General features: G+C 45.3%; 1 protein-coding gene across 2 annotated transcripts; it reads right to left on the bottom strand.

The window, feature by feature from the left end:
* Positions 1 to 31,064: 31,064 nt before the first annotated feature.
* On the bottom strand, positions 31,065 to 61,185 carry LBH (LBH regulator of WNT signaling pathway). Of its 2 annotated transcripts, XM_003411958.4 has the most exons (3): positions 56,827 to 57,104; positions 54,211 to 54,313; positions 31,065 to 32,894 (listed from the first exon to the last, which is right to left on the bottom strand). In XM_003411958.4, exons 1-3 carry the CDS (start codon positions 56,850 to 56,852, stop codon positions 32,706 to 32,708), a joined length of 318 nt encoding a protein of 105 aa, XP_003412006.1. In that variant the 5' UTR covers positions 56,853 to 57,104; the 3' UTR covers positions 31,065 to 32,705. The 2 variants fall into 2 exon arrangements, 1 of the variants encoding a protein (XP_003412006.1); XR_010323571.1 differs by lacking the exon at positions 31,065 to 32,894 and adding an exon at positions 32,901 to 38,194 and having other exon boundaries at positions 54,211 to 61,185.
* Positions 61,186 to 71,785: the final 10,600 nt, after the last annotated feature.

Below are 71,785 nucleotides of genomic sequence, written 5' to 3'. Positions count from 1 at the left end.
AGAAAATATTGAAACTGTCAAGGATTTCATTTTACCTGGATCCACAATCAACGCCCAAAGAAGCAGCAAACAAGAAATCAAATGACATATTGCATTGGGGAAATCTGCTACAAAAGACCTCTTTGAAGTGTTAATAAGTAAAGATGTCACTTTAAGGACTAAGGTGTGCCTGACCCAAGCCATGGTATTTTCAGTCGTCTCATATGCATGCAAAAGCTGGACAATGAATAAGGAAGACCAAAGAAGAATTGATGCCTTTGAATTATGGTGTTGGTGAAGAATATTGGCTATACCATGGTCTGCCAGAAGAATGAACAAATCTGTCTTGGAAGAAATACAGCCAGAATGCTCCTTAGAAGTGAGGATTCCAAGACTCATCTCACACACTTTGGATATGTAATTAGGAGGGACCAGTCCCTGGAGAAGTACATCTTGCTTGGTCAGTGAAAAAGAAGAAGACCTTGAAGAAGATGGATTGACACAGCGGCTGCAACAATGGACTCAAACATAGCAACAATTGTGAGGATGACACAGAACTGGGCAGTGTTTTGTTCTGTTGTACATGGGGTTGCTATGAGTCTGAATGGACTCAACAGCACCTAAAAGCAACAACCCAGTCTTCTTCCCTGAAGACTGGGCTTTGACCGAGTTTATTGCAAAAAGGCCTCCAGGGCTGTTTCTGTTGTAGGAGTGTGACAGAGTGAGAGATGAGGTGAGGATAGAAAGAGAAAGAACACAAAAAACTGAAAAATTAGACCTTATGCCTGCTCTTCACATTTTAACCTCTCAACTCTTGAGTGCTGAAGCGGTTAACTTTAGAAAGAACAGTGAAAGGATTTTAAATGCTTTCACTTGATACAGCGTAACTCATCCAGGAAAAAAAGGAATACATTGGTCAAATTTCCTTAGCTTCTTTTTCTTTCTTTTTCTTTTATTTAAGAGATGTGGGCAGTTAAAATGATTCCTCCCCCAAAACGCCTTTTAAAAATTCTGAGGTAGCCACCTTTCAGTTAATGTCGTATTACTAGATTCAGATGTGTATTTTGTGTGTTGCTGGGCACAATTCAGAGCCAGGGTCAAATATCCAATGAACATTCTAGCTCCATTCCCAGGAAAATGGACTTTGAATATGGACATAAAATTTGCCTGGGGGGCTATGTTGGATCATCTGATGACCACTAGGATCATAGACTTAGAGAAGCAATCTCACAGCCACTAAGAAGCTGAGTGACCAAGAGCAAATCCCAGCCCAGGTTCTCAGGTTTCTCATCTGTGAGATATGGCGTTTAGACTAGAAGATTCCGGACGTTTCTTCTCACTTTCATATTCCAATTTCAGAGTTGTGCTGGGGCGTGTGTGTGTGTGTGTGTGTGTGTGTGTGTGTGAAGTGACCAGATTTAATAAATATTGAGATGAGTAGGATATGTCTTGTTTTTTTACCCAAACTTTGCCTTAGAGGTCCGTACCAACATACCAACTACCCACGAACTCTTTATGGGCTTAACCTCACCGCGAGGTCATCCTCTCTGGGAAGGGGTGTTCCCTCCAAACAACCAAACTTTCCCTTAACAACCTGTTATGAACATTTAGGAAAGAAAATTGTGTTTCACTGGAAAACTATGTGTGGTACATAGCACAGACTTTGGGTTATGAAATTCTACTGTTCATTGTCTTTGAGCTGTTTTACAGCCCTTTGTAAGCTGTAAGTAATTGACAAATATGTAAGTTATGTTCTGTCTGATAATGATCTAATTGACTTCCTTCTTCCCTTGGAAGAACCAGTTTTATCTTTATTTGAAATTCCTTTCAACATTCCTTCACTCCATACAAACCTGTGCTGTTTTAATTTTCCGTTTGAGCTGATTATAACAGTTGCTTAATTCCCTCCAATCGTGAGTAAACAAACTCCTTAACATGTGCACATTTTTCTGTGTGCAAGTCATGATTTTACCTTTTTCTTTAAAATTAACTTTTAACAATATATTGTCTCTTTATAACCTTTTAGGAGGTAGTTTCTATTTGTAGCCCATCATTTGCATTTATTTTAACTTTGTCTTCTCCTTTTCTCATCAAGCACTCCTCTCCCTGCTGCCTACCCTACCCCAACCCAATTTTTGCTCCTCCTGGACTCTTCTGTTCTTCTGCCCCAGACTTGTACAAAATCAGGCTTGAACAGATCTAGGCATTGCTGGAAATCAAATGTTTTGGGGTTTATTATGTTGGGAATTTCCGTTTCGGTGCTTAGGAAATAAAACCTGGGCATGTTTTGCTATTTGAGATCATTTAAGAGCTGCCTTTTTGGTGCCAGGAGACAGCGACCATAGTTAGTATTTTCCTAGCTTTGGGAGGCACAGTTAGGGCCTGCAGCTTTTCAGGTAGTTTGCATGACATTAATTGTGCCGATTATTTTACCCCTTGCTTCAAATTTTTTTCACTTAAAAATGGAGCTTAATATTGAGGTCTTGGACCTCTGTTATCCTCAGTTAATGTTTTTGTTTTGTTTTTAATGGCTTTATCTAAGAATTACAATAAAGCCTGAGTGTGACTTTGCTAATATATTTAGGCTGTCTTATTTGGGTGTGCCCACGTGTGTGAAACACACAGAGAAGATAGAGGAAATGAGAGAGTGCCCTTAAAACGATTTGCAAAGTGTATGAACAGCGATACTCACATTCATAATTTCCTTTGCCTTCAACTGTCTGATTTGATCCCCAAACATCTCTTCTCCCCAGGAAAGCAACAGCCCCTTCAGGCAGCCCCAGCTTATGGTTTGCCTGGGCTCTTGGCGGGGTGGGAGACACTTTCTTATGTGGCCAAGTTGATTAGAGACACTTAGTTTACTCTGGCCAAATTTACAGCCAAGGGAGGTGAGAGAGAGGAAGTAAACGAGCCTCAGTTGCTGAACTTATCTTTAATTTAACTCTTTCTTTACCGTGCACAAAGTGCATTTTCCAACAGTACACTTGACAAATGTTCTCCAATCTCCTGCCAGAAAACATGTTGTTGCATCGAAGAAAGGGGTAATTATATATACCTTATGGAAGAACATTTTCTTCTCAAAATGGGGATGGAGGGTGGATCACAGATGAGACTAAACATAGACCCTGTGGGCCTTAAGAAAATCTCTCTTGAGAGCTCAATGAGAAATGGGGAGGCCATTTTAACGTTTCATGAATGAAATTCTTCATTAATTTTTCTTCATTAGAGAGAGACAGGCTTAATCCTAGACTCATAGAATTGCAGCAGCAGAGATATTAATGTAATTTTGAGTCATCATGTCATATTATAAAGGCACAGCGCTGTAAAAGACTCTAATTTGCCAAGCTCTGTCAGGCATCCAGATGGTACACTTACACAGAGAAATCTTTTCCTTGAATAGGAAAGTCTATGATGTCGATGTCATAGGCAGGAGAAATCATGGGCGTTCAGGATCTTGAACTGGAGACTGACATTCTTTTGAGCCAGCAGAAGAAAAAGCCCAGCAGATACCAAAACAGGAAGTGCTAGGTTGTATGGGTCCTGGCCCTGCCTCCTTCCTGGATCAGCCCTCTGACACTGACAAAAAAAAAGAGGGGCTCAAAAAGGGGTGATTAGAAACTCCTGGACTCTGGTGACTCTACTAATGGCTTTGTGTAAGAGCCCATTTCCTCTGAATCCATCAGAATCAGAAGTGGGAAATTCAGATTCACCCTTTTTCCCCTTACTCATCTACACCGAGCACTGCTGTTCCTAACCCTGATATATTAGACCCCTGCAGCGGCTGCTGCCAGCACTTTGTTCCCCTTGGCTAGATTTGCAGTGAGCCCTGCTTGCTTCACAATCACACATGCTACCTCACTGGCTGCCTCAGTAGTGGACAAAATTAGTCCCAGATCAAAGGCTGCTTTGGCCGCACCTAAAAAGTTTTAAAGCATGTCTCAAAAGATCTCATCATTTCCAGTAACTTAACTAACACCCACAACAAAACTCAAAAATATTTAAAGAAAAATGTTCCAACACTCAACAACATAAAATTCACTATATCTGACATCCAGTAATAAATTACCAGATATCAAAGACCGGGAGAATACTATCCAGAAGAGGAGAAAAATTAATCAACAGGAACACCCAGGAATGACACAGATGATAGAAATAATAGACAGGAACATTTTTTAAAAGCTATTATATTATAATATATTATATAATAAAGCTATTTTATTATAAATATCGTTCACCTGTTTAAAGGAAAGCAGCAGCATGTTAAGGAGAAATATGGAAGATATTTTTAAAAGGCTCAAATGAAAATTCTAGAAATGAAATACACATTGGATGGAATGAATGCTAAATTACACACTGCAGATTGAAGGCAACAAAAATGAACAGAGCATCAGTGAGCTGTGGGGCAACTTCCAGCAACCTAGAATATGAATAATTGCAGCCTCAAAAGGAGACTAGAGAGAGAGGTGGAAGAAATAATAGACAAATATTTTTCCAAATTTGATAATAGGATCCAAGAAGCTCAATGAGTCCTAAAAATAATAAACATGAAGGAAACTACATCAATGAATGTCATAATCAAATTGCTTAGACCAGTGATAAAGATAAAAAGCTTAAAAGCAGCCAGAGAAAAGAATGACGACAGGCTGTTACTGAAAACAACACAATCCAGAAGAGAGTGGAACAATTTTTTTTAAAGAACCAAAAAAAAAAAAAAAAAAACCCAAAACAATAAACCTAGAATTTTATGTTGTTGTTCTTGTTAGGTACTGTCTCATAGCAGCCCTACTTAACAACAGAACGAAACACTGCCCAGTTTTGTGCCATCACAATTGTTACTATGTTTGAGCCCATGGCTGCAGCCACTGTGTCAGTCCCTCTCCTTGAGGGTCTTTCTCTTTTTCTCTGACCCTCTACAGAGCATGATGTCCTTCTCTAGGGACTGGTCCCTTCTGATAACATGTCCAAAGTATGTCCAACAAAGTCTTGCCATCCCTGCCTCTAAGGAGCGTTCTGGCTGTACTTCTTTCAATACAGATTTATTTGTTCTTCTGGCAGTCCATGGTATATTCAATATTCCTCACCAACACCATAATTCAAAGGCATCAATTTTTCTTTGGTCTTCCTTATTCATTGTCCAGCTTTTGCATACATATGAGGCAATTGAAAGTATCATGGCACATTAATCCTCAAAGTGACGTCTTTGCTTTTGAACACTTTGGAGAAGTGTTTTGCAGTGCAATACATTGTTTGATTTCTTGCCCGCTGCTTCCATGGGCATTGATTGTGGATCCAAGTAAAATGAAATCCTTGACAACATTAATATTTTCTCCATTTATCATGATGTTGCTTATCGGTCCAATTGTGAAGATTTTTGTTCTCTTTATGTTGAGGTCTAATCCATCCTGAAGGCTATGGTCTTTGATCTTCATCAGTAAGTGCTTCAAGTCCTCTTCACTCTCCGCAAGTAAGGTTGTGTCATCTGCAAGTTGCAGGTTGTTAATGAGTCTTCCTCCAATCCTGATGCTGCATTCTTTTTCATATAGTACAGTTTCTCAGACTACTTGCTCAGCATACAAATTGAATAAGTATCGTGAAAGGATTCAACCCTGACACACAACTTTCCTGATTTTAAACCGTGCTGAATCCCCTCGTTCTGTTTGAAAGACTGCCTCTTGTTCTATGTACAGGTTCCGCATGAGCACAATTGTTTTTGGAATTCTTATTTTTTGCAAAGTTATCCATAATTTGTTGTGATCCACACAGTTGAATGCCTTTGCAAGTCAATAAAACACAGATAAATATCTTTCTGGTATTCTCTGCTTTCAGCCAAGATCCATCTGATATCAGCAGTGACATCCCTCATTCTACATCCTCTTCTGAATCTGGCCTGATTCTCTGGCAGTTCCCTACCTATGTACTGCTGCAACCAATTTTGAATTATCTTCAGCAAAATTTTACTTGCATGTGATATTAATGATATTGTTCAATAATTTCCACATTCTGTTCGATCATCTGTCTTTGGAATGTGCACAAATATGGATCTCTTCCAGTTGGTAGTCCAGGTAGCTATCTTCCAAATTTCTTGGCATAGATGAGTGAGCACTTCCAGGTTTGCATCCATTTGTTGAAACATCTCAGTTGGTATTCTGTCAATTCCTGAAGCCTCATTTTTTTCTGCCAATGCCTTTAGTGCAGCTTGGACTTCTTTCTTCAGTTGCATCAGTTCTTGACCATATGCTATCTCCTGAAATGGTTGAATGTCCACCAATTGTTTTTGGTACAGTAACTCTGCATATTTCTTTCATCTTCTTTTGTTGCTTCCTGTGTCATTCAGTATTTTCCCATAGAATCTTTCAATGTTGCAACTCAAAGTTTACATTTTTTTTCTTCAGTTCATTCAGCTTGAGAAATGCCAAACGTGTTCCTCTCTTTTGGTTTTCTTACTTCAGGTCTTTGCACAATTTGTTGTTATACTTTATCTTCTCGAGCCACCCTTTGAAATCTTCTGGTCAGCTCTTTTATGTGATCATTCCCCTGTTTGCTTTAGGTACTCTACTTTCAAGAGCAAGTTTTAGAGCCTTTTCTGACATACATTTTGGTCTTTTCTTTCTTTACTGACTTTTTAATGACCTTTTGCCTTCCTCATGCATGATGTCCTCAATGTCATCCCACAACTTGTCTGGTCTTCGGTCGTTAATGTTCAATGCGTCAAATCTATTCTTGAGATGGTCTCTAAATTCAAGTGTGTTATACTCAAGGTTGTACTTTGGCTCTCGTGGACCTGTTTTAATTTTCTTTAGCTTCAACTTGAACTTGCATATGAGCAATCGATAGTCTGTTCCTTCATTGGCCCCTAGCCTTGTTCCGGCTGATGATACTAAGCTTCTCTATCCTCCCTTTTCACAGTTTTGGCCGATTTGATTCCAGTGTATTCCACTGGATGAGGTCCAAGTATATACTTACCATTTATGTTGTTGAAAAAAGGTATTTCCAGTGAATAGGTTGTTGGTCTTGCAAAATTCTATCATGTGATCTCCAGCATCATTTCTGTTACTAAGGCCATAGTTTCCATCTACTGATCCTTCTTTTTTGTTTCCACCTTTCACATTCCAATCACCAGTAATTATCAATGCATCCTGATTGCATGTTTGATCAGTTTCAGACTGCAGAATTTGGTAAAAATCTTCAATTCCTTCATCTTTGGCATCAGCGATTGGTGTGTAAATTTGAATAATAGTTGTAATAGTTGGATATTTTCCTGTCACTGACAGTGTTGTACTTCAGGATCGGTCTTGAAATGTTCTTTTTGGCAATTAATGTGAAGCCATTCCTCTTCAATTTGTCACTCCTGGCATAGTAGACCATAGGATTATATGATTCAAAATGGCCACTAGTGTCCATCTCAGCTCCCTAATGCCTAGGACATCAATCTTCAACCATTCCATTTCATTTTTGACACCTTCCCATTGTCCTGGATTCATACTTTGTACATTTCACATCCTGACGATTAATGGATGTTTGTAGTTGTGCCACATCAGCAAATGAAAGTCCCAAAAGCTTTACTCCACATCAAGGCCCACTCTACTTTGAGGAGGCAGCTCTTTCCCAGTCGTATTTTGAATGCCTTCCAACCTAAGGGGTCATCTTCTGGCACTATATCAGACAACATTCCACTGCTATTCATAAGATTTTCTCTGGCCAGTTTTTTTTTTTTTTTTTAGAAGTAGATTTCCAGGTCCTTCTTCATAGTCTGTCTTAGTCTGGAAGCTCTGCTGAAACCTGTTCACCATGGGTCACCCTGCTGGTATTTGAAATACTGGGGGCATAGCTTCCAGTATCACAGCAGCGTGCAAGCCACCACAGTACAACAAACTGACAGATTAGTGGTGGTAGAATTTTTAAAAAATTTAAAAAAATAGAATTTTATGCATAGCAAAAATGTCTTTCAAAAATGAAGGTGAAATACAGATTTTTTGTTTCAGACACACAAAAACTGAAATAATTGGTTGCTAGTAAACCCAGTCCTACAAGAAAGTTGAGGGAAGAACTTTAGGCAGAAGGAAAATGCAAAGGAATGAAGAGATAGTAACTGGTAAATATGTGGATAATATACAATATATAAATATAAAAAAAGCTTTTAAAATTTGTTTTTAAATTTTTATTAGAAGATACTTAAATGTTTAAACCAAAAATAATAACAATGTATTATGGGGTTTATATTATATTGTATGTACAAGCAAAATGCTTGACAAGAGTAGCACAGTGAACCCAGGAGGTAGGATGAATGGAAGAATACTGTAATGTTCTTATGTTATATGTAAAGTGGTAATTTAAATATGTATACTATAATTCCTAAAGCAATGCCAAAAACAAAACAAAAAAATATGATTAATAAGCCAATATGTTGTTGTTGTTGAGTAGATTCCAACTCATAGCAACCCCATTCACAACATGGGGAAACACTGCCTGGTTCTGCACCAGCCTCACAATCATTGCTGTAATACAGCATCCTCACAATAAGCCATCCTCACAATAAGCCATCCTCACAACAAACCAATATAGGAGCTAAAATAGAATTTCAAATCGAATATAATAGAATTTCAAATTAAATCCAAAAGATGATGGAAAGAGAAAATGAGGAATGAAAACAGATGGGGCAAATGGAAAACAGCAAGGTGGTAGATCTAAAACTAAGTAAATCGATAATCACATAAAATTGCTTAAACACCCCATTTAAAAGGCAGAGACTGTCAGATGGGATTTTTAAAAAACAAGTTCTAACTATATGCTCTCTACTAGAAACCAAATTTAAGTATGAAGACACAAACAGCTTAAAGAAAAAGGTTGGAAAAAGCTATGTCATGGTCACATGATTCAGAAAATCCTCTCCTCCTACCACAGGAACAGAATAGTAAGAATACAGGTGGCTGGGAAGAGGGATGAACAGAGAGAGATCAGAAGTACTCCTCCCACACCTTTCCTTCCAGTGGAGGCTGAGTGTCCTCCTTCCATGAACTGCTAAAGGGTGGGCATGAGCTGTCCTCCCAACACTCATGCTGACCCAGGCTTGTAAGGGCAAACAATGGGGAAAGTGGAGGAGAGAAGGCATCTGGGTGAAATCCTGGTTTTGTCTTCATGTCAAGGCAGAGCATGCTTCTAGAGAAGTGCCCACAGGGTGAGCTGTGGGTGAAATGACTGCAAAAGATGCCAGGTGAGCATGGTTCCCAAGTCAGAGGGAAATGTGGGAGCTGAGTGACCCTGTGGGACCCTGAGGGCCCCTGTGAGTGACTAGTACATTGGCATTGTTTCCTATTAATCCAACCTGTTTTTATGCTGTTGGATGAAGAATGCTAGCACATTGGGAATGCTGGGCCCTCCAGAAGGTATAGATTTTCCTTAGGTTCTGGGTGTGCGCTCAGGCCTAGTGGAGTGAAATTACGCCTACTTTGTTCAAACTCAATCAGTCCTTCCCCCACCAAAGCTTAGCTGTGCATGCAAAGCCAAAATCCACTTCCTGGGGCTTCTGACATGGCTGCTGGCTCCTCTGTGTCAATAGGAGCCATCATTATTGTAGGGGGAGCCTCTATGGTGTTTGCTGGTGGACAGATGAGTGGAGTCAGACAGATGGGGAAACAGAACAGTCAAACATGTGAGGCATGAGGCCAAGGCAAATGGGGCAGGGTTGGCCCAAAGAAGCTCTACTGGGGCCAGGCTAACAGGTAGTCACAGAGTAAAATCTTTCCTTTGGGGAAGATTGAAAGAGCTAAGACTACCCTGTCCTGGGAATTAAAGAGCTCAGGACTCAGAGGAACATTTCTATAATGTTTAGTCATTCCAGGCAATGGTTCTTCAGAATAGGATTTCAGAGTCCTACGCCAGAGAACTTCCCTAAACCCCCTCCACTTAACAAAGCATGGAAATTGCCACGCAGGTGAATGATGATGGAGTCCCAGAGGACCAGGGAGATACTCTTCCAGCTGTAGCCAGATGTTCAAAATCAGCTGCCATCACGTCAATTCTGACTCATGGCAACCCCAAAATACCTGAGTAGAACTGTGCTCCACAGGGTTTTCAATGGCTGATTTTTTAGAAGTAGATTGTCAGGCCTTTCTTCCAAGGTGCCTCTGGGTGGACTCAAACCACCAACCTTTCAGTTACTATCTGAGCATATTAACCATTTACACAGGGGTAGATGTATAGAGGTCAAAGATGGGTGAGGCTACACAGCTGGATGCATGTTCCTCTCCCTCTCCCACTGTTTCTTGCAGAAAAGAGTAATTACCCCACACCCCACCAGACAAGTCCCCACAGCTCATCTGACAAGTGCTCCAAAGTTGCCTGAGTAGCCCACCTCTACATAGACAAGTGCCACAGCTGCCAGCCAGACCCTCTGTCTTGACCCTCCACTTCTCACTTCTAGTCACCACCCAATTGTTAGAGCTATCTTCTTACAAATCACAGCTCCTTCTGATTACAGAACAAAATCCATGTCCATTAGCTTGAATTCTCTATCAGTCTTTACTTTTCCACTTAGCATAAATGATGTGCATTCATATATGTTTTCCCACTAGACTGCATGCCTGGGTACCCCAGAAAGCAGAGCCCAAGGCACATGCTGATATGACTGCTGTATTAGAGTTCATAATCCATGAGAAGTAAAAATAGATGAAAAAGGGAAGGATGGCAGGACAGCCAACACTTGGGTGTGCTACTGAACTGGCCACCACTATTGATACATATTGACACTGATTGCTGGATACTGTGGTACCACCTTCCAAGTGTCTGCATGAATCTTTGAGTTTCAGGATAGCCCATCTGGGAGACAGTGAGGAGGAAGAACGTGTCCTCAGTCTTCTGCCTGCGTTGGTCAAAGGTCTGCCCCACATCACCTGCTGGGGTGCACGTGTAAGGCCTATAGTGAGTTCGGCAGCATTTCATACCTCAGAGGCAACAGGGAAGCCTCAAGGTTGAAAGAGGTGTAAGTGGGTAGAAAAAAAAAAGAGTGGGTAGAGGGGAGGGTAAAGGTGAGAGGTATAAATTGGCCAGAGCTGCTGCTGGGCTGGTCACCTCAGATACCGCTGCAGTAGAAGAAGGAGAATAAGTGGTGGAGGGCCCCAGAAATAGTGAGGCTGAGAGGGTCTCAGGTAGGTCATAGGCGGTGTCTCCCACACACTTTAGTCATATATCTACCACATGTGGAGGGTTCTCAGAAAACAGCTGTGGAGCTGTCAAAGGAATTGAAAAGAACGTAGAGCTAGTTCTCACATAGGACAATTTCTGTGAAGTGTTTGGCCTGGTACTTAGGAAATGGTAGGTTAATGTTAAAAAAAAAAAAATAGCTGCTATTTATTATTATGGAGGACATTGGTAGTTTAGTGGTGGAACTCCTGCCTTCCATGTAAGAGACCTGAGTTCGATTCCCGGCCAATGCACCTCATGCACAGCCAACACCTCTCTGTCAGTGGAGGTTTGCATGTTGCTCTGATGCTGAACAGATTTTAGCAGCTCTTCCACACTAAGATGAACTAGGAAGAAAGGCCTGATGATCTACTTCTGAAAATCAGCCAGTGAAAACCCTGTGGATCACAATAGTCTGATCCTCAGCCAATCTTGGGAATGGTGTGGGACCAAGAAAGGTTTTGTTCGGTGCACATGCAGTTGCCATGAGTTGAGGGCTGACTTGAAGACAGCTAACAACAACAACAAACTACCCTTATTATTGTCCACGATGTCAGCCTCTCTCCACCTCTCTAGCCTGGCAAAGTTGGTATCTTGCTCAACCCCTAGGCACTCTTCCTAACACGGCAGGTGGTCCTTATCCAAAACCCATTCCCCACCCCCAACCCTACATTGCCCATGTAATGAAGGCAATGAAGTTGTTCAAGGGAAGAGAAAGTGAGCCTGAGGGTTGGCAGGGTGGGGCTGTGTAGAGGGTGCCCTCAGCTGTGTTTCTCTAGATGACTTCCTCCATCCTGCCCGGCCCTTCTTCTGTTTCTCTCCACTTGGTCAGCAGACGTGAACTGCTGCAGCAGGCCTCTTGCCAAGCCGCCCAGGGCCACGATCCACTGACATACAGAGGCAGTTCTGAGCATGCAGAAGCACATTGCGAAGACTGCTGGCTAGGTTAGCGGTCAGTCTAAATCCAGTGTGGAAAATCACCAGGAACACCCATTTTAGGGCAATTGGAGCCTGGCTATGAAACATCCCTTCCTCATTTGTTCATCCTTGATGAAGACCATTCTCCTCATGCCAAGCTGGCCTTTGTCTCTACCCACTGTCCTTAGAGGGGTCTGGAACTAATGCCTGCCGGCTTTGATCAATTTAGTGGTTCCAAGTTTAGAACTAAAAGCAAGAAACGCTCCCCTAGGGGAACAGCTCACCAGTAACCACGGGAGCCGATCTGGGGACTACACCTTCCCCCAGGAGCAGAGGGTCCCATGGCCTTCTCCACTCCCCACCCAGTAGCCTGAGTCAAAGGACTGCTCCAGACCTTTCTGGAAAGGTCCAAGAGGAAAATTCCAAAAGCTCTGGTCAGACAGGGTGCAGTACCAGAACCTGACATGTGACCCAAGAGTTTAGCATGTATGTTATGGGGCAATCCATATGTATGTTTGCTTCAATAAAGTAATTCAATTCCCATTAGCACATGTATTTATTTGTTCATTCATCCAGCAACTAAGTTAACAGCACTGGAAGGAAGAGAGACATCCACGAAGTTCAGCTGCAGCTGGAAGGAGGTCCATAAGCAAGTAACTGAAGTACCACATGTGGGAAAAGGCTATAGGCTTACAGACAAAAAAATAGGCTTACAGACAAGGAGAGACTAACTCTGCCTGAGAGAACCAGGAAGGAATTGTAGGGAAAATTCTCTTTAACTAAGCTGTGAAGGATAAGTAGGATCTTGCCAGGGAGAAAAGGGAGAGGTTATGAAAGGGTTAGTACATTTCAGGCAGAAGGAAAAACGTGCCAAGATATGGGGTATGAAGGAACATGTGTATGTCTATTTACCGTCAGTAAAATTTTATTGAATGTCTACTAGGTGCCATGTATTGGATTTGGTGCCAGGAGTGCTGAAAAGAACAAAGCAGACATGATCCTTCTCTCTGTCTAGTAGAAAAGCATAAATTAACCAAACAAAAAGTACACAGAAAACTATATATTTACAATTGTGCCAAGTCTGTGAAGGGAAAGAGCACGTGTTATGGGAGCATGAATGGGGGAGGTCTGGCGAGGCCTGTCTGAGGAAGACACAGTTAAGCTGACTCCTGAATGAGTGGAATTTGTCAGACAAGTCATTCCTGGAAGAGGGAACACGTGTGACAGCCTTCAGTGGAAGGAGCTCGTTGTTGTTGTTAGTTGCTGTCAGGATCTAGGAAATCTGAGTCGTTCAGAATGAACAAAGCACCCAGGCTTGCAGGAGGCAGGCAGAGTGAGGGGATGCAGGATATGAAGGCTGTGATCTTTATCCTAAGAGCAAGGGGAGCTGCAGAATGAGATTTGCATTATGGAAAAGACCCTCCAGCTGTTGTGTGGAACATGGAGTGGAGCAATAAGGGACATGGACAGACCAGTTAGACCAGTGATTCTCAACACTAACTGCAAGTTAGAATTACCTGGGGACTTTTTAAATAAGGATGATTGGAGCCCAACCTCAGAGATTCTATTTTATTGGTCTGGGATGAGGTTTAGGAGTTTTGGTGGCACAGTGGTTAAAGCTCTTAGCTGCTAAGTAAAAGTTTGGCTGTTCGAATCCGCCAGCCGCTCCCCAGGAGAAAGATGTGGCAGTCTGCTTCCATAAAGATTTGCAGCCTTGGAAGTCCTATGGGACAGTTCCACTCCGTCCCGTAGGGTCACTATGAGGAGGAATCGACTTGAGGGCAGTGGGTTTGGCTTTTTTTTTTTTTTTTTTGGTTGGTATGAGGTTTGAGGGTTAGTAAGGTTTCCAAGTTCAGTAGGTGATTCTAATGTGAAGCCAGCATTGAGAAACCATGAGTTAGAAAGATACTGGTCTACTCCAGGTGAGAAAAGCTTGGCCGAGGGTAATGTTGGCAGAGAAGAGTACAAATGATGGGCTCCTTAAGAGGTAGAATAGGTAGTAGGAAATGAGAAGTATTGCCATATTATGGGTTTGGACAATTCACTAGAAATGTAATGTTGGAGAAAGACGAATTGTGGGCTTCATGACATGAGTCCAAATTTGGACATGTTGAGCCATCTAAGTGGATAGTGAGCCATCTAAGGGGATAGAAGGCCATTGCATATATAGATTTAGAGCCCACAGAAGCCTGGGTAGGGGTATAAATTTGAGAACCACAGATGTAGAGATAGTATTTGAGATGTGTAAGGGATTGTGTAGCAAGAGAGCAAAGTGTGGAGAATGGGAGAGAAGAGGACCTAGGACCTAGCCTGAAGTACTCCAGCATTAGAGGATGAGCACAGCAGAGGGAGTTGGCAACAGAGTCTAGAAAGGAGAAGCTAGGGAGTTTTTTTTTTTTTTTTTTTTTAAATGTGAACCAGAAACCCAGAGCAGTCAACAGTTTCAAATGTTCCTGACAGTTAAGAAAGATAGGGTCTAAAAAATGTTTGTTTGGTTTAGCAACCTTTAGATTATTGATGACTTCAGAGAGAGATGCATTGGTGGAGTGGATGGGGCAAAAGCCAGATTGGAGTGCATGGGAAGGGAGAAAGTGCAGAGGATATATTCAGAAGTTTGGTTATAGAGGAAAAAAGAGAGAGAGTGGTGGCTACCGGTGGAATTGTGGGATCAAGGAAATGTTTGTTAGGAATGGGAGAGAACTGAGTAACTAGAAAGGAGCGGGGAGGGGCTGAAGATACAGGAGGAAAATGGGATAATTGGGAATGTAGGGGGGTGGGATGGGATCCAAAGCCCTGGAAAAGGGATTGGAATCAGTCTTGAGGACTCATCATCTATGGGAACAGGAGGGAGGGATGATTGATAAGTTGCTGGAGTGGATAACTTTGTCCCTTTAGAAGTGGGAAGCTAAGGTACTTCTTATCTGGTAGCTTTCATATTCTGGGTGAGGTCATTTCCTGGGGGTTAGGGAAGTGTGTGCTGGGGGTGAGTGGTAAGAAGGTTGGAAATTTGAAGAGAGTAGGGATGATTGGCACTGTTTGTTGTGGAGAAATCAGTGAGGTAGCCAGAGAAGCACAGTAGAATGTAAGGCTGTATGACAGGCCTGTGGAAAATGCCGATTGAGAGTTTATAGTAGTGCTAAACCCTGGAGTGATTTTCTGGGACTTAGTGAGCCTGCTGCTATGCCAAAACTTGTTAAAGCAACAAACATTTTTATCTGTTTTGAGTCAGGAATTTGGGCACAGTTTAGCTGGGTGCCTCAGCATCTCTCACAAGGCTGCAATAAAGTGTTGTCTGGGGCTGGGGTCTCATCTGAAAGCTCAATTGAGGGGGGGTCCGCTTCCAAGCTCACTCATGTAGTTGTTGCCAGGATTCAGTTTCTCACAGGGTATCGGACCGAAAGCCTCCATTCCTCACTGGCTTTTGGCCTGAGACCTCCTTCAGTTCCTTGCCACATAGTTATCCCCACACAGCAGCTCAGAACATGGCAACGGGCTTCCCTCAGAGCAAGTAAGAGAGTGAGGGCGGGCACTCAAGATGGAAGCCACAGTCTCTTTGTAAACGAATCTCAGAATTGACATCCCATTGTTTTTCCTGTATCCATGTGGTAGAAGCAAATCACCAGTTGACTTCCAAGGCGGGAGGGAAGTGAACAGCAGGAGGTGGGGATCACTGGGGACCATCCTAGAGGCTGCCTACTACACTGCATGGTTAGTGAGTGCATTATAGGAGATAAGGCTGGAGAAGGGTTTTGGTTAGGTTGTGAAGGGTTCAAACCCAGACCCAGTGCCATCGAGTCAATTCCGACTCATAGTGACCCTATAGGACAGAGTAAAACTGCCCCATAGAGTTTCCAAGGAGCGTCTGGCAGATTAAAACTGCTGACCCTTTGGTTAGCAGCCGTAACACTTAACCACTACGCCACCAGGGTTTCCTGTGAAGGGTTTCGTGTGCCAAATTAAGGAATTAATGTTTTATCCCATAGATATTTGGAGTCACAGGTAATTTTTATGGCAGGAGGGTAGTAGATCAATTTTTAAAAGATCCTCCAGTTAAAGTCCATGCTGTAAGGAGGAATCAACCTACAGGGACACAGGCCAGGGACTTGGGGTGCAAAATTTAAAGAGACACTCACTCTTAGATTTGTGGCAGTGCAGGGTAAATGTTATGGATTGACTTGTGTCTCCCCAAAATGTGTTAGAATCCTAACCTCTATACCTGTGGATGTAATCCTATTGGGGAATAGGGTTTTCTTTGTTATGTTAATGGACCATATCAGTACAGGGTATGTTTTAATCACTTGAGATATAAAAAGAGCAGATTAGGCACAGAGACAAGCAGAAAGGGGGGTGAGATGTCATGTGAAGATCTCCAAGGAACCAAGGAACACCAGGGCTAGAGAAGATGAAACAAGGATTTTCCTCAGTGCCAACAGAGAGCAAGAATTCCTTTAGAGCTGGTGCTCTGAATTCAGACTTCTAGCCTCCTAAACTGCAAAACAGTAAATACCCACTGTGGTATGACTGTTACAACAGCTCTAGCAAAATAAGACAGTAAGTCGACACTTGCAGGGACCTCAAAATGAGTTCATCCTTAAATTGTGGCTACAGGCGCTTTGAAAAGGCCGCTCCCTCACAGGGCAGGGACCATTCTGACTTGGGCAGGCCATAGGCACTTTACTTTTGTGGACCTCTTTGCCCATTAAAAAAAAAAAAAAAAAAAACTATTAGGAATTATATTTTACAATTGAGTTGGTATAAAGACAGTATGGGTTATGTTCATGTCTTTTCCTTCTGATTTAAAATAAGCTAAAGCATTTTCATGGGCCCCTAAAAGCTTTGTGGGGCCTCGATACTGTGACTGCTGTACCCAACGGAGAAATCAGCCCTGGCCAGGGTCGCACAAGCCTGAGAGTGAGTCCTTCTTAAATTTTGTCCTGAGAGGCCTCACCCTAGTCCCAGCCCTGGGCACAGGAATATTTACAATCCCTAAATTAGCAACCTTCTTTTACTAAGGGGCCTTGGTGGCACAGTGGTTAAGCGTTTGGCTGCTAACGAAAGGTTTGGCAGTTCAAAGCCACCAGCCGCTCCTTGGAAGCCCTATGGGGCAATTCTACTCTGTCCTATAGTGTCGCTATAAGTTGGAATCAACTCGACCACAATGGGTTAACAGGTCTTTTACCAAATTCACTTAGTTCACTTCTCTGAGCTTCAGTGTCTTCATCTTTAAAGTGGGTATGGTAAAGTAAGAGTTTTTTCCATTGTAATAAAAATAAGAGAATTTGTGCATAAGCACTCTAAAAAAAAAAAAAAAGCACTCTACACAGGGTAAAATGTCATATGAATGTAAGACATTATCATTATCATCATAGACAATTACTGTATTACTCTGACGGATGAGTGTTCCAAAGTTCACAGACAGACAGGCAGGCATAAAAGTGCTGCATAAACACAGCCTTCTCCAGCCCAGACCTGTTGCTCATTGCCCACTACAACAGCCTGCAGATTTGATGACCAAGTCAAAGAATGAGTGGACAATAGCCAGGATTCTTGAAGTCCTGAGCGGGCATCATAGAGCATGCACTTTTCTCCTGGAAGCCTGTCATTCCTTTCTCTCTAACAGCCTTCTCTTTGGGGCACAGGGACGATAGGTTTAGCCATGAGATCTAAGGCACTGTGTGAAGGGTGACCTTCAAGATGCCAGGTTAACACTGACCCTGACAGTGAGCACTTTGTGCTGGGAATGGCTGCGTTTGACTTCCTGGCTTGGAAAGAATGTCCTGATTTCTGACAGGGCTGAAAGGAGAGCTCCTGGGGCCATTAGGTCCTGCGGCAGAGAGTCACTGGCCTCAGTGTAGGAACAGCCTGTCTTTACACAGAGTGACCCTATGTGTGAAGATGAAGTCTCATGGGACATGCAAAAGGGGGGAGGTGACAGAAGGATAGTTTACAAATGATTCCCCAGGGTTTCTACAATTTACCTCCTAGGGGAATCTGTGAATTCTCTGGAATCCATAAGTAACATGTTGGAATTTGTGGGGAGAAAGTTGATAACTTCCATTAGATTCTCGAAGAGGCGCGTGACTCAAAAACTGATTTATAACCGCAGGTCCTGGGAATTTAAAACATGACCTTGGAGATCAGCATCTAACTTACACCCAGCTTTCAGGAGTGTGCAGATTGTATTGGTGAAGTGTGCTGTGAGTTATACCTTACGCATCTGTGGCAGAAGAGGAGCAAAGCTTCAGTCGGAGGTCACTGCTAAACTGTCCCCTCCTTCTCCTAAGGGAAGCCATTCATGCTTAAATGAGCAAACTGTGACTGTGGAGCTGTTATTTCCTATCTGCCCACAAATAATGGCACTCTGTGACTGGAATGTCTCTGGGTGACAGGAACATCTCCACGTTGACTGTGATTTCTCCTCAGTCCTCATTCTGGGCTTTTGTACATGTGTGAAAGGACACGCCCAAGTCACCAGGCCAGCCCAAAGCTCTGAGCAACTGCCTGTAAAAAAAAACCTCTTTCTAAGTCTCCTGAGTCCCTTTAATTATCCCTTGGGGGTTATTTTTAGCTCCAAGCAGAGTCTTAGGCAGTCTGCAGGGTCCTTTGGGCAAGAAAATGGCAGCTTTCTTGGCCCTGCACTTTTCCTGGGCAGAGAGGAGAGGCAGAAGGAGAAGGGTCATAAGGAATGGGTAATTTAAAGGCTCTAAGAGTGACTCAGACATTCCAGTGGGGCTTTTATTGTCCTTTTTGTTGATGTGTGAATGGAATTGTAGTCATTTTTTCCAACGAGTTGATAAACGGTGATTACCCATGGCAGCTTGTGAGCTGGGGCCATCTCAAACTAGTCCACGTGCCAACTTTTTATTCCCTCACCCCCAACACCCAAGATAATGGCCCCAAGTCTGAGGTCAGAGGTTTCTTGAGCTCAGGAAATTTAGCAAATGTGTAGGCTGCAGATGGTCAGAAAAAGCTCTCTGGGAAGGATAGCAATAGTGAAGGGGTAGGAAGCTTGTGTGGTCCCTGGGTGGCACAAACGGTTAAGTGCTAGGAAGGTTGGCAGTTCAAGCCCAACAGAGGCACCTTGAAAGAAAAGCCTGGTGATCTGGTTCAGAAAGGTCACAGCCTTGAAAACCCTATAGAGCACAGTTCTACCCTGAAATAATATGGGGTTGCCATAAGTTGGAATCAACTCCATGGCAACTGGTTTGGTTTTGGCTTGGGGAAGCTAACTGAAGCCTGACCTTTCAGTTAGCAGCCGAGCACTTAACCACTGCACCACCAGGGCTCCCTGCTTATGGGAATAATTTGGCCACAAATTCCAGGCAGTTGAATTAGTCCTAGGGAAAGTGGTACTGTTTGGTTTGCAAGGAAGGGGGCCAACTGCCTGGGAATGCCCTGGTTTTAGCACTGAAATTTCCATATTGCAGGAAACCCCCCACACCAAGACAAAGGGAGACAGTTCGTTGCCCTACTCCTAGGCCCTGGGCTGGGGGTGGGCGCGTGGGCTGCTGGACAGGAAGTGGAGAGGTCCTGGTAGAAACTGCTCCCATCTGGAGCTACCATGCTGTTCCAGAGGAGCCCAAGTGGTGGGATCTCCTCTCTCACCAGAGGTGGGCCTTGCATCCAGAGAGGATGCAGTGAGGCAATTGCACCCTACCTCTCAGCCCTTGAAATCCCACTCAACCCTCTGAGGCTTTCCCCAGCTAGGTTTTCCATCCAAAGGTCCTCAAGGCAGGCATCAAGTTAATTTGCAACTGTTTATTTGCTTATGAGTATTTCTATAGGCTTTGAGCCCCCTGGGGGTATAGGTGAGGCTTCCTTTGCCTTTGTGCACCAGGACTCTAGCTCTGTTCCTCAGCAGAGAGGGGGTTAATCTTTTTGTGCCATGGGTCCCTTTGTCGGCTTGAAGTTTTAACACCCTTCTCAGAAGAAAGTTTAAATGCATAAAATAAAACACACAGGGTTGCAAAGAAAATCAATTCCCTTGAGTTACAGCTATTGAAATGTTTATGAAAACAATTTTTGATAAAGTCATCAATGGCCTTCTTTATTAATGTTACACAACAAGGTCCAGCTATAGGTGTGATTTTGAGGAGGCCGTGACTCCAGATGGTATTTCATGATACCTGGAGCCAGTGTGCTGTAAAAATGAAAACACTTGTGATTCCCATGGTGCCAAATCCCAGGTGCTGCTGATACTACTGAAGTTTGTTGCCGACATGCATAGTCGCAGGAAATGCTGATGTTCACTTTGTAGTGAATGAAAGCCAAACCAAACCCATTGCCATCTAGTCAGTTTAGACTCATAGCAGCCCCATGTGTTACCAAGTAGCACTGAACTCCACAGGATTTTCTTGGCTGTACTGTTTACAGAAGCAGATCTCCAGGGCTTTCTTCCATGGCACCAATAAGTAGGTTTGAACCATCAACCTTTAGGTTAGTAGTTGAGCACAAACTGTGCCACCCAGGGACCTTCATAGTTAAAGAAAGTAAATATGTAATTTTTGCCCCATTCAGGTTCACATGCACCCTTGAATCCTACCTGTGTTAGTGAATGAAAGGTCTCCCATGTATTTTCTATCAAGTGCAGTCTCCTTGTGAATATTTTTAGTTCTTGGCGGATGTGTGTGCTCCTGGGATAGGCAAGGGAGATTGAGAACCAGGCTAAAACTGGGTTCTTGTCCAGCAAACAGTGAGGCCAGAGCAAGGAGGGGATCCTAGTCCCTCTGTTTCAGAACGAGCTACTGATCGTCAGCAGGCTTTGTTGAGTAAAATAGCGTGTGGCGTGGCCCTTGCCTCCTCCCTGCATCCACCAGCATGGAGGAGGACAGGGCGGCTGGGGCTGGCACAGCTCTGCTCTAATAGGATCCAGGCAGGTCTCTTCAGTCTGGAGAGAAGTATTTGGGGACCAGCAGGAGGTGTGCTGGGGTCAGCACAGGGTCAGACCCAGCTATAGGCAGGGCTTTGAGGGCTGAGTACCCTGAGACATCCCTTTGGGTAAACCTCCTGGGGCCCTCTTTTAAGATGAAAGGCCTCCAGGCAGAGGTGGTATATTTGGACCCTAAGGTCTTAGCATGAGTGATTTTTTTTTTTTTATATCACCCAACCTAAGAGTGTAGGGGAGCAGAGACCCTGGAGGTAAGTGGCCCCATTCTGGCGCTGGCTCAAATGACCTGGGGCTGGAAAACTGCCCTCTAATTAAAAAAAAAAAATAGCAACCAGGAAATCAAGACACACACAGAGCCCAGCTGCATGACCCCAGCCCTAGCCTGGTGGCATTTTAGCCTTCCCGACAGCATGCCCTTGCCCCTGCATGGCAGGGCTGCAGACCCTATGGGTTATTTTTATCTGATGGCACTATTGTTGCCTGTCTGGTAGCTGCTGCGGTGGGTTCCCGCAGCTGCGAGCAAGCAGCAAGGGTTTCCTGTGCAGCTTCCTCCTTCTTCCTCAAACATGTTCCGGCCCTCCTCCAGTGCAATGTGAGGGCTACCCAGAGCCTAAGCCTGGCCTTGGAGGAGGCCAAGGGCATAGTGGCCTTCCCTAACTTGCCCCCTACACACCAGCCACCCAGACTTCATCCTTGGGGGGCCCCAGCCCCATTTCCTCTGCCGAGAGGGGTATAAAGCTACTTTCCAGCCACTCTCCCACTCTACAACTCTGTAAGATGAAAGCACTGCTTTCTAGAAAGCCAGGCTCACCAGATTATTGGCTTTCAAACCTGTCTGACTGTGCCTCCTGGCAAGAAAAATAATTTTTTCATGACCTAGTGTATGCATTCATACATGCATAGAGGCAAAACTAAAGTTTGAGGGAATAACGCTTACTCTTATCATGAACACTGCACTCTGACTTTTCCTGTTCTAGTCTTTTCTATTCCTTTTTTCCCCCTTAAGTGCTGGTTGCAACCCACAAATAAATTGATTTCACAACCCAATAATGAGTCATGATTCAGTTTGAAAAATACTGTACCAGATAATTCTTTCTGGAGCTATTTCTGTTTCCCAAATGAAGGAAGGGCACTGGGGTTTATGGAGGCCCTCTGAACAAGGCACTGCCCTGGTTTCTGGGCTGCATCTGTTTTACAGGAAAGAAAGCTGAGGCTCAGACAGACCCAGTAGCTTGCTCACCTTCTCCTAGCTTGGAAGTGGTGGAGCAGGGCCTCTAGAGGTAGGCTGGGGCAGTCTCACGCTGGCCCTGTCTTGTGTCTTGTCAAGATTCCATGAAACCAGCCACAGTGGGAACATTTATGCCAGGGCAATTGGCAGACACTACAAATAAGGATTGTTTTTTTCTCAGAGAGCTGGCAGCTCCACATTTTCCAGCACACCATCGATCCTAACTCCCTCTTTCGGGTTCCAAGTCAGCCTATTTCAGAGCCCTCTGACCTCATCTTCCTCATCTGTAAAATCACACAGAAAATGCCTACTTCATGGGAAATAATTATATTCATTGAGTACATTCTGCTAAATATGACAGACAATGACTGAAAGGAAATAAAAATGCAAACCATTGATATGCTACTGTGATGGGATTTGACAGATGGAGCCCCCAAATTCCACTGTCCTTTATAATTTCCATTATTGCCAGATGTACTTTGTGTGAAAAACAAAAATATGATTAGTTTATATATGTGTGTGTATATGTGTATGGAAGATTAGATTGTGTAAAACTGTTGGGAGAATTAGAAAAAATGAGGGTAAACCCATAGCTCTGTACAGCGAATATAAAGAAAGACTGAATTTACGTTTTTCTGACTGAAAATGTCAAAGGAAATATTGCAAATGAGCTGCATTTCTCTAGGTAAACAGAGAGAAGGGAAAATCCTAATGAGTATTCTGATTCATGGACTATACTGATTAACATAGCACTCATGAACCACACATCTTCACAATTCTGGAATAAGGGATTTACACTCTTCCCTGTGCAGTGGTGCCCCCTCCATCTGAAAAATTCCTCTACCTAGTGACACAAGAGAGGACTCTGCGCCTTAGGAAGATGTGGGCTCTTAGGAGGGAGAGTGAGCTCACCTGTCCCAAACCCCTCCCACTCATTGCCACTCTGCGGTCTGGAGCCACACAGGAAAAGTCTACCTTATCTCCATTGTTATCACCATCACCATCATCATCACAATAATAATGGATGTATTCATATTCTATTGCTCCTATAGCAGATTACTACAAATTTACTGACTCAAAACAATGGCAAAGTTATTATCTTACAGTTCTGGAGGTAATAAGTTCTAAAATGGGTCAGCAGGGCACTGTTTCTTCTGGAGACTCTAGGGAGAATCCATTTCCTTGCCTTTTCCAGCTTCTAGAGGTGCCTGCATTCCTAGGCTCGTGGCCCCTTCTTCCATTTTCAAAGTCAGGAATGTAGCATCTTCACATCTCTCTCTGACACTCACTTTCCCTTCTGCCTCTCTCCTTTACTTATAAAGACCCTTATGTTTAGATTGGGGCCACCTGAATAATCCAGGATAATCTCTCCATCTCAAGGTCAATTGATTAGCAATCTTAATTCCAACTGCATCCCTAATTTCCCCCCTGCCATATAATATAACACATTCACAGGTTCCTGGGATTAGGATGTGAACATCTTTGAAGGTAGGGGAACATTATTCTGCTTATCACACTGGCTGATATTTCCTGAGTTCTTCATATGTGCCTAGTGTAGTTCCAAGCATGTTGCTTACAATAATGCATCTAAACGTCAACACAACCCTACAAGGTAGGTATTATTTTTATACCCATTTTACAGACAAGGAAAGTGAGGCACAGAGAAGAAAATTAACTTGCTTAAGGTCACACAGCTACTAAGGGGCAGGCCTGAGCTACAGATGCAGGAGAATGACCTCAGAGCCCAACCATCCTTGAGTAATTTGAAGATAGGTGTATAAACAGAATTCTACCTAATCCTGAGTTAACCCCCCTTTGATCATCCAGAAGCCCCTTCAGGATGTGACAGTTCCTCAGGTCCATCAGCACTGATTGCCAGTTGCCACTGGCCAGACAACTTTGGATGTGCTGACTAGTAGATCTCTAGAGCCTGGGATGCCTGATAAGCTTGCTTTCTTTCCCAAGAGCTTCTCGAAAGGTCAATGTTTATTGTTAGGTGCCATCAAGTAGGCTCCAATTCATAGCAACCCTATGTACAATAGAATGAAACATTTCCTGGTCCTGTGCCATCCTCACAGTCATTACTATGTTTGAGTCCATTGTTGCAGCCACTGCGTCAACCCATCTTATGGAGGGTCTTCCTCTTTTTCACTTACCCTCTACCAAGCATGGTGTTTTTCTTTAGTGATTTGTTCCTCCTGATAACATGTCCAAAGAAAGTAAAATGAAGTGCACTGCCTCCAAGACAGATTTGGTCGTTCTTCTGGCAGTCCACGGTATACTCAATATTCTTCACCAACACCACAATTTGAATGCATCATTTCTTTTTTGGTCTTCCTTCTTCGTTGTCCAGCTTTCACATGCATTTGAGGCAATTGAAAATACCATGGCTTGGGATAGGTGCACCTTAGTCATCAAAGTGACATCTTTGTTTTTTAACATTTTAAAAAGATCTTTTGCAGATTCACCCAATGTAATACAAGCAAGGTCTTTCTCCAATCTTCATATAGCCCAGCTTCTCAAATTGTTTGTTCAGCACACAGATTGAATAAATAAGGTGAAACAATACAACTCTTGGCAAAAGTGACTCTAAAACCCATCCTTACTAGAGACCACAAGCCACCATCCCATAATATCTGGCCTCAGCTACTTCTTTGTTTTTTCTACTCCAGCCATGCTGGCTTCACAGACATTCCTTAAAAGGGCCAAGGCAATTGCTACTACAGGGCCTTTGTACTTGCTGTCTCCTCCACCTGGAACCTCTCCCCAGTATACACAAAGCTTGACCATCACAGCAAACAGGTTTCTGCCCCATCACCTCTTCAAAAATAGTGAGAGACCCAGTGTCTTTCCTCCCTCTTCAATCTCTTGGTGGGCCTGAAGGCAGTAGCATTCTCTTATTCTCTTTGATGTTGCTTTCTCAGGATGAAGAATAAGAGAAGGCAGGCTAAGGGAGTTGCATTTGGGGGTGGGCTGGTGTCTTCGGCTGGAACCTACCTTTGACTTCAGTGTGCATAAAGGACTCAGGCCAAAAAGCAGGGGAGAGAAGGCAGGGGCTAGATCCTTAGTCACCAGATCTTCAAGATGAAGATAGAAAAAAATGCTAACTTGTGGAACACCTGCTGAGTGCTCAATCCTTAGAGGCCTTTGGTGGAGTTTATAGACTTATCTCCATCTCGTAGACAAGAACACTGAAGATCCTTGAAGGAAAGGCCAAGCCAGGACATGAGTGCAAGTCTGCTTGACTAACACAGCAAAGTTCATGAGTTACCATCTGTCATGGATTGAATTATGTCGCCCCCCAAAAATGTTTATCAGTTTGGTTAGGCCAGGATCCCCGGTATTCTGTGGTTGTCCTCCATTTTGTGATTGTAACTTTATGTTTAAAAGGATTAGGGTGGGATTGTAACACCACTCTTACCCCGGTCACATCCCTGATCCAACGTAAAGGGGGTTTCCCTGGGGTATGGCCTGTACCACCTTTTATCTCTCAAGAGATAAAAAGGAAAGGGAAGCAAGCAGAGAGTTCGGGACCTCATACCACCAAGAAAGCAGTACCAGGAGCAGAATGCATCCTTTAGACCTGGGGTTCCTCAGAGAAGCTCCTAGTCCAGTGAAAGGTTGATGAGAAAGAACTTCCTTCAGAGCCGAAAGAGAAATGAAGCCTTCCCCTGGAGCTGACACCCTGAATTTGGACTTTTAGCTTATTTTATTGTGAGAAAATTAACTTCTCTTTGTTAAAGCCATCCACTTGTGGTATTTCTGTTATAGCAGCCCTAGATAACCAAGACAGAATTTGGTACTGAGAGAGTGGGGTGCTGCTCTAACAGATACCTAAAATGTGGAAGCAGCTTTGAAACTGTGAATGGATAGAGTTTCGACAGAGGCAGAGGACCAGCCCAGCAGAGAACTTGCTGCAGCAGAGAAGCAGCAACAGCAGAGAACCAGCGACAGCAGAACCGGGAAACCAGTGCGAAATGGTGCTGGAGCCGACCCACAGAGCGAGAGAGCTGAGTGCCTGTGCGCAGGAGGCTTCCCAGGGGAGTGGGGTGCCTCCTGACACTTACTTATCAGTGGAGCTAGGCTTGCTGACTCATGGAGCAAGACAGCTGAGTGCCTGTGCATAGGAGGCTTCCTGGCAGAGTGGGGTACCTCTGGGCACTTATCGGTGGAGCTACAGAGCTTTGGAACACTTGCCCCAGCAGGACAGATGTGGGTGTGAGGCCTGAGGAGCTGAGAGGCCAAGAAACCAGGGAACAGAAGCTGAAGAGACAAGGAACACAAGAAGCTGAGTTGCCTCAGTCTCAAAAGGTATGGCCATGACCTCAGGGGTTTCAAAGGGTGAAGCCATGGCCTCTGGTGTTTCTAAGAGTGGAGTTGCCACTCAGGTGGACTAGGAGAATGGTGTGCCGAAAGCTGAGGGACGAGAGTTGCTATCCCAGTGGGCCTGGAAGGCAGAGCCAAAGCCCAGGGCCCAGGGGCCTCCACTCAGAATCTGGAGAGTGTGGCCAATACCTAGAGTCTGGAGGGCAGGGTTATTGGGTAAATTGTCTCAGAGAACAGAGGATTATTTTCAAAGCTTTAATGGCTAATGTATGCTATGATGCTGACGTGCTTGGTGCCTGTTATGCTTTCTTTCCCTTCTTTTTTTTTTTTTCAGTTCCTCCCAATTGTAATTTGTAATGGAAATGTCTAGCTTATGCCTGTTCTGCTGTTGTACCTTTGGAAGCAGATAACTTGTATTCTAGATTTCACAGATTTTGGACTTGGAGTTAAGACTTTTGCAATGATATGATTGGATAAATATACTTTGGATGTTGCAAGGATGTGATTTTTGGGGGGCCCAAAGGGCGGAATGTCATAGATTGAATTCTGTTCCCCCAGAAATGTGTGTATCAATCTGGTTAGGCCAGAATTGCCAGTATTCTGTAGTTATCCTCCATTTTGTGATTGTAATTTTATGTTTAAAAGGATTAGTGTGAGGATTGTAACACCACCCTTACCCAGGTCACATCCTTGATCAGGGAGAGTGAAGGTGAACTGGGATGGGGTGGGCAGTATGGAAACTATTAGCCAATGGTGAAAAAGGATGGAGTTAACTGAAGGTCTTTAATTTTTCCGAGCAAAAAATTGTTATATTAGAAAGCCATATGGAGAAAATGGCAGGCAAAAGTGAAAACTCAGGTTTCTCTCCCCAGGGGCTGGGGCTTGAGAATATCCAATTGTTCCAACACCATTTGTTGAAAAGACTATCCTTTCTCCCCTGAATTGCTTTGGCACCTTTGTGAGAAATCAGTTGACATGTGTGGGTCTATTTCTGGACATGGTATTCTGTTCCACTGACCTATAAGGCTATCGTGATACTAATACCACTGTTTTGATTACCATAGCTGTGTAATAAGTTTTGAAATTGGGAAGTGTGAGTCCTCCAAGTTTGCTCTTTCTCAAAGTTTTTTTGGCTATTCTAAGTGGTTTACATTTGTATATGAATTTTAGAATCAGAATTGTTGATTTTTACAAAGAAAGCTTGCTGGGCTTTATACTGGAATTGTGCTAAATCTATGGATCAATTTGGAGAGTACTGACATCTTAACGACACCCAGTCTTCAGGCCTGTGAACACAGTATCTCTCTTGACTCACTTAGATCTTCTTTAATTTCTCTCAGCAGTATTTTGCAGTGTTCATTGAACATGTTTTGTGTATCTTTTGTCAGATTTATTCCTATGCAGTTTATATTTTTTTGATGCTAATATACATGGCATTTTAAATTTCAGTTTCCAATTGTTCATTGCTAGTATATAGAAATACAACTGATTTTTGCATATCGATCTTGCATCTTGCAACCTTGAAACTCACGTATTAGTTCTAGTATCTTTTCATAGATTTCATAGGCTTTTTGACATAATTGATGTCATCTCCAAATAAAGAGAGTTTTCTGAGGGGTTATTCTTAAGGAGGCTGGCTTCTAATGAAATTCCTTCTCATGCCGTTGGAGGGAAACAGAGGGATATTCCAAAATGGAGATTGCAGAGGTTTGCCAAGTTATCCTCAGAATGGATCCCAGCTGCCGTACACAGCACATTTGGTGTGTCTAATGATTTCACTCAGGCAAACCCTGGGTGGTGCAAACAGCTAACACCCTCGGCTGCTAACTGAAAGGTTGGAGGTTCGAGTCAACCCAGAGGCACCTCAGAAGAAAAGCCTGAGGATCTACTTCCAGAAAATCAGCCACTGAAAACCCTGTGGAGCACAGTTCTACTCTGACACACATGGGGTCGCCATGAGTCAGAGTCGACTCTATAGCACTGGTAGTGGTGGGGCTGTTGAAGTGAACTGATAGTCTAGTGATACTGGGTGACACCTCAGCACAGAGTCCTTGATTATCTACAGTCACCATGGCTAGGAGCCCAAATGCAGAATGGGTAAATACAAAAACATCCAGCCTTGGGTTAGAAAATTGTCCAAAAATCCCTACCAGAAACCACCACCTCCTCTTGTCACAACCACCACAAAGCCTCCTTCCTCGCCTCCTGGCCTCACACAATCCCATCTCCATACAGACCCAGACTATTTGAAAATGCGAACCATAGCCTGCTAGGCCCTGCACTCAGGACAGAACCCCACTCCCCACCCAGGCCTAAGGGCCCCCCTGGCACTACTTGCCCTCCCTCACCAGCCCAGCTCATTCCCAGCTGTTGTCTGTGCCTGGAGCACCCTTCCACGCACCACACCACTCGTTACCTGCTCAACTCCTACTTGTCACTTCTTCAAAGCCCTTCCCAACCCCCTATGATACTTGCTCTCATAGCATCCTGGTTTCTGTGTTTTGCATTGTACTCACCGTACCTGTCACTTAATTGTACACTGAGCAGGCCCATGAGGGCAGAGACCACTGCTATTTTGTTTACCCTAACCTTTTACCAAGGTCTGACAAGGAGTAGGCACTCAATACTGATTTGAATGACTGCTTAAGCTCTTTTTAGATGCACTCCCAACTCCCTACCTCCAACCTTTACACAAAAATATAGTGCCTTTGTGAACTATGTTACAATGTATCTGGGGTGTTTATCCTCCCTTAGAAAGGTGCTGGACACCTTGACTGCTTGGCTGCACATTAGAATCACCTGGAGTTTTTTTGGGGGGGGTGAAAATATGCCCAACTAAACGTACACCCATTCAACAATGTTTACATGTACAGTTCACTGACAGTGGTTACGTACTCTCACGTTGCCACCATTCTCACTGTCTCTGCCGGTTTTGTTTCACCACCATTAACTTAGACTCTCTGCCCCTTAGAATTCTCTTCGGAGCTTTAGAGTTGTTGTTGTTGCACTCTCATATGGGTAATTCTTTAAAAGGACACAAAGCTCAAGGCAGACGTTATTTAATGAGGTCAATTGGTTAGTTTAAAGGTTACTTCATGGGACAGCTTTGGTTCCAGGTTCAAAAGCTGTTTCCAGGCAGTAGCTTTGGGGGTCTCTTCAGTCTCAATGTGTCCATTAAGTCTGGCTTTCAGTAAGAATTTGAAGTTCCATTCCACAATTTTTCTCCTTTTGATCAAGATCCATCTATCGGGTCCCTGATGAAAATGTTCAGCAATGGTAGCAGGGCATCATCCATTTCTTCTGGTCTCATGGCAAGGGAGGTATTGTCTGGGGAGATTTTAAAAAGCAACAATCCCTGAACCCCAACCCAGACTTAAACCCCCATCTCTGGAGGTAGGGCCCTGGGTGGTGCAAATGGTTAATGTGCTTGGCTGCTAACTGAAAGGTTGGAGATTCAAGTCCACCCAGAGGTGCCTCAGAAGAAAGATCTGGCAATCTAATTCCGAAAAATCAGCTGTTGAAAACCCCAGGGAGCAGAGTTCTGCTCTGACACACATGGGGTCACCATGGGTTGGAACTGACTCTATGGCAACCGGTAGTGGCAGGGCTCAGGTACTTGTATTTTTTTAAAGCTTTACAGGTGATTCTGATGTGCGTTCAGGGCTAAAACCAATGAAAGGCCCCTTTTATTCAGTCAGGTGATTAAAACCATGCAGGAGCTCACCCCAAAGGGCTGGCGGGTGAGATACGTAAGGAACCTCTTTTGGGACTCACCCCGGCTCAGCCTTCTGCAAGTTAATCCTTCCTCCTGCACTCACTCAGCTCTGGTCATGAGGAAAGAAATGATGCCAGGCCAGAGTGGAAAGCATTTTCAAACTTTATTTACAACAGTCACAGTGACAAAAAGTAGTTTGGGGGGGAAAAAAAAATGCTAGTTTCTCCCTGAGCCTCAAAAAGAACAGATAGAAGTTACAAGAAGTTACAGGAGGTTCATCTTACAACAGGCATTTTTACTGAAATACTAGGCTTTTTCCAATACGAACAGGTAGAAATACACACAGATTACTTAAAAAAACAAAAATACAAGGAGGCCAGATAGGAGCTCAGCCACTTGTCCAAGAGGATCTGGGTGCCCCCCAACAGGCTAAATCGCTGAGGGGCCTGACTTCAGCTGTCAGCCCCTGGCCTGCTCAGACTCTAAATGGTTGTACAAAGTGGTCTAGTAGGGATCAGCAAAAAATCATAAACCAGTCCCCTAAACATACACATACACGAAGGTTTGTTATGCAGTTTACAAGCACATTCCCATCACACGGCAAGACTGGGACAAATGAGATGGGGCAGCAGATGAGAAGGAGACACCGAAACACAGGATTTGAGAAGGCAAGACTGCACCACAAAGGGAGGTGAGGGATGTGGAATGCTGGGGGGGAAGGAGAGTAAGGGTGAAAGGCTCTTTGCTGCCAAAAGAGAATGAGGAGAGCCAGAAAGAGGCCTGCCGTCACAGGGCAGCTGCAGGCCTCTCCCACTTCAGCAAGGAGCTGAAAGAATTTATTGCCATCAGTATTTGTAGCACAAGCAGACAACAGAGAAGGAGGAGGCAGGGAGGTAAGAGGAAGTGGGGGTCGGCTCCCAGAGCCAAATACTGTGACAGGCCAAAGCACACCCTAGTCCTCCCTGCCTCAACATTCTCCAAAGCCACACTAGCCTTGAGGTCTTAAATGCAACTATACACACAAGTTTCAACTGAGGTTCAGCCTGGCCTGACTGAAGCTTGATGGGGCATGGTGAAGGCCTTGTTTGCTTCTGCAGTCTCTCTCTTGGCTATGCAGTCCTGCTCTGAGATCAAGATGGTCTGAGGGTCTGTCCTGCAACCTGCTGCTTCTGAGACGGTGGTTCCTAACTGTGGCACCCATGTTGGGGACAGGTAGGAGGTGGGGAAGAATGAGGACCACAATTCAGTATGGGTAACCAGAGTGCCCCTCACCACGCCTCCCTCCCATCTGCATCCAGGAACTACCTGGGGGGAAGTCAAGTATCTACTGACACCTGTTCATCTCACACTTGATCCCAAGGCTCCTGTAAGATCTTGTCACACTTTCCAATACCTGCGAGGCTCTGCCAGCTCCAGCAACCAGCATTAAACCTCCCCCCTCCCCCGCCAACAAGACACCGAAAGATACTTCCCTGCCCCCCACTCCAGCTCCCACTCAGACTGGTCAGGCTAGTGGAAAGAGGAGCAGGGCTGAGGCGGCGGCCGGTAAGAAGAGGGGAGGGAAGGGCAAGCCTGGGAGAGCCTCCCTGTCCACTGGATGTCTCCAGACTCTGAAAACAACAATTTGCAGGGAGCAATCGAAGGAGAGGGCTTTGTACCCAAGTGTCCACATTGGGGCCTCCAATGAGGGCAGGATCTGCTCATGCCGTTCCCAAGAGGGCTGGGAAGCAATAAGCTACCTCAGGGCAGTGGCCTTGACCACAGTTGGGTACAGAAAAAAGGATGAAGTAGGAACAGGGTACTCCTTCCCCCTACCCCCATCACCTCTAGCTGGTCTGCAAGTAGCCAGCTACTCCTGCTCTCCTTCCCTCCTCCCGTAACAGACAGAGAGACAGACAGACAGACACATCTGAAGTCAAAGCAAAGGGTGCCGGGGGGTGAGACTGGAGAGAGATGAAGACTTCATTTTCTGGTGCCCCAGCAACCACAGTGAATGCTCCTGGAGTATTTCCTGGCTGCACATCTCTGCTCAACGTGTTCTTAAAACATGTATTTTCTCATGTTTGCTTTCTTACCGCAGTGTTCCTTGCTCACTTTGCACACACCCACCCCGTCCCAGGCCCACTGGAATCCCGCCATTGCATCTTGTCTGCTTGAGCTCAGATAGTGATCTTCAAAACAGAACCCGCTTCCCCACACCCCACCCCCCTCTCGAAGCAGCTTCCTTTCTCAGAAGGCCTTGCAAAGTGTCACAGAGGGCTCCACTGCTTGGCAAATTTCAAAAGAAGAAAAGAGAAGAAAAAAAAAAAAAAAAAACCAACTCAGTGATTTGCAGGTGCCAAACGGAAGCCATCAGTTGACATTTTCAGAACCACTGTGGCTCATGCTCTTCTTCCATCACGGTGGGAAAAAACACAGTTCAGATCCAGATGCTGTCTGGTGTCGCCCATGGGAGTCTGCAGTCTGCAGTGACTCTACTGCTCCTTGTTTTCTTTCGCTGTTTCTTCACAGTTTTCTTGCTCATCCTCCTGGACCAAAAACTCTTCAGGGGGCCACCGGAGCTCCCCACTCTCCACCTCCCCCTCTGTGGGCTCCACCACTATGGAGGGCAGGCGGTCCTTCAATTTGCAGCAGCGCTCACAGTCTGACGGGTCAGGGAAGATCTGGAATAAAAGCACAGGGAGCCCTGGTCAAGTAAACATTTAGGAAAAAAGCCAGTTGCTGTGGCGTCAACTCCTACTCATGGCGACCCCATGTGTACCAGAGTAGAACTGTGCTCCACAGGGTTTTCAATGGCTGATTTTTCAGAAGTAGATCGCCAGGCCTTTCTTCCAAGGCTTCTCTGGGTGGACTCAAACCACCAACCTTTTGGTTAGCGGTCAAGTGCATTAACTGTTTGCATCGCCCAGGGACTCACACATTTGGAAAGACAAATTCAGTTCTTTTGTTTCACATAAACGTGGAGTACTGAGCGCCTGTCATGTGTCAGGAGCTGTGCTCAGTCCTCAGGATTCTGTGGGGCATGAAGCAGTGGCCTTCTGTCTAACGCTCATGAGCAAATTCTGGGCCAGACTTTGATTCTAATCTCGAAGCTGAAAGTTCCAGGGGCAGTGCCACTGAGTCTAAAAAGTGGTATAGCTCTGTTTTTATCCTTTTTGCTTTACTTTCAGATAAAAGAATTCCAAATCATGTCCTCCACAGTTAGTCATGTCTATTTGCAGCAAGGAGGAGCCCTGGTGGCACAATGGTTAAACGACTCTGCTGCCGACTGAAAGGTCAGCAGTTTGAACTCACCAGCTGCTCTGCGGGAGAAAGGTGTGGCAGTCTGCTTCCATAAAGATTTACAGCCTTGGAAACCTGATGGGGCAGTTCTGCTCTGACTTATAAGGTTGCTATGAGTTGAAATCAACAGCATCAATAATGGCAGTGGGTTTGGTTTCTTAGTTTATTTGCAGCCAGCATTTTACTCCAATGGTCCAAAGTATACAATAGGCACCAAGGTATTAAATTCCTCCCAGAATAATCACTGGCACCTAGTGTGAGCAGGGCACCAGGTGCTCTACAAATATAATTTTGAACCAAGGCAGCCATGCTGAAAAATAGGTACTGCCAACATCATCTTAAAGAATTGCAAGGTTGGAGAATTAGGTTGTAAGACCATATCCACTGCCATCAAGTCAATTCCAACTCATAGCGACCCTGTAGGACAAAGTATAACTGCCCGATAGGGTTTCCAAGGAGCAGCTGGTGGATTCGAACTGCTGACCTTTTGGTTATGAGGTGTAGCTCTTAACCACTATGCCACCAGGGCTCTGTCCAAGATCATACAACCTATAAATGAGTGAGGGTGGAATGAGATTCAAACCCAGGTCTGTGTGATTCCTAAGCCCATGCCCCAATACCACCCTGCCCCTCAAGTAGTCCTGATCCCAAAGCAACTCTAAAAGCCAAACTGGGATTAAGGGCATGGCCCCAGTCTCTGGCAAGCTGGAAACTAAATCCAAGGCTCCTTTATTATATGTGAACAACCCCTGACTACCTTGATGAATCTGTATCCAAGTCTACTTCTCTTTCCAGAGTCCCATTAACAGGCTTCATTTTCTATGCCTACTGTATGCCTTGCCCAGAGCTGGCAGAAGCCTCGGCCAGGCCATAAAATCAAGGGTCAAGTCTGTGGATTCCCTTTGCACACACCATCCTGTGACTACAGCTGACCCAATTCTTCACTAGCTTAAGTACTTAATCCAGTGGCTGTTGGTCCCTTGCCATTCACAGCACTAGGTAACATGCTGGAGAGCTGTGAGAGGAGCTCACACAGCACCTTGGGCCATCTGCCTTCAAGGCTACCTCTTCCAACCTCTCCGCTTGATAGATGAGGAATCAAGGCCCAATGGGCCTTGCTAATAGCAAAAGAAAAAAAAAAAAGGAAAGCAAAAACTACACCGGACAGAGATTTACATTTGCAGAGATACTGGGGGCTGCCTGTTCCTGGCCTGGGTCCAGTCAGGCACATGGCGGCAGCTAGGTATCCTGTGCCCAGGAGGTAGAAGAAAGCTCTCGTATGAACTCCGGCCTTCCCAACCTCAACCAGTATTGCCCCAGCCAAGTCATGCTCTGATCACGTCACAACCATGTGGTACTTCTGCGTATCATGAACCTCAATGAAGCCTTCCCAATCCCTCCAGACAAGTGATTATTACCCACTTATCCAATAAAGATCTATTGCTGGGGATTAAGTCTTAAGCCATCTGCACAACTAGGCATAATTAAAGACTTAGTAAGTCCCATAAAAGGTATCGTAATGGCAGCCAGGAGAAAAACAAAACAGGGAGGAGCTGTACTAGAGTGAGTCAAAGGGGCTATGGGCAGCTGACCCGAACTCAAGGCACTCTTCATGACCCGCCAACCCTGAAATGTTGCCCTCTGACTCTCCTGCGCACATAGGCCTGTGTGTGCTAAGGTGGAGGGAGTCAGGTAACTCCTTTTGGCCCTTCCTCACTGTTCCTCATGTGGAGCTTGGAGCCCCTCCCTGGTGGTGAGGGCACAAATGTATGACTAGCATGAGCTTTGGGAGGGAGCCAGGGGAACCCCAAAGAATGGAGGGTATGCTACTGTGTACAAAGACCTTTCAGACACCTTGTTTAGGCTTCCAACTTCCAAGGAGCAGTAAGACACTGTGACTCCAGGATTTGAACTTGGACCTACTGTTTCCAGCACCTGTGCCTTTTGGAAAATTAACTACGGTGTCACTATGCCAACACCCCCACTTCACAGATGGAAAAACTGATCAGGGAAAGCAAGCAGGACTCGGCCTTGACTGCCCATTCAGGTGCTGGAGGCCCCAGGTCAGGCTCTGGGATGACCGTCTGGACAGCCAGGTCCATAAAATGGACTTCCCAGTCTGGACAGTTGTTCTAAACCTTTAGGACCTGAGACTGCTGTGAAATATCAAGCTCAGACCCTGAGCCCTAATCCTCTACCTCCTGACCTCATAAGTCAATCCCAGGGCTAGGCATCCCCTAAGACATGGCCATGTCTCCTCAGCTGGGAGAGGTGGCCACCGGGCTCTAATTATGATCACCCAAGCCAAGGAAGAGCAAAGGGGACAGAAGGCGGGCAAGGCCAGCAGAAGAGGGAGTGGGTAGAGAGCACCTGATTTTGCTTCAAGTTGGAAATAGTTCTACAACTAAAATTAGGGGGAAAATTAACATAATGATGATATGCCAGGCACATTTCCTGAGCAGAATCTCCATTAATCTTCCCAATAATCCTATGAAGTATCTAGCAGTATTACCCCTATTTTAAAGATGAGGAAACTGAAGCACAGAAAGGGCAAGTGACTTGCTCAAGGCCACACAGCTAGGAATTGGCTGAACTAGGATTCAAACACAGCCCTGAAGGAATTCAAATGAGGTGTTCCATTGGTAACATACTGGGCGAAGCCACAGAGCCCAGATTCTGATTATGTCCTTTATATCATTTATATATCCCCAATCAAGTCCCCTCAGCGCCCCCATGCCTTAGGTTCTCCTTTTGAGAAGTGAAGTAAAACTTTCTTGTCTCACTAGATGGGTACAACTCTTGGCAAACACAAAGATGGTAAAGTGCTTTGATGACATATGCTAAATCCAAATTGTAAAGTCTTCTTTGGAGCAATTTCAACAGGGCTACAGTAAGTATCCAATCTCCAAGGAAGAGGCAATAATACCAACACAGTAATTAAAAAAACTGCAAAAAAAAAACTGCAAACAATGCCTTTTATATCAGGAGCTGCGCAATTAAGTCTTTCAAGTCCTTGGGGAAGTCTGAGCATTGATACTGCTTAGTTGCCAGAGAACTTTGCTCCCTGAGTTGCTCAAAGCAGGTACCATTAAAAAAACGAAAACAAAAACTACAAAGCCTGTTAATTGTATTTTTAAAAATCACTATAATAATTCACCTAACCCTTCCATCAGAGATTTTATCTTATTATCAGATTATACCAATTTATGCTTCTGAAAACTGCAGCTCCCTCCAAAAAACAAAAAAGCACCCAGAACCAAACAGCGTCTCATTTCCTTACAGACAGAAAGCTTTGCTAAGTGTTGAGTATTTTGCCAACACAATCTTATCTCCAACAGCTGCTTAAGAGGCTGACCCTAGGGAGGTCAAGATTTTTCCACTAAGTCATGCTTTTTAATCATCTAACTCAGTACTCAGTGCTGTTTAATCATCTAGGCAGCAGAAAAATGAGAGGTTGCAAACTGCAATTGACAGGGTGGAGAAGGCAGTGGAAAAAAGGCCTCAGGTTGGACTCGCCAAGCACATGACAGGTAGAGCTGAAGTGGCAGGCCAGCCTGCAGTGCTGTTTGCCTGCAGGAACCGGCAGGGAATAAAGAGCTGCCCCTGTTCCAAAAAGAAACTGCTTCTGGTTAAACTTCTTACCCCAAAGTGCCCCTTCTCTCTGGACTGAGGCAAGTCAATAACCCTTTCCCTTCCCTCTGCAATAAAGGTTCCTCTCCAAGTAAGAGAGGACCGGAAAAGAAGATGGGGAAGCTCTGAGAGGCATTTCCCACCCTCAGCCCCAGGGACGGGCATATCTAGAAGCATCCTTTTCTAGCTGGGATTCTCTCAGCCCTGCACCTTCCCTCTTGCTGCCAACACTGTACTCCACAGCCAGCTCTCAGACCCAGGTGTCAGGGCTGATGGCCTGGGTGAAACTGTGGCTGCCTCTGAAAAGAACACCAAGTTCCCTCCTTCACAAACAAAATGAAGTCAGAGATCACACAATTAAGAACAGCCCAGGTCCCACTGTTTAGGGATAGTAGACATTCGAACTTGGTAACGGTGAGTTTTACAGGGGACACTTCCTCAGAGGCATCCTTTGCCAAGTAGCCTCTAATCCCAACAGGTTCCAATGTTTCAGGACCTCCAATGGATTCCCTTGAAAGGTTAAGAAAACCTTTAGGACCTTCTAGGTGACAGAAACATCTGTGAGATGTAGGTTGCTGCCGAAACCCTGAAATTATTGGCTATTTACAGATCAGCACTGTTCAATAGAACTTTCTGCAATGATGGAAATGTTCTTCATTCACGCTGTCCAATGCAGCAGCCACTAGCCACATGTAGCTATTGAGCAGTTGAAATGTGGCTAAACTTTTACATTTCATTTAATTTTTGTTAATAAAAATATAGATAATATAAATAAATACGAATTTACCATAACTTTACATAACCACGTGTGGTGTCACTGGACATCACAGGTATAGATGGTCCACATAAGGACAATGAAAGCAGGACTGTCCAGGTGAATGCAGGATGTTCGGTTGACCGTTCAACACAGGAGGCCTCAGAGCAGAGAATTCTGGGGTTGAGGTTGAGCATCCGGAGATGAGGAATCAGTCAGCAGACTTTTTGCTCTAGCGTAAAAGCTGATTGTCGGCCAGCTCTCACTTCACTCACGGAGAGGAACTGAAAGGCAATACTAGGGCCCCAAAGGCCCCAAATTTGGAGATCTAGCTATCAACTGCCTGCCTCTAAGCAAGGTGACCTAAACCTGGCTGCCCCTGGGGTGGGGAGAGGAGACAGAGTTTGGCACCTTGGATGGAAAATGTGAGTGACTCTGGCTGGAGCCGCCCAGCCCCGTGTGCGAGCATCCCTGGCCATCATCCCTGACAAACAACCCGAGCTGGCCACAGGGAGCAGAGGGCTTGGCTGAGAGCTGAGAGATGCTAATAGGGAAAGTGGACACCAGCAGGTGGAGGAGATGAAAGGTGGTTAAGTGGACACAAAGGGCTAATTACCAGTTCTGCAAGCTGAGCCTCAGGAGCTTGGACATCCTGCCCCTCTTTGCTGGGGTGGATCAGAGGAAGGGGAGGGAGAGCAAAGGGCCAGAGATAAATGCCAGACTGGCTCCCTGAGGCCCGGACTGGGATCTGCTCTCAGTGTACAAAAGCACACAGCAAGCTTCTCCCCTCTCTAGTTCCAGAGGGGTAAAAGAATCACACCCAAACCTGCTACAGGAATTGGCCCTCCCACAGGCAGACCAGGAATCTGGAAGATTAGGCTTTTACCTTGCCCCTACCTCTTGTTGGCTTTATGACCTTGGTCAAGGCAGTTTAACTTCTCTGAGCCGTGAGCTGGCATTGACTTGACAGTAACGGATTTTTTTTTTTTTTTTAGCCTCAGTTGCCCCTTGAGTAAGATGAGGGATTTCTACTTTACAGGATTGCTGGAATTACCACACAGTGCTGCCCATAAGCACACAGCACAGGGCCTGGCAGCTCTCAAAGATGTTAGGGCCACCCACCTCTAGCCCCCTCTCCCTCATTGGGAATAGTGCTAATCCTCATCTTAAAAGGCTTTGGAGAGAATCAAATGCAGATATTCGTGGATGGCTCTGTAAACTCTAAATTCCTAATGATGGTTCTTATTAGGCAAAACTGGGACCCCAGGGAGCATTTAGAATGAGGGACTGGAACGTCAACAGCTGTAGCTTGGGACAGAAGCAAGCTAGCAGCACTCCTGGGCTGGTGCTCACAAATTCTGGGCCATGTTCTTCGGAAAAATGGTTGTGACTTCACCCCTTCTCTCCCAGTGCCTCTGTTTCCCCAGGGTACATGTGAGGCCGGTTGGAAGGGGAACAGTTGGGTGGTCCAGATCCTGGTCTCTCTAAGTGGAAGCCCCTGCAGCCAGAGGTCTTCCCAGTGTGCACCCCCCTCTCAGCCTGCTCCAGGGGCCTGCCATCCTGGCCTGCTCAACTAAGTCAGCCCCCACTCCCAGCTTCCCAAAGTCTAGATTTCTTATTTTTCCTGGAGAACAACAATGGATTGGCATTGTGTGTTTATTCTTTCCTAGGAGGGGTTGGTTTATAACAATGGACAAATCTCTACTAGCACCCTGCTCTGCCAAGGGCTGAAGGAGTGAGGAGAAACTCATTCAAATGAAAAGTGCGCCTTGCTTTTTTTCCCCCTAACAATATGTGAAGGCAAGAAGTATGCTCTTTGAAATACCTGCCTCCTGCTATTTTATTAACTTATTTATTTGCATTTTACTGGCTTTACAAAGTGAAATGTGGCTAGTAAAAATAGAAGAGGTTATATTAAAGGGGCACAGGGGCTACTATCTGAATTCAGGGAAGGAAGAATATTTTCCCATCTCCACTTGGATGCTGGTCACCTCATATTCCATCCTTAAGACTCTGGCTCAAATCCCCCCTGGACTGGGGATGTGGAATATCGACCTCACCTTCTCCCACCCTTCTCTGGTGCCTCTAATCCTGTAGGAGGCTTGAGAAGAGATTTGGAGCTTTATAACAACTGCTGGGCCTCCTTCCTTTGGATCAAAGATGCTTAAGCCTCCAGCCTTGAAACTTAAGAGAAAAGGAAATCCTCTGGATATACACCATCTTTCATAAACATCTTTCAAACACACACCCATCCTGCAAGTCAAGAGTTCCAAATTCCAATTAATTAGCATTAATTGTTACTGATAACTCTGGGCCCAGTGAACTAATGGGGCTTTTGGAATGTTAGAGAATTTTTTTTCAAAGTTTTCCAAGGCTGTGAGAAAAGAGAGTATGCTTATCCGGCCGGGATGATTTCAAATGCCAGCATCTTATCTACTGTATCATCACTGCCCTCTTGAAAGAAGATACTCACCTCCAGGTCTCTGGGGATGACAGATTCCTCTCTCTAACCTCCTCCATTGGTACGACCCAAATGTCCCATTTCCACACTTCTTCTCTCTCAGAAAGCCTAGCACGACCCCGTGGTCGCTTCCTAACCCACTGAAACCCACTGCCTTCGACTCCATTATGACTCATAGTGACCCTATACCTATCATTCCCTAATTCTTTGTTTCGCAGACAAAACCCTTGAATGTTTGGTCTGGTCCCTCAGCTTTCCCATCCTTGTCTGGGGTTTCCTTCTTAATCTCTACCATGTGGCTTCCAAGCCCATGGCTGTACTGAAACTACTTTTCCAAGTGCCTAAAGACTTTCTTGCAGACCTGCCCCATGGCCTTTGCTTGGCTTTCAGTCACCCTTGTCTCTCTGCAGCATACTACTGGAAAGGTCAACCTGCTTTGGGCTTTATACTCTCTTCACCTGATTTCATGGTCCTGCTCAAGTTCACCTGACCTGTTGAGCCACATTTTCTCTGTGCCCTCCTGGACTCGGGTGTCATCCTAGGTTTAGGCCCCGGGTGGCTTTCTCCAGACTTGGCCCGGAGAGCTCAGTCAGCTCCCTGGCTTTGCCTGTCCCGCAAGGGTGAGGACTCCTGAATCTACAGCTGCACTTCCACCTTCCCATCCACTATGTCTCCACTTTGATGACATCTGTCACTTCCAACTCACTTTGTCCCAAAGTGAGGTCATCAGCTAATTACCCATTTTTCTTTAAATTAAAAACATTTTTTTTCTTTTCAAATGGAACTCCTGCTTAATAGTAGGTCCTGCAAAAGAGGCTTAGACATTTTAGTCAATCACAACTGCAATATTGATGCTAAAATCCCGAAGCAAATAGGGTCATATTCCTAGAGGTATACGCACCGAAGCCATCAACAGGTAATGGTCCTGCTCTCCTTAGATCAGAACATACTCCGTTCAGGCTAGAGCAGGGGCTCTCAAAGCCCAAATCCCAAGATCCTTATTTGAGCCCAAAAATATTTTGACTCCATGGATAAAAAATGGCTTTTTTGTCCATGGAGTCAAAATATTTTCATAATGATACTAAGATTTTTTTTGCCTTTTTCACTAATGGTGTAAAAAGCAATGGTGGATAAAACTGCTAGCACCTGAGCAAGAACTAAGGCTGTGGCAGCAAACTGTACTAGTAGTCATTGTATTCTTCACTCCCACATACTCACAACGAAAAAACCCAACAAAACAATAACTTACGCCCTTGATGAAGCAGTCAATTTTTTTTAATTGCATCTTGATACTTAAATGCATATGGTTTTAACATTCTGTGCAGTGAGATGCAAAGGAAGCACAGCACTTCCTGCTGCATACCCAAGTGCACGGAAAAGCACTTGCGTGAGTGAGTTGCAAGCTGAACTAACCACTTTTTCCATGGAACGTCATTTTGACTTGAAAGAACAACTGACCAACAAACTATGGTTATGCAGACTTGTCATTTGGCAAACGTTTTCTCAAACAGGAATATAGTGAACCTGTCACTCAAGGAAAGCAACTGATGATATTTGTTAACAATGATAAAAATTGAGTTTTGAAGCAAATATTAGAATTTTGGAAAACTTTTATTAAAAAAAAAAAAAAAACTTAGCCGCTGTGAATTTGACAACTTCCCACTTCTTGAAGACTTTTGATGAGAGGGGTTGAAATATTAACAAACGTAATTTTTGATATCGTATGAAATATGTGAAAATTTGGGAGGTCTGCATAATTCCAGTGAGCCTACATTTTCCCAAACGATGACTCTCTGACATTACAAAACCAAGCATGGGTAAAAGTGCAAGAAAGACTAATGAATTTTAATGTAAGAGTACAAAAAGTTCACTGATAAGGTTTCAGATTCCATTCTGCCACTAACCTTTAAGAAACCACTTGTCAAGTTTTGGTGGAATATCAATGAAAAACATCCAAAAGGCTATTATAATATTTCTTCCTCACAACGCTTAGGGGACACTGAGTTTCTGTTAAGGGTGGTGGAAAAATTAAGTGACAGTTAATGCTGATGACTGAACAACATGATGAATGTAATTTAAGCTCGCTGAGCTGTACATGTGAAGATTACTGAAATAGCAAATGTTTTGCTTCCTAGATATTTACCACAGTAAAAAGTTAATTAAAAAATATTTCTTCCTTTTCCACCTACTTATCTGCATAAGGCCAGATTCTCTTCATTTACTACAACCAAAACATATTGCAACAGACCGAATTCAGAAACAGCTATGAGAATGCAGCTGTCTCCTATTAAAGGAGACATAAGGAGATTTGCAAAAATGTAAAACAATGCCTCTCTTTTCACTAAACTTTTGGTTGTGGAAAATACACTTTTTTTAATTAAAACTTATTATTTATGTTAGAACACAATAGTTCTATTATTGTTGTTTCTAAACAAGCAAATATAAATCAAAAATTTTTCAGTTTTAATTTCTGAAATAGTAAATATCAATAGATATAATTCACATAAACAAAAGCTCTTTGGGGATCCTAAATAATTTTTAGGAGTGTGAAAGGGATTGAGACCAAAATGGTTGAGAACAGCTACCCTAGAGAACAAACACCCTGAGGAAGGTGACTATATAAGTCAAGGCTGAAGGACAATGCATATTTTAACAATGGAGAAGATTTGGGGGGAGGGGGAGACAATAGGTACCATCAAATATCTGAAAGGCTGCTGTGAGAAAGAGAGAAATTTTTTAACTCCAGGTTGACAGATGTAGGTTTAGGATGGAGGATTTCACCTGGTTGTATAACAGAAATGATAGACTCAACTCTCTCACTTAAAGATAGGGAAATCAAGGCCCAAAGAGGTGACGTGAGTTGCCTAAATGACAGAGATGGTAGAAAGCCAAGATCAGAGATCAGTTGTCCCATTTCCTAGTCCACAGTCCTGCTGTGCTGAGAGGCTCTGAGCTCTCTGTTGCTGTTGGGGTTCAAAGACCATCTAGGCGACTAAGTCATATGCTAGTGTAGAGTGCATTCTCATATCTGATATGAGACTGAACCAGGCAACGGGAACAATCCCAAAGGTGCCTTCTCAATTTGAGATGCTTTTGTGTTATAGTTTTGATTTTAAGGAGACTGTATGTCCGTGGTATACACACTTTTTGTTTATGCACCCCCTAAAAGAATTTTTTAAAATTTTGTATCCTTTTGGACATTTTTAAATTGACACCTAAAACTTCTGACATAAGTCTTAACAGTTCAAAGAAAAACTTTTACACTGCTCTTTTAAATAAATTCAATGGATTATAAATATCACAGTAATTTGATACTAACCATTACCCATAAAAAAACTCATGAACAAGTTCTTAAGTCAAATCTTATATTACTCTTTTCCCTACTTGAAACCATGGAGCCCTGGTGGTGGCATGGTTAAGAGATCGGCACTAACCAAAATGTTGGCAGTTCCTATTCATTAGCCATATTTCCGTTCTATTTCTTCCATAGAATTTTAACCTAATGTATTTTTATGCTTGAAAGTTTTTATTAGTATTTTATAATTCTTCTTTGCAATAAAACATATAAATACACTGATATTTAATTTTTATTTCCTGTGACCTTAAGACCTTGTTAATTAAAAAAAAAAAATTCTGGATTGACTTATTGTGGTTGTTAGCATACAATTCGAATAATTGCTAAACACAAAGGTAAATTTTTATTGGACTGGTATCTCTTAATGTGGCAGATGTTTGGGACTTACGGGGCTTCCTAACAGAGACATCTTGAATGGTCCATTTGTTTGATGCTCCTGGTGTTTCTACAGGCTAGGGAAAGACACCTTAATAGAATGAGAAGGTGAGAGGCAGGCCCTTCTCTTATAAAGTGAGAGAAGGGAAATCTTGACAGGAAAGGTAGGAACAGAAAATGGGTGAAGCCTGTTGTTAGGAAATTCAATTTTAGAGAAGCAACAGAAGGAAGCTGAAGACGTGGAAACAGATTCCCTGAAAACACTCCCTGTTGTCATACCTCTTGGAAAGTTTCTGTGAACCCCAGGGGTAGCTATCCTCCAGTTTTAACACTTTGTTAAAATATTATCTATATAGAGGCATTATTAAATAATTTGGCAAGGAAATCTCCAATACTAAGATGCCAAGAAAAAGATCCAGGAAGGATCCTGATGCTTCAATTGCCATATCAGAGGAAGCAAATAACCAAAGAAACAGTAACCAGAATTTAGGATTAGCTGGTCTTTAAGGATGCTTCCACCTAAGAGGATACGTTCAATTTTTGAAAAAAAATCCTTCATGCTATCAACACTGTAGGGTCGCTATGAGTTAGGATTGACTCGACGGCAGTAGGTTTGGTTTTTTGGTTTGGATCAACACTGACATCCCCAAAAAGAACCCATCTTGTCCTTTACACACTGGCATGAGTCAGTGTTTGCCAACCTCAGGAAGTCAGGGACCACCTTACCTTCATCATTCCTGTCACATTCACATATGCATTACAGCTCACATAATTTTTTTAAATACTCACTTGTTGAAAGCTTTTGTTTTTAAATGAAACTCTATCACTACAGAAATGGAAAACTAGTATTACTTGCCACCCATAAGAGTAAATAAACAGTTTTAAAGTGTGTCTGTCTGTGTAACACTTAAATTAACTTTGTAAACCAACAAGGTAGGTGAACCATACTTGAACACTGGCCCACATTATTTACTGGTTATAAAATACCTGGAGCCTAGGGATTGAGACTTGTCAGGTAGAAGGCCCCTTGCCACAGGGCCCAAGGCCTCCATAATGCTTAGATCTACTGCTAAGAGCCCAGTCCATGCTTGATTCCAGGGAAGCAATATTTCTAAACTATGAGCATTCCATGAGCCAGACCTGGAATCCCAGGGAAACCAAGACGGGTCAGGGGCCTGAGCCTGTGTCGGACAATCTTCATGAGTCTCCAGGCCCAGGTGATTTCACTGGTCTTCCTCAAAGTCTCACAGTGCTCAATGTCATTAACAGAGTAAAGCAGACAAGTAGTGCAATCGATGACCATATACACTTGCAATCCAGAGCACATGTCAATATACCCACCACCAGACAAGAATGTGATCACCAGCTAGGCTAAATGTTGCTTAAACATATGAAATACCATCATCTCTGCTTGAAAGACATAATTAGTAAACTAATAATAATAAGTATTAATAAATTGGAGCCCTGGTGGAGCAGTGGATAAGAGCTCAGGCTGCTAACCGAAAGGTTGGCAGTTCAAATCTACCAGCCACCCCTTGGAAACCCTATGGGACAGTTCTACTGTTTTCTATAGGGTTGCTATGAGTTGGAATTGACTCAACGGCAACAGATTTGGTTTGGTTTATTAATAACCAAACAGTTCTCTGACTCTATCTACCAAGCTTCCCCATCACCCCATCTCTAGAGATTTTACCCAAAGAATATAAGCAAAATATATTCCTGAGTTTCTACTGCTAGAGCTTTCAATACTGGGAGCATTTATTTTGAAAAACTCTCTTGTTTATGTTTTCTGTTTTCAACGTAATATATATTCAAGAAGCTTAATGATATTGAATCTCTTGGAGCCAATAATTCTACTTCCAGGAATTTATTCCCAGGAAACAATCAGACCTGTGCAGAGATTTATGTAAAATGCTGTTCACAGCAGTGTTCTTTCTAAGAGCAAAATATGCCACAGCCGAGATATCCAGCAATAAAAAACGGTGCGTAACAAAATATTATTTTATAAAGAAAACCAAACGAAAAGAACAAGTCGCAATAGCACATTAACTGAAAAAAGGATTCACTACAGTACACATATGACCTGAATTTTATGTTTTTAAATATAAATGCATAGAAAATATTGGAAGCAAACATACCAAAATATTTTGGTAGCAAGAACACGGGCAGCTTTTATTTTTACTTTTTGTGCTTCTCTTTGTATTGTATTCGCCTAAATTTCTATGAGGAATAGGTATTATCTCTTTAGTGATAATACACACACAAAGGCACACATTTCTACGTTCTTACTCAGAAATTCTACTCCTAAGACTCTGTTAAGGAAATAGTATAAATTATGTACAAAGATTTACATACAAAATTATGGCATCGGTGTAAGAGAAAAAATTGTATACAACATTAAAAAATTCCAACAATTGGAGAAGAGTAAAATAAATCATGCTTTACCATTATCATATAATATTGTACAGTTATTAAAAAAGATGATTTTGAAGAATTTTTAAGATAAGTTGTAATGATGTGATGCTGATGACTTACATGCCAATAGGTAAAAATGCAGAACACAACTACATGTGATTCCGGCTACATAAAAATAAAAGTGCATGTGAAAAGAACACAAAACATGCTAAAATGTGAATGGTTGTAATTTATACATGGTTAAATTATAATGACTGGAAAACAAAAAGTTTAAAGAATAAAATTTCCCTAATGGGCATGTATTAATTTTATGATTTGGGAAAAAAGCATAACAATAATAAAATACATACTAGAATATATCAATGAAAACAGGGAATTACTAAAAAAGGAGGAAAAGAAAAAGAAAATTTGCCTATAATTACAACGCTAACCTAAAAAACAACCACTATTAACATTCCATAGTCTGCCCTGTAGGTTGTGAGGGTGTGTGCATGTGAGCATGTGTGAATCTTGGCAGGCACCTCAACTCTGCTCACAAAGGTCAGCGGCTGACCTCAGTGCTACCAAAACATCTCGGGCTAATGGCCCCATACTAAATCAGAGCTTCTATACAGGGTGTGTCTGGAGAAAACATTTAAGAATTTGGGGAAGCCAAGGATTCCTTTCAAGTTTAGGGTGGACAAATGCTTTAGCCTCTTCAAAGAGAAGGCAGAAGGTGAATTCAAGGTGTACTATTAATTCTATCTGGGAACAGAATTCACCTAAGTCAAGTTAAGGGAAGGTCAGACCAGCCGCTCTTGGCTGAGGTATGTGGACGCCCTCCTTGCTCAGGTCAATTCTACTTTGTGTGAGAGGTCCAGAATCTACCTTCCCATTGGCTCCAAAAAATAAAATCCCTGCCCTTGAAGTGAGTAGCTGATGCTGCTTCAGCTAAACGCTTGATGCCTCTTGGGTGTAGTTTTCCTAAAATGAGCTTCCGCCAATGCAAGGCGATTAAGTCCAACGGGGAGGGGCCGTGAGTCCCAGAGCTCCCCTCCAGGTCAAAGTGCTAGCTTGACAACATTTTGGAGAAACTTTTGGCAAATTTTATTTTTCTCAGGATGGGTCTATACCAGCAGAGACAGGACTTGATTTACAGATAAAGAACCCCTCCTGAGGTAGGCTGGGGTAAGGGAAGGCCAGGTGGTGAGGTGACAGCCAGACGGAGGCAGTGCGGCAGCTGTTAGCCTAGAAAGGAGGAAAGTCCTGGCAACCCTGAGCTGATCTGAATAAGCCTGTTTTCATATCCTCTGAGGAGAATGAGCCTGCCTTCATATCCTCTGAGGATTATTTCCGGACTCAGGCCTGAAAGAGCATTTCAGGATATTCCCCAGACACCCAGGAATAGCTCTTGGCTACAGTCACAAGATTCTCCACCCAAACTCATCCCTTTCCCTAACAGAGCAATCCTCTCCTCTATCCAATTTGGGAGACTGAGTTGACTTAGAGAAAATGCTGATTACATTATTAAAAAAAAACAAAAAAAACTATGCCATGGGACTGCCAAGGTAGAAGGATAATTCTCCAAGCAGGAAAGGGAGGGCCCAATCAATCATCCCATGCTCATTAAGCAACTTATTTGTAGGATACTGTGCCTGGCATTGTAGGGACAAAGAGCTGTCTAAGACACAGTGGCTGGCTCTGGGGAGTAAGGAACACACCACAACCACTTTGAGAGGCATCAGGCCTAACACAGGCCCTTTGAGGGAAGGCTGGGCTATATGGATCTAGTGCGCAACACACTGGCTGGGAAAGTGAAGAAAGCTTGTTCTCTCCCTGGCTGAGCTACAAACTCACTGCTGTGACCATCAGGTGTGTGTGGGGGGTGGGGGAGGGGGAAATCCCCCTGGGAATAATCCCAGCCCTCTGCAGGCTCCTACCCAGGGGCTTTACAAAACCATGAATGCGACATTTGTGTTAAGGCCTTGAGCATAGGAAGGAAGATGCTGAGTCCCTCACACAAGGTAGTCTTGGTCTGAACAAGGTGGGTCCAAACTCAGAAAGAGGCAGTATGTGCAGATGCAGCCCTAAAGCTGCCAAAGAAATGGCTCCTTGTTCCTCTGAAGCATGTGGCCCTAACTGCCTGTTTATATCACCTTATTGTGACTTCTACCAAGGAGGGAGAGGATGAAGGGGGAAGGGACAGGAGAAAGAAAACTTGCTGCAATTCCAGTAACATTCGTGCCCACTGCTGGAATTTTAGCTTTATGTCTCTCCAGGGACCTCAGGAGCTTTTTTAAAGGCTGCTGGTGACCACGGGACTTCTCTGTGTGGCCACTCTGAAGGCCTCCAAAACACTCAAGAATATGTAGGGTATGACGGCTGCGGGGAGTCAACGAGACAAGGGGAGCGAGGAGGTGCTGCCACACCATTAAGACCCACTTAGTTGAGAAGCTATGCCCAGAATGGCCTTCTGAGCAAGGGCTGGTGTGGGCGGGAAGGGACACTGAGCAGGAACCTTTCTGAGGGCTTTCCGGAAGGAAGCTTAACCCATCACTTATTTCAATGCCCATATCTTATACAGGTGGAAACGGCATCGTCAAAGCTGGCTCAGGACTTCTTCATCCAGACACTCAGCACAGACGTGAGGGAAGAGAAAGCGAGCGTCTCTGAACTGCAGCCTGACTAGTGATTAGGCTGCAGTTGTTCTCCGAGGGAGGCATTGCTATTGCTGATAAAGAGTGAGGAGGGGGAGAGGAAGGAGTTGGCTATTGTCGGACCTCTCAGAAAGAAGAGACAAGAGGTCCCATCCAGTAAGAGGTGAGTTCTCAGCCAGAATTAGTCCTTTAAACTGCTCCTTAACACAGAGGCACTCAAACTACAAGAAGCAAACGACAGGGCTGTGACAAGAAAAGGTGAACCCAACACTGTCCCACCTCTCCACAATACAAAGCACTACCATATCACGCCTTCCTGTCTCGGGAAATGAGGAGGAAGATGCAGGACGCTCTTAGTTCTACAGATCAAAGAGAAAGCATGAGGAACAGGAGCACTGTGGGGAGTGAAGAAATGCTCCTTCCGCTGTCTAAGCACCCTCCTTTAGCTTCCCTGAGAGGGAGAGTCCGAGGCTTGCCTGCCTAATGGATGAACACCAGACAGCAGGAGTACATGACCCAGACTAATGGCAGAAGAAATTCAAATGGCAGCCAGTCAGGAACACATGTGGTGATGTGAGCGAAACTTAAAGAACCTAGAAGAGGATAAAGCTATCAGGCAGGGTCCAGGGGCTTTAGAAGAGATAGTTTTAAAGGAAAACCAAGGAAGCACCTATATATCTAAACTTTAGCAAGGACAATAATGCTGTAGAATCCTCCGTGTGCTGTGCTGGGGGAGTTAGGCATCCAGCCCAGAATCCCAGTGTGCTTTGGGTTGTGGCCAGGGATGGATTACCCAATAAGCAAAGTACCCACAGGCTTAATTGTGCTTACTTACTAATCTGTAGTGTACAATATCACCTGGTTTTCAACACGTAACCAGGTGAAATTTTGCACTATAGTAAGTAAGCACAGTTAAGCCCATGTGTACCTTTCTGAATGTAAGCCTTCGCATACCATGCTTACTGGTTACTCCACCCCTGACTGTGGCAGTATAAGTGCCCACAGGCAAAGGCCCAGGACCCCTGTTCATACAGAGCTCAGCCAACTTGGACACAGCACAAAGGAGAGGCAGTCAGAAACGCACTCCACAATACCAGCTTCTTAGAGTCCCTCAGCCAACAAGGGAGCAGGCTCCACAAGGCAGCAGCTGACCCGCTTCACTGAATTAGGGAAAGGAGGATGCCAGTAGGCAGTAGCTATTCTTGTCACAATGGCCAGACAGCCCAAGGCCCACAGACGCAGTGCGACGAGGGAGCCACAGCCATCAAGGACACAAACATCTTCATGGAGACCCTCCCGTTCACTGGCAAGCTGGCAGCCTCCCACAGCCAGCTCGCAAAACATTCAGACTTTCTAGTAACAGTTTACTCGCCCACCCTGCCAGATGTAGTCATTCATGCCAAGTGAATGTACAGACAGGGATTTCACTGACTGAATTTACTCTCTAAACTAACGTTAAGACACAGCAAGGCACTGGCTCTGCCGATTTTCATATGTACAAATGGCACTAACTTCCCAAGGACAATAATGCTTCCCTGAGTCTTTCTGGAGGTAGAAAAGGCATCTATCTGAAACCTTTACAGGCACAAGCCTGAAGAGGCCTTCGAAGATTCTAAAGCAACTTAGGACCTGATCTGTGAGGTCACTGAGCTCGCAGGCACATTGGGAGGGTGCGGGGTAGGGAAGGGCAATGACTGATGGGTGCAGAGATTACATCATCCCCTGGCCTCACAGATCTCAGTGGGTAGAAGGTAAATAGGACTGGTATCCTCCAAGCCCAATGTAGTGTCACTTGAAAGTACAAAATGATACAGGTGTTGAAAGAAGAAAGAGGTCACATCTGGTGCAGAGAAATCTGGGGTACTTTATTCTTGGTAGATCTGCAAGGTGGGGGATAATTGACAAAGCCCAACATACCTATTTATTTTATGACCTTGTTTCAAGGTCAAATTACAAGCTGGAGATTCTGTTTCATCTGCCAAGTTGAGATGGATGTCTCCTTCCCATTTCCAGTTCCTTGGAGAAGCAGGTCTCAGTAAAAGCCACCTACTATTATTATCCTCAGAAGGAATGCCAAGAACAGAGCTGGCAATCCCCCGCCCCCAGCTCTGAGCTGGAGCCCAAGCATGTAGGGCAGGTGGGCTGCAGCCCAGTGCCAGTCCCAGACAATCCCAACAGCTCTGGCGGGACTCTGTTTAACTGGATGGCACTCACTTTGAGTGTGTCCAGAGAACGTCAGTCATACAACTACCAGACAGTTCCATGCAGGGCCCTGTATCTGGCATAAACAGGAGGCGATAAAGAGTATCTGAAGGTGTAAGAATTAGACATGAGAGGGAGGCACCCTCTCAAAGGCCTAATTTTCTTTCAAGGCCCAGCCCAGTCTAACCTCCCTCTTCCAAGCCTTCTCAAATTCCAACAGTCAGATGTCATCACTGCTGCTATCCCATACCTGGACTGACTGTGGCTTCAGTATCGCTCTAGCTGACTACCTTGGGTTTCCGTTGTTTATATACACACTGGTTTCCCACCGCAGCCCTGGACTTGCTTTGCAGCACCCAGCAAAGCACTGTGCACACAGCAAGTGCCCGATAAATGTTGCTTGGTTAAATATTATAACCTCTCCCTTTCTCTTCATCAGACAAGCAGGAAATCTTTCTTAAATCATCTGGCAAGAGTCCTTCGAAGTTCTCAGTAAGATATTTTAGAACTAGGAAGTAAACCCTGCCCAGGTAGCAGGGATAGATTTCCTGAGATGTGAGAACTGCAAAGGACTACAGTCTAGCACCACAAAGGATAATCTGAGGGTTCTTCCCTCAGGCAGGAACCCTGGTGAAGCAGTAGTTAAAGCACTCGGCTGCTAACTGAAAGACAGGTGGTTCAAATGCCCTCTCTGCTTTGTGGGAGAAAGATGTGGCAGTCTGCTTCCACAAAGATTTTCAGCCTTGGAAACCCTATGGGGCAATTCTACTCTGTCCTATATGGTTCCTATGAGTTGGAATCAACTCGGCAGCAGTGGGTTTTTCATTGTTATTTTATTATTATTTTTTTTTTCCCTAAGGCAGCTCCTAGTGGCATAGTGGTTAAGTGCTACGGCTGCTAGCAAAAGGTCGGCAGTTCAAATCCACCAGGCGCTCCTTGGAAACTCTATGCGGCAGGACTACTCTGTTCTATAGGGTCGCTATGAGTCGGACCCTATTCAACGGCAACGGGTTTGGTTTGGTTTGTTTGTTTAAGGCAGCTTCGAGACATCTCAGGAGCCCGGAGGTGGTTTTAGTTTCCTCTAGCCATTCCGCCTCAGGTCAGCCTTCCTCACCCAGGTTCAGCCCTTTCCTGCCTTGTAACCTGCCCTAACCCTCAGACCTAGCAGAATGGCCTGAAGGACTCAAGAGGAAAAGAAATCTGTCAGATAGGGCCTGGGCCTTTATCCTAGGGCAGGTTTAAAAGGAGGACACAAAAAACACACACATAAGACATGCCAATGACTGTGTTTGGAAAGGTTCTGTGATGGAAATCTAAACCCAGAACTGAAAGAAAACCTCACCTGTGACCACAAAAAGATTCAGTCTGACTCAGTGCCTTGGAAACTGGTATCCAAAAACACTGCAGCCGGTGGGCCAGGAAACTTCTACGCCTCCCACCAGCTGTGGGGCCCTTCGTCATCTTCCTCAAACCCACTCTGGGGGTTGAGGGTATAAAACCAACCCAGGAAAGAGATTCTCCTCTACCCTCAGATCCCCCTCAGGCGAACTGAATACTACTTCCAACAAGCAAAATGGACCCATCTATATTGACACGAAACAAAGGGCCTTCTTGAGCCTCCCAAGAGTCTGAGGGTGAGTCTGCCTGCCCTACCAAGTTTATGTTACCATACCTGACTTTCATCTCTGCTCTTTGATCAGCATCCCTCCATCGCACCTCACTCTACCCACCAGGCTTTCTACCTGTTTTTTTCTTTACAAAATAAATGCCCCTGAAATTGTTCTAAGGAATGCCTAGCCAGAGCAGCCCCAAGGTACAGACCTGTGATACACCAAAAGAGCAAGGCTTTGGAGTTAAGGAGACCCAAGTTGCCTACTCAGCCTGAGCACACATTAACGTGTGCAATGGGGCAGGAATTTCCACCTCAGAGCTATGGTCATGAGGTAACACCTGCAAGGTGCTTGCACACAGTAGTTGTTCAATTAATGTCTGGTGAATGGACCCACCACACTGCTATTCGTCTTCACAGGACCCAGCCACCCTACACAATCTCTCTACTAAAACACTACACTCGCCCAGATTTAATAATAACCTAGAAACTCTCCTAGCAAATTCAATCGCAGTTCACTGTACCAGAGAGAGCTTAAGTTGCTCTATAGGCCAGCAGGGGTGTGGAAAAGTAGCATGGAGAGGTAGCAAGAACACTGGGATAGAATCCAAAGTTGTTACTGAATCCACAAGTAGCTTTTTTTGGTTATTATGCATTTTGCACCCATCAGACAGGATAATCTCTAACTAGATTCCAGTAATTGCCTACTATCATCCCTGCTGGGGGCACATCTCTTCAACTCTACGCAGTTTGAACATTAACTCTGTATCAGTTTGTCAACTGTTAACCTGAAGAAGAAAGCAGCATTTGACACATCCATTTCCCTAACAGACCAAACTTCCCCATAAGCTGCCCCTCACAGCAATGTTTTTACTGCCCAAGGCATAGCTAGGAAGGGAAGCTCTGATCTGAACTAACTGCATAAATCATTTCCTTCTTTGCCACCGTGAATGGGAGAGTTTACAGCAGCCAGGATGGCTAGTTAACAACAAAGGCTAATGTTTGTTGAACATTTACTGTGTCCCAGGCACTACGAATGCCTTGCACTTATCTCATCATGTTGAATCTTCACCACAGTCTCATGAGGTACACACTATTGTTGTCCTCATTTTAGAGAGGAGGAAACTGAGGCTTACTGGCATTAGGGGACTTTCCTGAGGTCACAAAGTTCTTACAAGTGGCATGGGATTTTTGCTGCCTCCAGCCCAAGCAAAAGCTACCTCCTCTAAAGAGCCAGAGGGGACTCAGAACATAACTCACCTGATAGGAAAGGCCACCCTTTCGGGGGTTGAGTCCAATCTCCTCCATGGATGGGGTGTTCATCATCACCTCAGTCATTTCAGCAGATCTCAGATAGTCAGGGCTGCCAAGAAACCCAGACCAAATGTCAACAAAGACACGCAATTTCACGTTCCCACTCTCAGTACATCCGTTGTTGTTAGATCAGGGGACTGTCTGGAGACAGGATGAGAAGTGTTCAAAACAGAACTCGCAGAAAAACAAGCTCATAACCTGAAAAAGTGCCTCATAAGCCCACAGGTCCGGGTTTTCAACCTCAACCAACAAAGGCCATTGTCTGAAAATCTCTCTAGCAAACCTCTGCTCCTCTCCTCTCCTATTTATCCATCAGATTAGAACCCACTGCTTCTGCTTCTAGAAGCACAGAAGCAACTCCGGATTTTCTTTATAAATGACAGAACTAGAAAAAAAAAAAAAGTAAGTAGCTGAATCCATCTGTCTAAATTGAAACCAATTCAACCAAGTCTCCCTGTATCCCTCCTGGATAAAAGATAAAAAAAAAAAATTATCCTCACATGAATTTTGTCCAAAGACGAACTGCATATTATTATCAAATAATAACACACATATTATTATTATATAATAACAGTAACAGGTCAACCTCAGGGAATCAAGTCCAATCACGCTGTCCTCCTACATTTTTCCCTATTTCTCTGGTGCTCTTCTTTGCAAAAATGTCCCACTTAAACCCAAAGGGTCACCTCTGCAGGCTTCACATGTGCCATCCAACCCCATTCTCCAGCTCCAGCCACAGCAGCTGCAAACTCACAGCTTGAGAAACATCCCCTGGATTAAAACCCTTAGGGATACCAGGGCTCCGATTGCAAAGGAAATTTCCAGAGGGGCCAAGCTGGTCCACCAATGGCTGACATGTGAAAGTGCTTTGTATTCTATAAGCAGGATACAAACGTTCCATTATCCTCCCACATCCTTACACAAGCCATGAGCCCACACAGGGTCCTGTACGCATAATACCAAATAGTACACACCAAAGTCCACGGACCCTCTACACAACACCTAGTATTTCCACCATCATACCTTTACACATGAATTAAAAAAAAAAAAATGAGGACCAGGCTTTAGAGGGAAACAGGTGCACCAGACTCCTCTTCATTTTGTTACTACATAGAGTAGAAATGTCACTGGACTGGAAACAAGCAATGTGTTCTAGTCTAGGCTCTGCCACTAACGACTGTGTTATCTTGAACAAGTCATAGAACCTCTCTGAGCCACAGGTGTCCTGTTCCTCTGTTACTATGATGCTGATGATGCTTACCTCACCATTATGTATAATAGTTAATACCTGGGGGGGGGGGAGTTACTAACTAGGAAGTATTAATCAGCTATAAAATAATCCTAACCCTCAATTTCTCAGGGGATAATACACTGATGGGCATCTGTCTACCCTTGGCCGACTTTGAGTGGCCAGGGGCATAGACACCTCCAGCAGTCTTCAAAACCTCACCCACAGGTCATCTGGCCTCTCACACACCACAGGGGTGGCGGGAACGGGAGTTTCTTCCCGAGTCATGCAAAATCTACCTTCGGCTCCCAAAGAAATGGGCCAGAGGAGCCACCACGGGGCGCTCGCCAGGCTCCTCGCCTGGTGTAAGGGCGCTGTCTCCTCGCTTCGGGCTGTGGTGCGGACCCGAAGAGCTGAGGTGAGAAACAGTGAACTTTCCGGTTGCGGGCCTGAGCAAGATCGCGCGGATGCTTGCCTCTCGCTCGGCGCCTGCCTCTCCCGCCGGGGCTGGGTTGTCCACCCCCTCACCTGGAAGCGCGCTCCGGGGCTGCCAGCGCTCGCCCCGGGCCGCTCCTTCTTTTCCCCGGCGCGGGGGCCTTGCTCCGCGTCTAGAGCCGCGCCCGCGGCGCATCGCTCTCGGTCCGGATCCCCAGGCGGGATACAAGCCTCCGCCGCCCCCGCCCGGCCCAGGCTCCTTCCAGCCCGGCACTGCGAGGGCGACTTCTCTTTAGGCCCCCTGCAAAGACGACTCGATTTTTTTTTTTTTTTTTTTTTTTAGGACTATGGAGAGGGAAGGGGTCGAAAGAGGGCAGCGTGTACCCTGCCGCTAGTGGCTTTATGTGTGAGATCGCTTCTTTCCCCACCCCCTGAAGCTCTGCAAACGGCGCTGCTGCACCAGCTCCACCGGCCTGGACGTCGAGACTTGCTTGCAAACAAAAAGAAAAAGGGGAGGGGCCGGGGGAGAGCAAGGGCCCCCAAAGCAGGCAGGGCGCGCGCCTCTGGCAGCCCTCCGCATTAGGGGACTTACGGCGGGGCTTCCGGCGTGACCTCTGGTTCTCCATCCACCCTCCCACCCCACATTCACATCCTCCGGCCGTCACTCGGGTGAGGGCTCCAAGTTCACTTCCTTTGTCTGGATGTTCTTAGCACCACTTCCCCCACCCCCACCGTTGCAACCTTGACATTGACTCCTGCACCGGCTCGGGCTGCGGGTTAGCGTTGGGCGTCGGCGCCGCCGGCTTCGCTCGCACCCTGAGCCGGCTCGAGTAGGCGCCCGCCGGGACAGGCACCCACGGCCGCGAGACGGACATCCACCAAGGGCGCAGGATACTCACCAGTGAATGGGGAAATATACAGACATGAAGTCCTAGGGGAGGCTGACCCACGCCTTTGTGATTTAAAAACGGTCACCGCGTCCCAAGCAAGGATGACACGGGCGCAGAAAGACGCACGGCAGACAGGGAGGTAGGCAGGCGGCCGAGTGCGGGCACTGGACGTTCGCCAGTCCGCCTTCCCGCGACAACCCCACAGCCAGCGGCGTCTGCAGAGCAGACAGAGAACACAACTCTCCACCGAGCTCCCGGCCCCACAAAGAGCCGGCGAAGCAGTATTTATAGTGGTGGAGGCGGGGCTTGTCCCCTGGAAGCCCCGCCTTCCCTCGCCCACTTCTGGAATAACGTCACCAAAATCATGAATGGCTTCAGAGCTCACAGCCCGTGCGGGTGGCGGTTCGGGAGCGCGCTCTGCGCTGCACCAAGAAGGGCTGTGGTTTGCTGCAGCTTCTAGCCCGGCCCCCTCCCCACGACTCTCACACACGCAGATACGCGCGTGTACACACGCACGCACACACACGCACACACCGGAGCTAGTGTTCAATGTCAAAGCCGCTTCCAGCTCACAGACACGCCCGCGTCTGCACACCCCCTCCCTGCGCACGCCCCCGGGGACTCCCGGGCTGAGGAGGTGGGCGTGGGGAGGAAGCTGGGACCCGCTAGGACGTGACCTGGCCCCCTGGCGTCAGCGTTCTCCTCGGTACCCCGCTACTCAGCCCAAACCTCGGGACTCCTCTTCAGCACTCCTTCCCCAGACTAGGCCTCTCCCTGGAACCGTCACCTAGAGCAAGCTGCGCAGAAGCGAGAGCACGGCTGAAAAATAAGCGGTGAGAAGGGGGAGACGCGGAGCTGGAGAACCGAGCGCCCGCGGGAGTCGAGTTGGCTTGCGAGGGGCTAGTCTGCAGCCATGAGATCATCCTTGGAGGGCTTTATTTGTGGGAGAAAGGATGTAGTGTCGTACTAGGGTTTTTTCACTGGACACATACGTGCACACAGGGCTGGCAGAGGCGTGAGGGGGTGAGGGTCGGCAGCGCGCGAGCACACGCCACCAGCCTTGGTTCTCAGATCCGTCCCAAGGAGTCGACCTATGACAGAAGAAACAAAGAGCTGGCAATTCAGCTGAACCCCCACACTGCCCAGGAATTTTAGCTCCGTAAGTCTGTCCGGGCAATTAGGCTGCGAGCCGCCAGAGCCTGGAAGGAAACCTGACTCGGTACCCAGCGCTGCCGCTCTGTGGCTGGAGCGCGTCGCTTCACGCCTCTCCTTCAATTTCTCCTGTAAAATGACTTTATAACTCTGACGTGTGTGTGTAGTGGATGGGGGAAGGAGGGGACTATCAAAAACTAAACAAAATTAACCTGCTCTAAAGTCAATCAGTTCTTTGGAAGAAAGGCAATGGATGTATTGAATCAATGGATATGTGTGCTTAAAAAGTGGAAATCATAAAAAGTTGATGAGATTAATGGTGAGGGTTAACAGTGGCAGGGCCATGAGGGGGCTGACCCTTAAAACTCATAACTTTCATCCCCAAATCAACCCAAATAAAAATGATCTATAAGAATTTATAAGAATAATTAAATTTGAAACAACTTTGCTATTTTTAACCATGCACATATACATCTTAAAAAACAGTGTGCACCTTATGAAATGCAGCTCCAAGACAAGCCCCCTAGCTGCCCATTCCAAACAGATCAGTACCCCTAAGCTCCTTCTATAGACAAATTCCAGATCGTCTCCCCAGCCCCCACAAGATAAACCAGAAATTGATTTCTGCTGCATAGCCCCAACTCCATTCTGCTCCTCTGGTGGTGGTGGTGGTGGCCTGGCAGAGGGCAATGCTTTATTCGCAGGAGCTGATGGGAGATGCCCTGGGTGTGGGGTCACAGCTAACAGTGGGGGCTGTTTGTGCCCTCTGCACAGAAGGGGGAGACTTTTCAGTCACCAACTGGGTATGGCATGTTGCCATGCATGTAGCCAAAGAGGAAGCTGAGGCTGGGAGATCCGGTTTACAGGCTGGGATCTTACTTTGAACTTCGAGCTAAGAAGGCCCTGGGTGAGCAAGGCCATTTCTCCCCAGAGTAGCAATCCCTGGCAGGTGGGAGGATGAAAGGCCATCTCAGGTTCTGCATTCCAACACTTTACACATTTGTTATTATTGCCTTGGAATACTGGAACTTTCAAAACTCTCAGAAAACTAACTCCATAGCCTCCCTACTCCTGACATACACACCCGAAGCGGCAAGATGCTATCTTTTGGAGAATTAAAGCTTCCACCAGCTGGTGTCTGGTCTCTGGAAAAAAAAATCCCTAGACTGTGGAACATTGGGGTAACTACTTGATGTCTATGGTGGAGGGTAGTGGTGGTTCAGTGATAGAAGTCTCACCTTCCACGTGGGAGACCCAGGTTTGAGGCCCTCAAAAGCTGCGAGGCTGACTGGGCGGTAGCTTTGGTAGGCTTTTTAGTAATGCCCGTTGTGACTTAACATCACCTCTGTCCGTAAATTGGAGTGGAAAGTGAATCTCTCCTCTGGGACTAAGGTGATACAACCATTCATTTGAAAATACTAGGAAACATGGTACAAAACTTAGATAAAACTGTAACAAGTAAATTATTTGCATGCCATTTCTCAATAATACTTTGTTTATATAGTGTATTGCAGATTTTCAAAGCATTTTCACAACTTACAGTCCCCAGTTTAAAGATATGCAAACTGAGACTGAAACACATCAGGGAACTTGACATATATCACACAGCTACTAAGTGGCTGGAACTCGAGAGCTTGGAGACAGACTCACCAGTCCGCTCTGTAGCAGAATGTTCCACTCTGCTACACTGCTTTGGGCCACTGCGTTTTCTTCCTTTCTCTAGAGATGCAGGGCATTTCAACATGCAGACTGACCGTTTCTTACCAATGCCCTGTAAGACAGGTTTCTATCCCTGTAAATGAAATGTAAACATAAGCGAATGAAGTTACTTAGAGTCCCAGAACCTCAAGAGCTGAAAAGGACCTTCTAAATCACCTAGTTCAGTCTCCTCATTTCACAGGTGAGAAGACTCTTAAGAGATTAAGTGTCACATCCAGGGCTGCCAGACTGTTAAGTGGTATAGATGGAACTTGAACACAGGCCTTCAGTGCCTAGTCAAATGTTCTTTTCCCTCCAACACGATGTCTTGCACCACATTTGCCAAGAAGTTAGCAGCAAAGGTCAAACTAGACCTGGACTCTCTAAACAGCCTCAATCTATCACCAGCTTTTATTGACCACCTACTATGTGCAGAGCAGTAAACACCCAGTCAGAGCCTTCTGCACTCCCCCCCTTCTCTCACCTTTGTCCCCAGGAATTAAGGGGCTGATTTATGATCCTGCTTTGATAAAAATCCTGGAATTTAATAGTGTAATTAGAGTTGTCTTCCTTTCCAACATTCCCAAAACCACTGTCTTCCTTTCCAACATTAGGTATGTCCAATTTTCAAGCTCCTTCTCTCTCCCACCTAAAATAACTTTTTAAAAAGAGATAATGAACTTAAGGTCCTGTTAGAGTTAACCATGGTCACAAGCATGCCACGGTACAAGGGATATGTGTCTAATTATTCATCTAGTAAAAAAAGTCTACATTTAAATTCATTTAGCAACATATTCCCAACATTCTACCTCTCCTTTTGCTTGTTAAAAAAAAAAAAAGTATTACATTTAATTTGCCTGGGTTGCCATGAAGCTGGTACTTTGGTTAGTATTTTAAAAAAAAGTTGCCCTTGAGGCGATTTGAATTCATGGCGATTCCATGTGCACAGAGCAGAACTGTGCTCCATAGGGTTTTTGTGGTTGTGACCTTTCAGAAACAAATCACCAGGCCTTTCTTCTGAGGTGTCTCTGGGTGGGCTCAAATTGCGAACCTTTAAGTTAGTAGTGGAGGACTTGTTGGTTAGCAGTAAGGAACTTCAGTGAAGTAGCTGTTTGACCTTAGGGAAGAAAGATAGGCAAGGGAAAGGGCAACATTTGTTGAAGTATACTTGTATCTATTTATTTCTCACAACAACCTAAAGACATAGGTATTATTGCCCCCATTTTACAAATGAAGAAATAGAGGCTCTGAGAAGTTAAGCAACTTGGCCATGGCCACATGGTTCTTAAATTGCTGAACCAAAATCTGACTCTGGGGCTTACTGGCTCCGAAGTCTATGTTTTCCCCACAATAGTACATTTACCGTAACCTCTGTGGTTTTGTCTGTTTGTTTTAATAGCTAAACTATAAACTGAATACAAAAGTGTTGGTTCCTGCAGTAAAGACCAGGAATCCTGGTGTCTATCCAGTGGGCAGGGTAGGCAGAAGAAACAAATTCCCCACCCTGGCAATCTGATCTGGGAGCTTCTTAAAGGATATTAGTCAAAGGCTTGGGGTTTAAAAAAAAAAAAAAAAAAAAGTGAGTGGGAGAAGGGGAGTTTCTAGCCAATTTTTCAGTAAAACTCATTTGAGTACATAAGAAATTTGAAAGGCAAGAATGTGTGTGGGCTGATGTGAAGATGAAATGAGATAATGTGATGAAAACATTGTAACTTGGAAAGCACTGAGCAGACACAGGGCTTGTTTTTAAGGTGTGTTGGGGAGAGAGGGGGTTAAGCCTAGCTGCTAGCAGGGCCTTCAGTTCTGTATTCATTTTCAACCTCATTGTTGTTACTAAACCCTTTACTGCCTGCCATCAAATTGGTGACTCATGGCAACCCCCTGCACGAGGGAACAAAACCCTGACCGCTCCTGCACCATCCCCATGATCTGGTGAGTTGGGTTCTGTAGCAGCCAGAGTGGGAAGGCACACTTACACTGTCAGGACCCATTCATTCATTGCGTGTCAAGTACCAAGTTTTGAAGATTTTTGTTGTTGTTGTTAGCTGCCGTCACACAACCAAATGAAACCCAGGCCACCCTCATGATTGGTTGGGGATCAGACCATTGTGATCCATAGGATTTTCACTGGGTGATTTTCAGAAGCAGATCACCAGGCCTTTCCTCCTAGTCCATCTTCATCTGGAACCTCCGCTGAAGCCTGATCAGCATCATAGTGACATGAAAACCTCCAATGACAGATGGATGATGGCTGCGCATGAGATGCATTGGCTGGCAATCAAACCCAGTCTCCTTATGTGGAAGGTGAGAATTCTACCACTGAACCATCACTGCCCCCATGTTTCAACCACAGACTGCCTCATTTGCCTCACTGAGCTCCTTGACTGGAGTTTCTTTCAGGCAGAGGTCAGGCAAGTGGCAAAGCTCTGCCTGATGAGCGTTGCTGTGGTCCCAGTGTTCCAAGCACCTCGTCTCTCACCCTAGAGTTCCCCTAGTCTTCTGAGCCTCCCATCAAGTGCCCAGCTTGGTACTGAACACACAATGAATGAATGGGCCCTGCGAGAGCAAGCAGGCCTTCTCACTCCAGCCACACTGGAACTATCAGTAAACAACAAAACGCAATCCAAACCCACCAGACAAAATCCTTTAGTTTTCAACTTAGCTTTGCTCTAAGTCTTAGGCAACTTGATTGACCTCTCTGGTTCTTAGATTTCTCAATAGAAGCAGGCAATAGGAGCATTTTTTTTTTAGCTCCCAGGGCACTCGTAAGGCTGGGAGAAATTGCTTCTGTAGATGCTTAAAGAGAAAAATGCTTTACATCCTCATCTTCAGGACTCTGCAGACCCTCTTACCACGTGCCATCTCAAGAGGAGCGTCCTTTCTCTTTCTATCCAGAACCCTGGGATCTGGAAGCCTGTGAACTCTTCATTCCTAAATATCAAAGAGATTTAGCCCTGGTTTTGGCTTTATATCTATCCAGGGGCCTTTGAACCAAAGGGATTTTTCTGAACAAGAAAACTCTATGGAATCTTTAGGATCCAGGCCCTAAAAGAAAACGCTAAAACTGGAACCGGTTCAAGGCTCTTATGTCCAATTAAGGAAATACTCTCCCGCCCTAGCTCTGGCTCTAGCGTGCTTTCGCTCTCTTTCCACATACACACAGGAATGCACTTTAACAGCCAGAAAGGAGAAGTTACTATCACCAGGAAGTGTATCGTATAGCAGAGTGCTCCCTGGGGTGGGCTGATGCCTTCCTTGAATTAGACAAAGAGCACAGAGCACAGGACAATCCAAACTCCCTTCATCCTGCCCCCCTCTCCCTGTGTCACCCATAAGTCTAAACCAGAGACGTTCCATGGTACCTATGGGGTTATGAAAAAGAGGAAAACACTTAAAATAGTTACTTGTGAAGAAAAGCACTTTCAGTTTTCTTTTCAAGTATACAGGATGCCAATTAGCTTTCTCCAGGGCCAACTGCATCCCTGCTGGTTTCACACCCACTGTGAGCTATGCGCCAGGGAGCAGCTCCCTCTGACCGCCTCTGCCAGCTCTGTAACCTGAGCTAACACTAGCTTGCTGGAGTTCCTGGTGTACTTCACACCTATATGGTGCCCAGCCTTGGGATCAGATAGCAGGGCCCACCTTGCTGCTCTTTCAACAATTCTACCAACAAGCATTTAGCACCTATTATGTGCCAGGAAACCCTGGTGGTGTAATGGTTAAATGCTACAGCTGCTAACCAAAGAGTCAGCAGTTTGAATCCACCAGGTGCTCCTTGGAAACTCTGTGGGGCAGTTCTACTCTGTCCTGTAGGGTTGCTATGAGTCGGAATCGACTCTACAGCACTGGTTTTGTGTGTGTGTGTGTGTGTGCCAAACAGTTGGTGGTGATTCTAAGGAATCACATTAGGAGAACTTCGGTCCTTCCCCATTTCCATTTCTCCCCAAACCATCCCACATAAACACACACTCTAAGTGAAGGCAGCGTGCCTGCCGGGCCAACACAGTTTTAAGACAAATTCCCTAGATTGCATTAATGATCCCCCAACTGCTCACCAACCTAGGTAAAAAGACCATGCATGCTGTGCAAGTTTGGTGTTCAGGTAAGTCCTCTCTCTTCCTTCCAGATTTACTACCCTTGAGTTCCTCTTATAAAGAAACAAGCGGCTGCCTCTAGTGCTTGGCGTGGTGTCAGTCACTGGGGAGACTGAGAGGACCAAGACCGCAGTTCCCTGAAGTACATACAGTAACTGCTGTAACAGAGACATGTGCCATGGGTGGGATTGATTTTGTCTTGGGGAAGGGGTCAGGGAGAGGAGTGCTGACTGCCAGAATATAAACTCTGTGAGGACACGGATTATGCCTGCTTTGTTTACTGTGGGCACTCCAACACCTGGGAGAGTGCCTGGCACACAGTAGGCACTCAAGAAACACTTGTTGAAGGAATGAATGAATGCTGTCAGGAAAACCTAGAGGTAGTAATTGAATTGGTCTCCAAGGATGGGTAGAAGCCAGAGAAAGGCAGTCCTGCCAACAAGAACAGCATAAGCAAAGACTAAGGGGCGAGAAAGCGCTAGGGGCATGCTGGGAACTAGGGGTGTGCAGAGAAAGTATCTAGATCTTGGGAGGGGCCACTGAGCCCCTCATCACCCCCAATCTGCATGTGAAGTGAAATGGTTATTTGCTAGTAAAGGGCTTGTGCTCTGCAGAAGGGACCGTGTACGGCATTTATAATGGGGAAGAAAAAAAAAAAAAAAACAGTCACTTCTATTAGCCAGATCAGTATGGTTTCTCTCACTCTACTTTATCTGAGCTAATATCAACATTTCTCTTCCAGTCAGGTTGGGCCTAAGCAGAAGTGTTAAGTAGGTCAGATTTTGTTTACGTGAATTATCTTCTGATACTTCCCCTTTCCATTCCCTCTCCTTTCACGCCTCTCTTCAGCCTTCCCCAGGCACCCACTGATCTCAGCCCCATGCTCTTTTCATTCCAGCCTCCCCACTCCAACACCACCCTTTTCTTTTCCCATTGAAACTTACATCCTTCAACTCCCTGATCTCAGGCAACAGCCTGGCAAGATAATTTGATCTGACAAATAAATTCACACTATTGTGAGAATGACATGCCTGCAATGCCTCAAAGGACTCTGCCTAATGGTGGCATTTCGGGCAGGGTAAGTGGGTCAGAGGGAAGATGACTCCAGTCAAGGAGGCTTGATGATGGCTGATGGTAGAAAGCCTGAGAAGAAGCACACCATGATGAGGCAGAGAAAGAAACGAACCACCCAGAAGGGCCAGGATGGGTGAGACCAGTGGGCACAGGTGCAACAGGACTTTCCTAGTTGGTCACAGCCCTTCTGAAGGGATTCTATTGCCCTAATCTGATGACAGCATTCTAGTGGATTAACCACAATGGTCAATAAAAATGCAATAGGAGGAGGAAAAAAAAAAAAACAGTTTCAGCAGACCATTTTCATCCTCCCTTCTTACTAAGCAATCCGTGTGGGAGAAAGATGTGGCAGTCTGCTTCCATAGAGATTTACAGCCTTGGAAACCCTATGGGGTCACTATGAGTCAGAATCGACCCAACGACAGTAGGCTTGGTTTATTTTTTTCTTACTAAGCATCCTTGGGTGGTGCAAGTGGTTTGTCCTTGACTACTAGCCTGAAGGTTGGCAGATCAAACCTACGCAGCAGAACTGCAAAAGAAAGGCCTGGCAATCTGCTTCTCTAAAGATTAAGCCAAGAAAACCTTATGGAGCACAGTTCTACTCTGTAACACGTGGAGTCTCATAAGTCAGAATCGACTCTATGGCAACAAGTCTTACTAAGAAGGCACGGAGCTTCAGACCAAAAAGGACACTTCCAAGTGGGCCCTGGGTGCTCGGAGGCCCTGCCAGGGCAGGCCAGGCCGAACAGCCCAGGTGTGCACCTGCCAGGGTGTGCTGACCTCACTGTAGCAGTCATGTGCGAGCTGAGCCAAAGCTGGTAACAAGTCATGGCAGCGGGCCAGGCCAAGTGCCTTTTGACGTGTTTAATGAAGCCCCCAGGGTAGCCGTGATTGTGGCCGAGGGTTTCAAAGTCTACTGAGCCGATGGATGACAAGGCACATTGTGGTCTCTGGCAGACAGAGCGACACTGCTACTCACCAGCCCCTGAGGACAGCGGGCGGCTGGCTGCCCACACTTGCCGTACTGACTTGTGGAGCCTGGGTTGCTAAGTGGGCATTTGCCATAGTGACTTCCGCGGCGCGGCCTTGCGCTGTCCAACTGCCCTCTGAGGAAATGGCTGGCTTTCTTGTTCCTCTTCACCCAGGCCTCCTCTTAGGAAGCAGTAACCTGAACCGTGGAAGGGGGTTCTCCCCGGGCAGTTTTTAACCTTCTTTAAGGCCCCTGATGATTATTGAAAAATGCAAGAGCGTTCTATGTGATTGAGTCTTCTGGGGGGTGAGAGGCATTTTCTGTTCCTAGGCACCTGTTCTTTTTTATTTTAGGGATGTTTGGAGACTGTACGGAGTCCCTGGAGGTACACACAATTAACACACTCAACTACTAACTTAAAGGTGGGTGGCTCAAGTCCCCCCAGAAGCACCTCAAAACAAAGTCCTGCTAATCTACTTCCAAAAACCTCAGCCACTGAAACCCTGTGGAGCACAGTGTTATCCTGACACACACGGGGTCACAGTGAGTCAGATCGACTCGACGACGGTGGTCTGGTTTTTAGAGAGTACACACTGAAAGCCCTGAACCCTGGTCTCTGGCTGCACCTAGAGAAAGCGGTTTCACACGTGCTGCCCAGGTCGTTCTCATCTCATTCTCGTCAGCTCCAGGACCCCGATCTTCCAAAATGCGTGTTTATTTCTCTAGTAAAAAAAGGAAAGGCTAATGAGCTAGACACCAGATATGAGGTCACCTGTCATTCTGAATAAGAGAATAAAGCTGCCTCTTCATTTGTCTGGCCTCAGTTTGCTCATCTGGACAATGTGCCTGATACCCCCTGCCTGGGCTTACTGTGGAGTCAGGATGCAGTAGTGACAAGCATGTGGCTTCCTTGGCAGAAAAGTACGGTATTAAATTATCCTCTGTTGGGCCTGCTTGAAGATGAACAGTAGAGAGAAGGGAAAGTGAAGCCCACATCGATTATTTACCTTTGTTGCTCATTTATGGGGAAACAGCAAAGGCAGCAACCCTTTACTAGTTTCTAAGAAGGAGAGGCCAGGCCAGTTCTTTCAGACAAGAATGATACTAAATACTTGGGTTGATATCCCATCCCTCCTTCTTTGTGGTACATTTTTTGGAGTATTCACAGCTGTGTCTCATGCTGGCTGACACTTTGGCTAGAAGCACACAGGCCTGGGAGCTGTTGCGTTAGCATGGCGGGTGGGAAGGCCATACTAGTCCTTGATGGCAGGTCTCCAGTCCCCCACCTTCACAGCCTGACCTTCTATGCACAGGGACACAGGCATTGACTTCGGCATCTTAAAGCTGTTTGTTGATCAGCAACATTGAGAAATACCCTGGTACCCAGCACCAGCAAATCATCCAGCTCTCCTTTTGTCTCTGGAAGCTCCGCATGTCCACACGAGCCCATTCCCTTACGCGCCAGCTTGAATAAGCGGGCAATTGAACAAGCGCTCTGTTTTCTGAGCCTAAGCTGGGGAAATAAGGCTGACCTCAATCCAAACAGAAACAGAACCTTCTCTTCCAGCTCACATTGTTTTACCATCTTTTGTTTGCGTTTGGGTATTTCTCACAAGCAGCAATACCTCCCAGTGACTTCAGGGGAAACAAATGTGAGTGCCTGGTTTGACTCCAATATGTCATTTTGCTCAGTCAGTGGAGCAATGACTCTGCTGATGAGGAGCAGCTAGGGCCAAACCAGTGATGGGAGCTGTGTGCTGGGGACAATCAGCTGATAGTAAGGAGGGGGCAACAAGCTTGAGAATGGGATGTCAGCAGAGGCTGCCGCAGTGGTCCAAGAGGGAGGTAGTAGTGCTCATGGGAGGTGATGGTGATGGTAGGAGGCAATGCAGAGAGAGGCTTCAGAACTTAGTAACTGTTTGGATATATGGACAGAGGGAGAGGGGGCTGGAAAAGGCTTGGAGTTCTTGAGCTTCAGTGACCATTAAGCTGGCATCATCAGCTGGAAAAGCAATGTCTGGAGGAGGCTGATGTGGGGAGAAGAGGGTGATGTTTGGTTTAGGCAGGTGGAGAGTCCACACTTTCATGCAATGTCTTTCTGTTGAGTTGCAGCTGTGGCTCCTGTTGCTGTTAATCACCCTTGCTGGTTGTTCCTCTAGCTCTTGTGTTCATGGTGGCTGATGCTTCTGTTCATGGGCCCGGCAAGACTCTGTATCATGGGTGCTTGGACCCTGTTGCAGGTTATGTTCTTTAGAAGCAAATGCTAAGGTGGGGGTTTAAGGTCAACACCCGTGAAAGGAAGGAGTGAGAAGCAGGCTTCGACAGAGAAAGAAATCTAATTGAGATGCAGGCCCAACAAGTCTCCATTCACTCCATGGAGAGCTTTGGTGCAAATATTGTCTTGCATTGGGACAAAATGACTGGGTCCCTAAACCCTGTCTTGCTAGTCACCCTGCATGGGCTGTCCTAGTGAGGGCAGGATCTTGGGTCAGGGAACTCTGCACTGAAGCTGACTTCTAGGAGCTGACAGCTGACGGCACCCCAACAACTGGGCAACAGGCCCTTCCTTGCAGGGAGATCCAGGGGCACATTTCCATGTCTACCACAGACCCCAAAGCTTGCAACTCTGCTTCAGTACCTCTCTTCAGTTTTCCAGGCATTGCAGAGCACCAGAGTTGCAGGTAGTCTCAGGGAAGGGGTAGGTTAGTTCTAGTCTCCATTTGGCAGGCAACAGACCTATGGCCCACAGAGAGGGGTGGCCTTTCCTAAGATCCAACAGCCAGCACTTGGTCCTTCTGGCTTCTTGGCCTGTGGTTTCTCCAAGCGATAGGAAGATCATTGCTCCCAGGCTATATGCTGTGTTCCCTGCCTTGCCCTTTAACAACTGCAAGTTTGCTGGGAGTGCTAGGGTCTCACTCCCCAGAGCCATCATGGCTGGGGAGTGAGGCCAGCAGAAGACCTGGGGAGAAGACAGAATTCAGGTTCCCAGAGAGGCAAAGCTCAGGGGGACCTAGAGATCGGTCCATCAGGTTTCCAAAGCACTTATTTCCTCTAATTTTTATCCTGGGATTCAGCCAGCTCAGCTGAGGTCCTTCTAGAGTCCTCCACAGCTGCTCTCACTGGGCTAGGCATTGGCACGGCCATTAGCCTGCGTGGGGAGTGTTATAGGAAACATCCCCGTGAAACTCCCTATGGAGTTTCCTGTAGGGCTGTTTTTGTATGCTCTGTTCATGACATTCCAGTGTGTCTCCCGAGTCTCCCTTATGAGACCCCATGGGGAGCCTCAGTATCAGGAAGACAGCTGCTTCTCTGAAGCAGCTGCTTTGTTTTTTGCATCATGGGTACAGTGAATGCTGTAACTGATTTTATTGCACTTATGCTTTGCAGGTTAGGAACTCAGAGCTTGATTTGCAGGTACCTTAAGGCCAAATGTAAAGGAGCCCTGGTGGCTTATTGGTTAGAGCAATCAGCTGTTAACTGAAAGTCTGGCAGTTTGAAACCACCAGCTGCTCTGCAGGAGAAAGATGTGGCAGTCTGCTTCTGTAGAGATTTACAGCCTTGGAAACCCTACGGGGTCGCTATGAGTCAGAATCGACTAGACGGCAGTGGGTGTTGTTTGGTTTAAGCCAAATGTGAAGAATCTTCCGGAATGCAATAAGGTATTGCTGTACCCAGGCTTTGTCCTCTTTCACATTTTTCCCCCCTTTCTCCCAGATTTTCTCCCTTCTTATTTTGTTTTAAACTTTGCTCTATTTAATGTGATTTTTGTAAACTACTTCAAATATTTCTGGAATGATGTAATACTTAAACAAGAATTAAATATGACTTCTTTGGGGGCCTTCAATTTGTCCTGGGACTTGATGCTCTGAGTATTTTACTTAGTCTAACAACTTCAGGGATGAAGTTGTTATGGAGGCCTAGGAGGGCCTGAACCCGGCCTCCCCAGCTCTGTGATACAAATCATGGCTGGGTCTTGGTATCCTTATATGTTGGGACCCCTGTGAATGAGTTTAGAATGTCAATGGGCCCCTGAGGTTCAGGTCTTGTGGCAGTCTGGGGCTTGAGACTCACTTTGCTCCCCGCTGTTCCCCGTGTGTAGCACGTGACTGGGATCAGCCAGCCACCTGCCTTGCTCTTTGCTTTCCAGTCATGGTGCGAGCTTGCCTCTGGAAAGCCGCCTGGGTTTTGCAAGGGCATGTCATAGTCCTTCGAGGTATTTAAATATTTCCATGTGGGTCAGTCAGGTTAAAATTGTCTTCACTTTGGTGTTTGCACAAGCTGGGGCAGTTTTCCTCCTGTAGTCCTGAATGGCTCTTAAGAGGCATTCTTTCCAAGCTGACGCATCAAAGCATCTCCTCTTGGTATTAGGAATTTTCTCAAACTGCAAGTCCTAGGGGTAAATACATAGGACCAAAGGGATTTGAAAACCAGACCCGCCTACTTTTCTAAGCAACTACCTCTGCTGAGACCAGGCATACTAGGCCCAGCACTGAGTCCTGGATTCCTGAATTCCTATGCTTGGCCCTGTTTCCGTTCAAAAGGAAGACCTCATTCACAGGTGTAAAGAGGACCGGTTGCCACAAGCAGATAAATCCTGTCTCTACCAGGGGTTGTTTATCATCCTTTGTCTTTGGGTTATTTCTGATCACTGGGAAGGGGACGGAAGGCAGCAATGAAGTCATTTTGAAATGACGTGTCTATAGCATGAATTAACCTCTCTTAGCCACGATTTCCTTGCCTGCCAAGGGGGAGGGGTGGAGTGATGGGTAACACCTATCTTTCAGTTTGTGTGAGAAAGAAATTAGAGCTGGCAGAAAACACCTGGCATAGCACTTGTAATAGAGTCAATGCTCCTTAAATGATAACTATTTTGACTGTTTAAAATGCATGCAGTTATCTGAACGTTACTTTGCTACTCAGAGAGTGGTTTGCAGATCAGCAGCATCAGCATCACCTCAAGAGCTTGTTAGAAATGCAGATTCTTGGTTTCCACCCAAAACCTGCTGAATAAGAACCTGCCTTTTAATGAGATCCCCAGATGGCCATATGCACATTGGAGTTTGAGAATTAGCGAATTAAAATGACATGAATTTTACCTTTGAATCTGGTAGGTTTGGTGGCATTTCTCTTGGCACCAACAGACCATCCTTCGACGAGTCAGTCAATCAAGTTGAGGCAATGTTTACCTAACAGTCAGGCTCTGTGGTGGCTCTGAGCAGCCTGTGGTTCACCACGCTTACCTGCCTCTTTCAGTTACCCTTGTAATGGGCAAGGCTCTGGGGAGATTGGGGCACCTTGTTTACTGTGTAAGCACAGGTAAGGTTTCTCACAGCCCCATCTGAGCACTGCACCAAGGTAAACTAGCTCCCCAGAATCCATCCCTGACTGGAAAATGTCAGTCTATTTATTTCTCACTCCCACTGGAAAAAGGGGGGAGGGGAGTAGTTGGCCATGATGTCATTCTTTCCACAGAACTTCTCAAAGGCATCAAGTTTCACGTTTCACAGTGACTTCCAGGCACTGCTTGTGTTTCACTACTTGGCTGGGAACAGAATGGGCCAAGAGCAGGAGGTTCCCTCCCTTTTTCCAACATTCTGCCTCCCCCCTCACCTCTTTCTGGGGTTTTCACTCCCTGAGGGTCTTTCGGGCAGCCCTGAGAAGGAACCAGAGGTGTGGTAAAATTTTCTTCACGGAATTCCTAGAGGTGAGCCGCAGATGGGGAAACAATTACTGGTTGGTAGAGATGGAAGGCAGGTGCTGGCTAAAGCATTAGGGAAGGGACTCCCTGGGGCAATGGCTACTGCTTTAAGACACATCAGAAAATTGGGAGCAAACGGTGAAAAGATCTTTCTAAAAGCCATAGGGAGAGTTAGTAACAATTGGGGCTGTTGTGTTCATCAAAATTTTTGTTCTGGAGAAAAGCTGAGATTTCTAACTGAGGTTCTTGTGCCCCAAGTTGATGGGAGGTGCTGTAGGCTGG

This window comes from Loxodonta africana, chromosome 12 (genome assembly GCF_030014295.1).
Source record: "Loxodonta africana isolate mLoxAfr1 chromosome 12, mLoxAfr1.hap2, whole genome shotgun sequence".
Classification (NCBI taxonomy): domain Eukaryota; kingdom Metazoa; phylum Chordata; class Mammalia; order Proboscidea; family Elephantidae; genus Loxodonta; species Loxodonta africana.
Note: the sequence above shows the minus strand (reverse complement) of the source record. Positions and strands in the feature narration are given on the sequence as shown.

Bases quoted from the DNA above. Each gene is read 5' to 3' on its own strand.
- LBH (XM_003411958.4), bottom strand. From the start codon at position 56,852: ATGTCTGTATATTTCCCCATTCACTG. The intron at 54,314-56,826 runs GTGAGTATCCTG...GTTTCTTGGCAG, and splicing joins GTATATTTCCCCATTCACTG to CCCTGACTATCTGAGATCTG. The intron at 32,895-54,210 runs GTGAGTTATGTT...CTTTTATTCCAG, and splicing joins AGGGTGGCCTTTCCTATCAG to ATCTTCCCTGACCCGTCAGA.